We start from the raw sequence: 72,089 nt of genomic DNA, 5'->3' as shown, positions 1-72,089 counted from the left end.
ACATTTTAAGATGGAAACCATCTTATAATGGTCTTTTTAGTGTAAAAACTGCCTATAAGGCCATTATGGATGATCTTTATAGTCATGAGACTGTTTTTTTTCCATGGAATTTTTTTTGGAGAATGGATATTCCACAGAAAATCAAGCATTTTCTGAGGAAATGTGTCCAAAATTGTATGGCTGTTAGGAGCAAACTAGCTAGGGATGCTTCCAATGGAACTAATACTTGTCCTTTGTGTGATTCTTGTGCTAAAATTGTTAATCATTTGTTATTTGATTGTCCTGTTTCTAGAAATCTGTGGATAGCTGTTGATCCTAATTATGCAGGCCTACTTAATGGTAAACAGATTAATGAATTGCTCACTGGATGGTTAGATAGTAATAACAATGGAAGTTCAACAATCTCTACATGCATCAGATTTGTCAGTTTTACTTTATGGCACATTTGGAAACTTAGATGTCTTGTGGTTTTTGATAATGCAAGTGTTAATATTGTGAATACTGTGAGTCTCATCAATAGAGATATCTCTGACTGGGTAAGTAATTCTCAGAACCTTAGAACTGTCTCTCCTAATACAATGACAGGTAGAGATAGATCACATTGGCAACTGCCAGAAGAAGGGTTTGTTAAAATTAATTTTGATGGTTCTTATGTCAAGGAAACTAAGCATATGGGTAATGGTCTGACTATGTTTTCTGCAACAAGATCATATGGAGGTGCAGTTGCAGCAGCTGGGATATGCCAAGATGAGGAGCAGGCGAAATCTCTTGCTGCATTGGAAGGAATAAAAATGGCGCAAGAAGCAAATGTACAATGCCTGCACTTGGAAGGAGATAGCTCAAATGTGGTTAAAGCTATTAATGGGGCCAATGACTATGTTAAATGGACAAATAATAATATTATCCATGATTGTAAAACACTTCTAAGGAATTTTCAGTCTTGGAAATGCACATATGTGCATAGAGAGTCAAATGAGGTTGCTAATTGTCTGGCCAAAAAAGCCAGAACAACTAGAACAAACTCAAGTATGTTTAATTCTTTTCCCAGTTGGTTTAAAACTCTTGTGAGAGAAGAGTTGGATGTTATGATTTAATTCTTCAATAAAATTTATCTTTCCTATTAAAAAAAAAGCCTGTGAGATGTAGCTGCGAGTTAGAACAAGGAAACTCAGTCAAAAATAGACGACATGTGGATAAGAATTTGAGCAGGGAAGAAGAGAAGTTGTTACTGCCATGGATTTCAGTGGGTTAAGTGAGATTCTCGAAATGGCGATGAATAGAAGAGATTCAGTGGAAGTATTAGAATCTTGAATGAATTAGAAGACATGGGTTCTCATCAGATTTGATTTGCAGCATTGAAATGAAGAAACCAAGACGAATTCCTGATGGTGGAAGTTGGGGTTTGGTTGATGGTCGGGAATTCAATTAAAGTAAATGGAGATGCTGCTACTGTTGGATTGAGGGTATGATGGTGCTATGGACTAATTGCAGTTCAGACGAACAGGAAGGGGAGTAGAGATGATGCTCTTGTTGATGGTTTGCAAGACGATAGTCTGGTGAATATAAGTTGTTGAGGCAATACATGATGGAATAGGACTGTTTTGGTTTTATTGATAATGAGAATGTTTTGAGAGAGTCTGTAGCCGTAGTGGTGTTGTGTGCAGTGTGAACGTAAATAATCATTGCAGGTGTTTGAGATGAAGCTGGTGTTTTGTTGGTGGGAGTTGAGTTGCAGATATAGAGCTGGTATTGATGGTCTGAGAAGATACAGAGTTGCTGCAGCATTGGTGGTGCCTGCAACTTAGTACAAAGGAAATAATATGAGGTAGTGAATGGGAGAATGAAGTCGATGTGCAGTGAGTTAGTTGATGTGATGTAGCTTCAATGGTTAAAGCTTAAATGTATGTTAGGATTGAATGAGTAAACTGTGTGCACGAAAGAATGGCTGGAAATGGCGGGGAACATGCCAGAAACAGACAGAACTTTGGCTGGATTTCAGTTAGCCGAGTTGACTCACTGTTACAGATAGCTGACTCAGATAGACTTGGACCTGTTGGGATAAAACAGTAAACCAGACGAGCTTTACGATTTTACTTTACAAATTTAAAAGTCCGACTCCGTACCATTATGGCGGAACTAAAATGTGAGTACAAAATTTAGCTTTGCGTCAATTTTTTCGGCCGGCCGCCCCACCCTGGCAGCGGTCATCTAGCGGTATCAAATCCATGTTCAAGGTCGACCCTAATACAAGGTAAACAATGCTTGCCTCGGGACAGACAATAAAGCCTTCTGGGAAGCCTGAGTTGTTATAAAATATTAATTTAGTTCTTGGTTATTCGCGAAATGAATAATAAAACTACGAGAATTATTTTGGAATCCAAATTTATGCACCCCAAAATCTAGGGGCGTACAGGTCTTCTTCTTCTTATTTTTTTTTTTGAAAAGAAATGGTTAATTGAAAAACAAAAAATACATAATTGATACAAGATCTACTGCAATCTCTCAAAATATAAAAAAAAAGATTACAATCAAATAATCTCCTCCCACTGAAATAGACACTGAAATATCAAATAGTTCTCAAACACTCTCTCAAACATAAGCCAAAAAAATCAAAAATGGCTTAACTAAAATTTTTACCTCCTCCACAGATTTGAATCTAGCACCATGAAACCTATTATTTCTCTCCTTCCACACTTCTCACATAACAACAAACGGAATAAGGAACGCGTTCATTTGATAACTTTCCAAGCTTCTATCTGTTCTTCAACATCACCAGAACACACCCAATGCAGTGCATAAGTTTGAGCAAAATATCATCAGATGTCGTGAACGAAATCATAATGATGTGGTAAACGTGATATTGACCCTCCTCCATATTACACAACAAGCAAGTGGTAGAAGCAACAACCACTCCTTGTGTTGCAGCATACTAATAGTAGGAATTGAGTTATGCAAAACTGCCCAACCGAAAAATCTGACCCTAGGAGTCATCATAGGATTTTACTTCTTATGAATAAACTCCGTTGAGTTATTATCTCTGACCAGAACTCACATGCCTTTAAGTTATCGATAAATTCATCCTCAATCTGGAAATGACATTGCCCACCACTTAACTCGTGTTTGAGCTCCTGGATATCAGTCATCTCAGCTGGAGTAAGATCTCCTTTAAAGTGTAATTTCCATTGGGAATGATAAAATGTATCCCTCACATAAGTGTTTTTGCTACAACTAATTATGTACAGTCTTGAGTATATATTTCTGAAAACGATTGGGGTGCCAATATACACCACCAACTTTTTCTTAGCCAATCTGTATAGACAAACTCAACACAACTCCGAGAGTAAAAAAACTCAATCAAGGAAAGTGCCTAGAGTTATATCTTTCTCTCTTGTTGTTAGAACGTTTACAGAATTAAATTCGTGATTCTAACTACAAAGAGAGTTTTTGGACGGTACCAAAGACCAATGTCCAATGTCCAAGGATCAATCAAGTCTTTTCCAACTAACAAGGTTGGACCTAGATATTTTGATTGATCAATGCACAATCTGTGATATTTCAATTATAAAGATAAACAATATAATGCGGAAAAAGAAATAACACAGACACCAAAAGTTTTGTTAACGAGGATACCGCAAATGCAGAAAACCCCCGGGACCTAGTCCAGATTGAACACCATACTGTATTAAACCGCTACAGACACTATCCTACTATCAATTAACTTCGGTCTGGAATATAGTTGATCGCTAAAAGGAAATATACCGATTAAGGTACAGTCGCGGTCCTTACGCCTCTTGAATCTCGCAAGACTATGCGCAATTGATTCCCTTAGCCGATGTCACCCACAACCAAGATTTGCTTCAACCTCAATTGAAGAATTTAAACCAAATATGCCTCCCACAAATTAAGCCTATATTTGATTTCCTGATTTATGATTCAAACGGATGATTAGATCAAACAATAGATCCAGGTGATGGAAATCGATAGCAACTTAGACAAAAGTCTGTCTATCCTCAAAATCCGGACTTATGCAACCCAAAGTGAAACCTAGATTATTATTCACCTCTCAATTATAAAACTTGCGGAATCAACAAAGTATGAGACAAAGAGACTTTGTTGATTATTATTTATCTTGATCGTTGGAGCAAGCTCTACAAACAATCAAGATCAGGATACTCAAGTTATCAAGATAAAAGATAACTGGACCTGGCTTCATGAATCCCTATGAAGTCTTTATAGTCGTTAAACCCTAATAGGGTTTCTGGAGAGGACGAATCTAGATACAACTAGGACACACCAAAAAGTAATGTCGGGATTCAAAGATCCAAGTTGCCAAGAGTTCCCCTTATATAGACTTCAAACCATAGGTTTCTTTAGGTTTAAGCTAAGATATCTTTGGAACCAAGCAAACAATATCCACCATCAAATGAAAGCTTTGAATCTTAATCACATATACAAGATATACACTATGGTTAGGTAAACCGTAACCGAAACGTGTATAAAAACTATGTTCAACATGGTTAGCCGAAACTAGCCGATTTGAACTTAAAAGATTAACATTCATTTTCATCTTCACTAAGACGTTAAATTGAGTCACAATCATGTGATCAATTGAGTCTAATATTAATTAGAGAAAAGATCAAATACAAATTACTTCATATAAATAATTTAATCGCAATTGAATCATGATCGACATAGTTTGTAAATGTACAAGCTACAATTACCTGAACCGTTCGTGAATCGGCTGAGTCACAGTACACGTACCGGTTTGCAAACTCATTTGCAATTAACGAGTTCCGGAGTCAACAGAACTTTTCAGATCATAAAACGGTTTTCACACTTATGTAATTACCAAGTTCCGATCTCTTACAAAACTTTTCAGTTCACGTACCGGTTTGCAAACTTTGACCCAACTCAAAGTTCCGGAGTCTACAGAACTTTTTAGTTCATGTACCGGTTTGCAAACTCTTAGACCTTTGCTGGTTCCGGAGTTCACAGAACATCAGCTTGCGTACCGGTTTGGGTACTAAACTGTGTCTAGAACATAGAATTGTTTTGGTTCGCATACCGGTTTGATTAGTTTAACCCGGTTCCCTTACCACAATTCCACAATTGTTTGTATACGAATACATACCTATTCGGATCATGAAACAAACAGATTCTCCCATATGATGAACATACAAATATGCATATCACACAAATATGTAAGTCGATATATAGCTACTTCGTTAAGTGTACGAATACATGTAATACAACTTCAGACATATAACCGTTTTCTCAGTTTGTAAGACTGATAACACTGTCTGGTATTCCGAATATAGTAATTCTATATCATTTCTCTAAATCAATTCGAAACAATCCTGAGTAAGAATAATGACGCTTATCACTGTTCCGGGTTATTTTCGAATGATGAACTTGGATCATGATTTGGTTCCGAACAATAAATTGTTGTCCACCGAATTTGATCAAGTATGAACAAATGTTCATTAAGCTTAGTCATTATATTTCGAGAAAAACGTAAACTAATTGATTAGTTCTCGACTCGAAATTCTTGTCTATACAAGCTAGTCTAATTAGTTATGCGGCAATCGTCTCAAGATAGAAAAGTGATATAAGTTTAGAAATTTGTGGTTCAGTCTTAACTTACCATTTGTTGATGAAGTTCTCCAAAAGCTTCGGTTGATCTTCGCCTTCAAACAGTAGAACGCAAATGATGATTGGCTTATTTCTCAACTCCACTATGCTAGACCGAGACTTAACTAATTGTAGACTAGAAATCAAGATATAGTTTTGACAACTAAATTTGACAACAAGCTTGATATAGCAACACTTGTGAGAGTGACCGAGCAATGCTCTAACAATTTCATCTTCGAAACCTCACTATTGGGCCACCAATCATGCCAACTAAAATATTACTTTTGTCTCCTAACTGCACATCCACCTCTTCTCATTGGTAGCTACGGATTGTGATGATATTTTTAGGAAATATGCACCGGGTTCACAAAATAACATAAATTTTTTGAACAAATCATCTATGTTTTAAAGCCTGTGTGTGATATTCTCCCCCCAAGTAAATTTTACAATCGACAACCATAACTATATCCATGGGTATCATCTGGAAGATGAAATATATCCACGATAGTTCAAGTGTACAATCAGACCGACGAGGGTCTTCAGTCTCGTGCTCTAATGTATTTTAACAAGAAAACAATTAATTTGAGGAAGGATGTTGAACGGGAATTTGGAAATTTGAATAATAAGCTCACTATCAGTTCGTGTGAGATTTCGTTCGTTTTTTTGATCATGTTGAAATGCATAGGATAATGCTCGGGTGCATAACTTTGTAAAACATGGTCATTGAGGAAACGTGACACGAAAGTTCTTGGACTAGACAGATATCCGGATGAAAATTTGTGGTATGATGTTCATCCATTATATGGGGTATCTGCAAGTTATTAGAGCACGCAAGTAGTATAATTCAAGGCCAACATCCATAAGCGAGGTTAAAAAATGATCTAACTGCGTATCTTTGGGTTGAATAAGGAACCATGGCGCGACTATATGAAGTCTAGTATGATTTTGAACATTTGAATTTTTACTTTGTTTTAACTAGTTTTGTAAATGTAATATGAATTTCACTTAATAATAAACTTTGGCTTAATATGAAACAAACCGTTACATAGTTATAACAATTATTCACTATTTAGACTGAAATTATTACATTGAAATTACTAAATCTAATCCCGATAAACTAGAACTGTTACATTTAACTGAAATTTATTTTTCAAATAGTTGAAACTAACTATTGCATTTACTAACACTTAGACTTGCAACTTCCTCAACTTCATCAAGTTCACTATCTTCGTCGGCAACGTTAACAAATTGTGACGTTCTATAACTTGTTAAATTTCCTTTTTGCCAAAGACTATATTATTGCGTGTTCGTGTTTGTAGTGTTCGTTGTAAGAATCCTATTCTTGTTCCAATTAAAATAATCATGATCTTGTAAAATACAACTTTTTTGAAGTTGTTTTCCCATAAACCACAACAAACTAATCTTTGTTTTTCAGTTGCAATTTCTTTTAACATGAACTAGGGGATGTCAAATCACTTACAGAACCTTCTTGGACTTATTTTATCTATCTTTTTGCTTCTTTTTGACCCCAATACCTTTAAATTTTGCATATTTACCAGCACTTAGGTTTGAATTTGAATTTGGATAGGATAACCAATAGGTATGTCAATATGCACTAATTCATTTGAGTTTAAATACGATGAATGGTAAAACAGGTTGAGAATCTGATGTACCAGGATAATATGGGGATTTAGATAGTACTTGTTGCAGACTATCCAACAAAGCTGGATTAGATTTGCTCAACATAAGATGTTGTAACCACTTTCGTATGCGAAAATCTTGTCGTATTTTTCCAATCCTTACACTTTTTCCTGCCATTTGCAAAAACAATTCTATTAATGATCAAGCCCAATTAAAAAATAAATTTTTAAAAATCTGACAAAACTTCTAATTAATCTTACCACATCAAGATCAGTTCACTGTTATTTCTGGCTCGAATGGCTTCTTTATTGATTGTAAAAGACCACATGTTTATTGATTGTATAGAAATGACGTGACAACCATGTATGCTCATGTCTTCTGAGGTTTAGTGTATCTAGAGTACTTAGTACACAACCAAATTTTTCCTTCCCAAACCTTTATGGACAATTCCTTGTATAATCACGAACCGGATTCTAACAAGAGCAAGTGTACTCTGTACTTTAACACCCGAATTTACAAGAGAAAGTCTTATATTTTCTATAGAGTGTGAGTTAAAAAACTGAATAGGTTGGTTAGCGTACTACTTATGATATTTTTATTAAAAAGATATAAAATATAATGAGCAGAAGAAATAACACAACACATCAGAAATTTTATTAATGAGACTAGTAGAATTACCCTAAAACTAGTCTAGTTTGAACACTGCACTATATTAAGCTGCTACAAGCACTAGCTTACTATCATACATTAGAATAGAATGTAGTTAAGATCGAATCGACCCCTCAATCAATTCAGCGTCAGTCCTTTACAGGCTTAAGAGTTGCTTCAACAGTAATTAAGATGTTTAATTATTCTGCCTTTAACAGATATCCTTGTAATTTTGTTCAGAAAGATATACAATTAAGTTGACGAGATCTGTTTCTTATGAGGATATTTAAGGATAAAGAGGACATCAACCAAACTTCAACATGGGATAACTTATTCTCTTTAAAATATTATAGAGATTCCTAATCAATTTTACTACACAATATCAATCAAAGTAGTCGAAATCGCTCCTCGGTCCTACTCGGTTAGGGAGTCTTGAGCGAGAAGCAATAAGTTCGGACTTGGAAATCGCAAAAAACTCGGCCTAATACTCGAAACTTATATATTTCTGAAAAAGCAGGTGTGACAACCCGGATTTTCGGACTTCCAGCGGACACGGATTCGACCTTGTGGGTCGGGTCCGATCCAGCTAGCAAGTCCAAATTTCCGGACCGCCACTCATGTAGGACCAGATTTTCCGTTCCAAAACATTTTAATAAAATACAAAAATCAACTCAAATGAAATTTATAAAATGAAATAAAATATTACGTTTAAAATTACAAAACTGTAAAATAATAATTACAAAATAAAAGTAAATTAAAACAAACCAACACTATGGTTTAATTCAAAATGTGCAAAGCCCAAATCCCCATGATAATAATAATTTCTTTTACGGCTAGTTTTTCTCCATTCTCAGTGAAAAGGAGGAAAAAGGGGTGATCAAACCACATCCCAGTAGGAAGTTTCAAAAATAATAGAGTGCATCGATAATCAAACACATGCAGACGATACTATAATTAAAACCATGCATAAAAATTCGCAATAATACTTACACTATTCTCATCCACAGATAATCAACATTTTCTTACTCGCAATAATACTTACGCTATTCTCAGCAGTTCCAAATTTCCAGCTAGCTTACTCAAATCTTCAATCTAAAATTCTAGATTCTTAATCTAATTGTCAGAGTTATTCCGGTAAACAAACCTATTGTTCCCCGAACAATCTTCCCAGGGTAGCCACCAGTGGTGGGATGCCATAAAGGCCTGACAGAACCATTATTGTTTCCCGAACAGTCTTTTCAGGGTCGCCACCAGTGGTGGGATGCCATAAAGGCCTGACATTTCAACATCATAGAGACTTATATATCCGTTTCTAATCAACACAATTACGCGTGTACAAACACCAAACTCATTTACAACAACTAATAGTCTAATTCAATAAATTCACTTTCACAAATCAAAACTCAATTATATGCGTTAATATAATTTCCTTAACAAATAGAAAAAAAACATTTTTGTCTAGATCAATTGTTAAAATAAAAATCTAGAATAATCTAATAATAATGGTTAATAATCAATATGCAAATTTCATAAATAAATCAATTTATACAAACAAAACAACTTAATAAATTTAAAACAACCATCATGATTATTAGCATAAAAATGGAAAACAAAAAAAATATAAATATAATGCTCAAATAGGTTTTCATTTTTGTATTAGGTAGAAACCCCTACCTCACATAGAAATCCACAAATCTTGTTGTAAGTACAAACACCGATGCTTCATTTTTTTTGTTTTCTTGCATGAATAAAACTACGAGAAGAAGGTACTCTTATTGTTGTTTGAAAATAAAAAATCAGAGAGAGAAAAGAGATGAAAGTGATGTTTAACTTTTGTTTTGTTTACGTTTTGTTATAAATAACGTTCATTAAAACATTTCGACAATAAAACTCATAATGTCAACACTTTCATTTATCCTAGGCAACATTTTTAACCAAACAAACACATGCATGCAAATTAAATCTATTGATTTAAATTTTAATTCCTGATTTAAAGTTTATTTCCTATAATAACGTGGCAGTCCATGCATGCTATTTATTAAAACTTAATAAAAGAAAATAAAGAAACTTGTTTAATACGCTATGAGTGAAATAATTCTTTACTTCATAACACAAAGAATTTCCTTAAAATTGTTATTAATGATGTTCTTGTTTTTATCCAAATATATCTTTCATACATCTAAACATAATTTCACATTTATATATCACAGAAAATCTTTTTAATTTTGTTGACATTGATTAGACGCGTAAATAAGGAAAAACTCCTCTAATTTTGTATTATCATGTGCATGCATTAGTATTAATAAATCAATTTACTAATTTATCTTAGATGCAAATATATATTCTTACCTTACCATATGCACACATATTTTTCATAAGAGACAAATAGCTAAATTTCCAAAATAGATCAAATCTTCCATTTTCATTTTTCTTATGTATTTAAAATTCATGCTATAATTAGTTAGACAATAATAATAATAAATCTTTTTACTAACATTAAGAAAAATATCTAAATTAATTATACATCACTACCAAACATGCACCAATTGTTGCCATAATCAATAAATTAATCAAAATAAAAAGATGATTTATATTTTCAAGATATACATCATAGTCAAAACATTTATCATTAAATTTATTTATTTTTTGCAACCAGAAGCATACTCATAACTAAATATTTATTCTTTAAAAATTAAGCTTTAGATTAAAATCCGAATAAGTAATATGGATATATAGGGTTTTAAACGCGAAAATCATGTTAAGAAAATTACGGGGTTTTACACAATTAACCCCTTAAAAAGAATTTCGTCCCGAAATTCAAAACAAAAAATACAGGGTGCTACAGCATGGGTCTAACAACACCACCCAATATTTCGATTAACAATCTGTATGGACTAACTCCGAAATACTTACTAGAGAATCAACTAGACAGTCAGACTCAATCTAGATAAAAGTATCTCAAGGAGTTAATATCTCTCTCTTGTTTTGATTCACTCAAGCTAATAGAAATCAGCGAGTTTATAATCAAACACAAGGAATAACTTGGACGGTACCAAAGACCAATGTCCAATGATCAATCAATATCAATCAACAATCAAAGATCGGATTTCCAATTGATTGATTCAAACGCACAACCTGTATTATTTCAATTATATAAAAAAATATAATGCGGAAATAGAAATAACACAAACACCAGAATTTTGTTAACGAGGAAACCGCAAATGCAGAAAAACCCCGGGACCTAGTCCAGATTGAATACACACTGTATTAAGCCGCTACAGACACTAGCCTACTCCAAGCTAACTTCAGACTGGACTATAGTTGAACCCCAATCAGTCTCCCATTGATCCAAGGTACAGTTTTACTCCCTACGCCTCTGATCCCAGCAGGATACTATGCACTTAATTCCCTTAGATGATCTCGCCCACAACTAAGATTTTCTACGACCCAAAATCGCAGGCTTTAACAATAAAAAAATCTGTCTCACACAGACAAGTCTATCAAAGGATCAATCTGTCTCCCATAGAAAAACCCTAAAAGTTTTTGTTCCGTCTTTTGATAATAATCAAGGTGAACATGAACCAATTGATAATCCAGTCTTATACTCCCGAAGAACAGCCTAGATTAATCAATCACCTCACAACAATCTTAATCGTATGGTAGCGAAACAAGATGTCGTGGAATCACAAATGATGAGACGAAGGTGTTTGTGATTACTTTTTATATCTTTCCTATCGGATAACTCTCACGATCTCAAGCCAATCAATATGATTCTACTATTACGATAGAAGATGCAAGATCAGATCACACAATTACGATAAAAGTAGTATCGGTATGGCTTCACAATCTCAATGAAGTTTTTAAGTTGTTAACCTGGTTTTAGAAGAAGAAAACCAAAGGTTAAAGGAGAAACGACTCTAGCACGCAAACTAGTATCACACGTAAGGTGTGGGGATTAGTTTTGCATAATACTAGACGTCTCCTTTATATAGCCTTTCAAATCAGGGTTTTGCCTTAGTTACAAAGCAATCAATATTTCACTGTTAGATGAAAACCTTATTTAGATTCAAGCTAATATTTCTCAACCGTTAGATCGAAAACTTAGCTTGTCATACACAAATGACTGTACGCTTCTAGGTTTGATAACCGCACCCAAACATGTACATTGTTGGTTCAACAATAGTCTACCCAAAGAGGTTAACCATTTGAGCGTTTCATAGAAACCATGTTCTTCTTCACCATAACTAGTTCAATTGACTCAAATGAACTAGTTAAGAGAGTTATTCAATTGCAAGGAAATCTTATGTAACTACACAAGACACAATTGAAGCAAAGATGATTTGATTCACTCGAATCGGTTCATGAACTTTAATAGCCACGGATTGCAAATGCATTCCTTAGTCTTTTAAGATTAAGTTCAGAAATCATCTTTAGATATATAACCTTCTCAAGTTCGCAGACTAGGTTCGCAGGCTTAAGACACCAGATAGAGTTTACAAACTCCAGTAGAAATTCTCGGGTTCGAGAACTAGGCCGGTTCGCGGATTGGGCTCACGCAAGTAGTTTGTCAACTCCAGCAGAAATTCTCGGGTTTGAGAACTTCGACAGTTCGCGGACTAAGTTCGCGGACGTGGCACTTTCCATACTTCCGGTTCTCTTGATCAACAAAGTTCGAAAACTTCGGTTCAAGGAATCCATTGGTTATGTAATCTAAACTCTCATTCCAATCATTGAAACATTCTTAGAGGACGCTATATAGTTGTTACACTATTTCTCGTCAAAGCAATTTTCAAAGTGATTGAAACATTCATGAATTTCGTCACTAGGTAATGATAAACTTGGTCGAAGCAAAAGGCTTACCAACACATATTTCGAGATATATATAGGCGAGGTATACTCCGCTCGAAATATCAAATGTGTATGATATAGTCTATATATATAGCATACGACTTTTGTCTCAAAGAGTAGGAGATAGAATATATATACTTTTGATTGATAGATAAGTTCAAGTCTCCACATACCTTTTTTTTCGAGAAGTTCCACCGGTTCCTTGAGTAGATCTTCTACTTGTATGATGAATCGCCATGAAGTCCTTGAGTTTAACTACACTTACTATCCTAGTCCGAGACTTAGCTATAAGAGACTAGAAATCAAGACTTACAGTTTTGATCACTAGCATTGACAAACATGCTTGAGATAGTAACGCATGCGAGTTTGACTGAGCAGTGCTCTAACAATCCCCCCCTTTGTCAATTTTAGTGACAAAACTATCAATACATATAGAATACAAAAAAAGATAATGAAACTTTAGTAGCTCCTATTCCACATGTCTAATCTTCAACATTCCTCGAAATCTTCGTCACTTCCAAGTACTCCAATGATCTAAAAGGTTGTAAGTTTAGCATCACCGTTGTTGAAGATCCGTAGCTATAACAATGAGAAAGCATCGGTCTCGATCATTGTTATACAGTGTCATAGTATTATTACATAGTGTCAAAGTCCAATTGTATCACAACTTCAACAATAATACTATGGTGATATGTATCACTCCCCCTTAGTCAATACTCCATCTCACATGAAAACCATTCCCCCTTACACAATGATCCGAAAACCATATGTATTTGTAGTGTGAACTACATATTAATTCTCTCCCTTTTTGTCAATAAAATTGGCAAGGGTACAAGAACGGGATCATAATGAAATTTCCGTAAGAGACATTTCATGACTGAGAGAAAGAAACACACATCATCTTATTTAGATGCAATCATATAGCCGAAGCTAACAACACTCATCAAGGAGTTTAAAGATACAAGATAACCCCTCTAAAATTCCACAGCCGCACACCCCTCAAGATATGAACATTAAGCAAGAGTTCAAAATAACTCTTCCCCATTAGATGTCATTCCCAAGGGAACAACAACGAGCGACCTTAATTTCAAGAGAAACGAAGGATTTTATTGGACACCAAAACCATGAGAATGATTTTTATATCCAACACTCAATCAAATTAATCATAAGTAAACCCATGATTAATTTAATAGGAAAACATAATCAAATTAACCACAAAAGTGATCAATTTAATTCATTGTGCTCAACATAAGTAAACTTACGGAACAACGACTAAGTTAACCATACAAGAGAGTGATTGGCTTAATCGTTCACATACTCAACACAAGAGAAGTTGTGGAGTAATAACTAAATAACTAACAAGATGATTAATTTAGTTCTAAAATGCTCCACATAATGTACCTTACGGAACAACCAACAAAGCTAATCAAGAATAATCAACTTAGTTGTATCGTGCTCAACATAAGACACATCACAGAGCCTTACGGTAATACAAAAACATGGATCAATGAAGATCAATACCGTGGAATACACAAGGATTCATTCTTTTGCACAAGCATATACAATAGCAATAATCTTTGGATACAAAAGATTTTAACCTATCTTCCGTCAAAGATTGAAAATATAGACTTAACTTTTGTATTTGTCAAAAGTCTATTCATTCTTAAATCAATAAACGAATACCGATCATGAACGACTTTACTTTTGACAAAATATGGGACAACATAGTTCACAGACGTAAACACAAATATCCCATAACAAGTTTCAATATAACAAAATCAAAAATATTGCAAAACATCATCCTCCAAATAGTTTTAGAATTTTAAACCAAAAAACCTAAAAACAAGAAGATGAAAATAATAGCTATGTGTAGTCACAATCATCGCTATTCAAAGCACTAGTTATTCTTCCAACTAAAACAAAAAGAAGACTTACTAGGAAACAATGTCTTTGAGAAATTATTTATCATTCCCGAACTCCTTGTCGTCAACAGCCATTGGTACATAAGGTTCGTGAAGATATGAGTTAATATCAGCAAACCGTCTTGGCTGATGATGTCGAACCAGGGCTTTCTGAATTTCCAAAGATCTTAAAACCCAAGATTTTATATCACGAATCTCCTTTCTTACCTCCTTCAACTCATCAAGAACATCGGAAAATTTCTGAGAGTTAGAAGGGACATCCCTTGGCTTTCTTGTATTCCTCCTTTTTCTTTTCAAGGACGGAACTACTGGAGATTTTTTTTTCCTTGATTTATGGCTTAACAATCATGTTTACATCCTTTCCATCCAAAGACATGATGCTTATGAGAACAACTATAAACAACTGATTTTTGTGATTGGATAAACCTAAGAAAAGAATAAACCTAAGAAAACTTTTCCTAAAGCCTGTGCGTTCACAACCTTGTCTCTTTTGAACTGGCACATGAGACAAGATTTACCAAACAACACAATTAATTTGAGCTGTGGTGAACAATGATTTGTCCACCAATTACCTCATGAGAGGAATCCTCTGACTTCTGTCTATCAAAGCGATTTGACCATACTTTCTTCTCAAATGGTCTTGTTTTGTCTTTGGAAACTAACTTCTTAGACGAAGATAAAATCCTACATACCTCAGCGGTCTTCTGAGCAAGTTTAAGCTTCCTTGCTAAATGATTTGCTCTTCGTTGAAGTTTGTTGGCGTACCTCAATTGATGTTTGTACTTGTAACATATTGATAGTTCATGACCCTTCTGAGAACAAAAAGAGCACGTCAATCTTGGATAATAATCAGTCATCTGTGGTGCAACAACATCTAAACACACGGTAGATCCTGAAACATTACAGAAAGGGTTTCCAAAGGTTGGGTCAATTGATTCTTCCAGCATGATTGGCTTCTTATGTTCACCGAAACCATCAATATTGATATATGTATTGCTACAGTTATCAAAATCAATGTTTTCACATAGAAGACCGACTGACACTTGATTTCCTATCTTCATCAGAATCATAGATCTCAGACATCTCATCAAGTGTTACAGCAAGACCTTTGTTCCCAGTGTATTTTCTACGATTTGGGCACTCGTTTGCAAAATGACCAAAACCTTTACACTTAAAGCACTGTGGCATATCCTCGTCATCAGCCTCGTCAGCATCCCTGTTTTTAGGAGGAATGCGATTGTGAGGTTTATCCGATGACCTAGGTTTGTCTCTTGAAAACCGTTTACTTCTCTTCAATAGAAGATCCCTAAACTGTCTTGTGATCAAGGAGACTGATTTGTCAAGATCTTCATCTGAAAAATCACCCTCAGACTAATCATCCTTAGAGACATAAACACTTTTACTCTTATCAAGTAATTTAGTGTTCTTCTGTGCTTTAAAGACAACATCCTTTCCGACTTTGGATGTATGCTCATGATCAAAGATCTTTAGATTTCCAACCAATGTATTTCTGGAAAGATTATAAAGGTTATTTCCCTCAACGATGGCATGCTTCTTAGACTCATATCTAGATGGCAGCGATCTGAGAATTTTCATCACAATGTCCTTTTCAGGAATAGTCTTACCTAATGCAAAAGATGCATTAACAATTTTAGACACTTTGTGATTAAACTCATCAAATGTATCTTCATCTTCCATACGAAGGTTCTCCTAATCAGAATTAAGGTTTTGAAGCCTGGATTCTTTTTCACTGGAGTTACCTTCAAATACGGTTTCTAAGATATCCCAAACATCTTTAGACCTAGTGCAATTAGTCACATGGTGCTGAAGATTTAGGATAATGGCATGTATGATGGCATTCAAACCGTCGGAGTTTTGCTTTGCAGCAAGTATCTCGGCAGGGATGTATTCACCAATATTTTTGGGAACGTTTACATCTCCAACTGCCACAACGGGAGCATCATAGCCATTAACAACATATACCCATGATTGAAAATCACGTGCTTGAAGAAAAGCTTGCATAACAATTTTCCACCATAAGTAATTAGAGCCATCGAAGACTGGTGGTACGTTAATAGAGATAGCACCTCTGTCCATAGAGTCAGATTGCTACAAACACAGACTTGTAAGGTCTTGAACGTGTTTGCCTGCTCTGATACCAATTGAAAAAGCGGGGGTCTAATAACACCACCCAATATTTCGATTAGCAATCTGTATGGACTGACTCCGAAACACTTATTAGAGAATCAACTAGACATTCAGACTCAATATAGATAAAAGTATCTCAAGGAGTTAATATATCTCTCTTGTTTTGATTCACTCATGCTAATAGAAATCAACGAATCTATAATCAAACACAAGGAATAACTTGGACGGTACCAAAGACCAATGTCCAAGGATCAATCAATATCAATCAACAACCAAAGGTCGGATTTCCAATTGATTGATTCAAACGCACAACATGTATTATTTCAATTATATATACAAATATAATGCGGAAATAGAAATAACACAGACACCAGAATTTTGTTAACGAGGAAACCGCAAATGCAGAAAAACCCTGGGACCTAGTCCAGTTTGAATACACACTGTATTAAGCCGCTACAGACACTAGCCTACTCCAAGCTAACTTCAGACTGGACTATAGTTGAACCCCAATCAGTCTCCAACTGATCCAAGGTACAGTTGTACTCCCTACGCCTCTGATCCCAGCAGGATACTGCGCACTTGAATCCCTTAGCTGATCTCACCCACAACTAAGAGTTGCTACGATCCAAAATCGCAGGCTTTAACAATAAACAAATCTGTCTCACACAGACTAGTCTATCAAAGGATCAATTTGTCTCCCACAGAAAAACCCTAAAAGTTTTTTTTTTTCCGTATTTTGATAATAATCAAGGTCAACAGGAACCAATTGATAATCCGGTCTTATATTCCCGAAGAACAGCCTAGATTAATCAATCACCTCACAACAATCTTAATCGTATGGTAGCGAAACAAGATGTCGTGGAATCACAAATGATGAGACGAAGGTGTTTGTGATTACTTTTTATATCTTGCCTATCAGAGAACTCTCACGATCTCAAGCCAATCAATATGATTGTACTGTTATGATAGAAGATGCAAGATCAGATCACACAACTACGATAAAAGTAGTATCGGTCTGGCTTCACATTCCCAATGAAGTCTTTAAGTCGTTAACCTGGTTTTAGAAGAAGAAAACCAAAGGTTAAAGGAGAAACGACTCTAGCACGCAAAGTAGTATCACACATAAGGTGTGGGGATTAGTTTTGCACAATACTAGATGTCTCCTTTATATAGCCTTTCAAATCAGGGTTTTGCCTTAGTTACAAAGCAATCAATATTCACCGTTATATGAAAACCTGAATTAGATTCAAGCTAATATTTCTCAACCGTTAGATCGAAAACTTAGCTTGTCATACACAAATGACTGTACGCTTTTAGGTTTGTTAACCGCACCCAAACGTGTACATTGTTGGTTCAACAATAGTCGCGGACTTGGCACTTGCCATACTTCCGGTTCTCTTGATCAACAAAGTTCGAAAACTTCGGTTCAAGGAATCCATTGGTTATGTAATCTAAACTTCCATTCCAATCATTGAAACATTCTTAGAGGACATTATATAGTTGTTACACTATTTCTCGTCAAAGCAATTTTCAAAGTGATTGAAACATTCTTGACTTTCGTCACTAGGTAAAGATAAACTTGGTCGAAGCGAAAAGCTTACCAACACATATTTCGAGATATAGATAGGCGAGGTATGCTCGGCTCGAAATACCAAATGTGTATGATCTAGTCTATATATATAGCATATGACTTTTGTCTCAAAGAGTAAGAGATAGAATAAATAGACTTTTGAGTGATAGATAAGTTCAAATCTCCACATACCTTTTTGTCGAGAAGTTCCACCGGTTCCTTGAGTAGATCTTCTACTTGTATGATGAATCTCCATGAAGTCCTTGAGCTCAACTACACTTACTATCCTAGTCTGAGACTTAGCTATAAGAGACTAGAAATCAAGACTTATATTTTTGATCACTAACATTGACAAACATGCTTGAGATAGCAACGCATGCGAGTTTGACCGAGCAGTGCTCTAACAATTTCTACTCATGAGTCATGACTTATACCTAACTAAAATTAAAATTTTAACACTATCATATAATTAAGTGTTTAACATTGTCATATTGAACATATTAATCATGATTTTAAAGGTTTCTACATTTGATAACATCCACCTCAGGGGTTACAAAAGAATTTCTTTGTCTGACTTTGGTGCATGCAAGGCCAACTTGGAAAAATCGCCAACTCGTTTTGCTCCGAAATCTGTCTAAATCGGCAAAATCAGTCGCCTTAATCGCTAAAAATCGTAAATGGCTTGGAATCAGAAATCACATTGGTCATATAGCGAGTGAAAAGACGAGGGTACCCAAATACACCACAATATTTTCATTTCAACCTATGAGTCCGATACCAAGCGTGATCGTTTATGGACAAAGTCGAGACAATTCGACAACTTGATATTCACTTGATAATAGTCATGGTTCAAAGCCATGAACAAGGCTAAGTAGCTTATAATCAAAGCTGAATTTGTGAACTAACTAGTTTCCATATTTATGAATTACTTTGGCACCAAGTAAGCTGAACTTTTGAATATAGATTGATCATGTAATCATTTGAGAAGTTTTCCTTGAATTACAAAGAAGAATGTGCACCCGCGTTTTATAGATATAAGCTTTATGTACTAAGCGGTTAGCCCAAAAACAATGGTTAGTTTTCCGTGAACTGTCAAGAAACCATGAAGTTGAATAAATCTGAAATATTAAATCTTTCCGTGAACTACTCAAAATAGTTTGTGAACAAACTGTCTCTCGGAGTTCAGGAACTTTTTATATCTATAAGTTCGCAAACTGTCCAAATCATGTTGTGTACTCAAGTTACAAAAAATATCCAGGAACCTCTTAAAATCAACCATTTCACATGTTGACCAAATACGTTCCTGTACTTGGGGATATAAAAGTATTCAGGAACATCTCAAAATCAACCAGTTCGCGAACTTACCAAGCCTATTCGTGTATGTGAGTTAATAAGATACTTAATTCATCAAGTATACTATCAATAAGCTCAATGTCCATGTACTTACCAAACCAGCTTGTAAACGTGAATATAACTTGATGTCTCTTACGAACTTATTGTATGCACACTTACGATATGTTGAACAAAAAAATATTCTCAACCTATTATGCGATAAGTTCTTTTAGAACTTCATTTGCTTGAAATATAAATCGAGATTTATCAGTACTAGCTTGAACTAAATTGTTCTCAACCTATATGCAATAAGTTCTTTTAGAACTTCTACAACTTGAAATATATTTCGAGACTTATCAGGTACTAGCTTGAACTATAAAATTTTTATTTGCAATTTTATCATGGTATTAAAGTCATATGATACTGTTTCAGTAGAAATATGAGTAAATAGGATAGCCAGTCATCACATGCCTTTGTTGATAAAGTTCTCGTAGATGTTTCTGTTTCAGTCTTCATTCTTTAATGTCGATTGGTGAATTCTGATACTCAATAACCATGCTCTATTCCTAGTCCGAGACTGACTTTTGTAGATTATAAATCAAGATACAATTTTGATCAACTAAATTTGAAAACAATATTGTCATCCAAAAACTTGTGAGTTTGACCACACACTCCTCTAACATACCTTCACTGCATTTAAAAAAAAAAACTTTTCCCCAAAGCTAAGTCCTTATCGTTATGCACCATTGATAAAATCGTGTACAAAATGTACCTAATTTCTGCAATTTCATTCATCTTGTTGTATAAGAAACTTTGAACTCCGAATTTTATTGTTAGTTTGAGAAGGTTGGGAAGTAGAAGCTATATTAGTATGAAATTAGTGATATTTGAAGAATTTTGTGTGAGAATTGAGGGGTAAAGGTGTGATTTTAAATGAATTTAGATGATACATGTATAGGAGTTTAAATAAGTACGGTTGGATCAACTAGCCGTTAGCGCCTTGATGATTGTCGAGCGGTAAAAATTGCTGTTACCCGGTGGCATCTTCTTTACTGATCAGTAGATACTTTGTCGTGATTCTCAAACTAGCAAATTTTCTAGTTCTACAACTAAGTTTATTAATTTTCTAAGTCATAGCGGACGCAATTTGCCAATTTTTCGAAAGAAGGTTACAATTGTACATGATGCAGTTTGGTTCAGTATTCTACTAAACCAAACCAGAACCTAAATGGAAACCATGAGACTCAGTTCCTCTGATTTTAAACTGTCCCACACAATTTAATATACAACTCGATGATGAATCAAATGATCTTGGTTGGTTCCAAACTCTAGGTTTTCGAAAACCGACAGTTTCACCATCAGAAAAAAGTTTAACACAACATTTGGAAGGAATAAACATATACAATATAGAAATATGTAGTAATCGAAATCCATCGATCCATTTACAAAAGTATCAAAAAAGTAATGATTACTGACTACATTCAAACTAATCTAACATAGTTTTAGTCAAAAGGAGTTCAATTCTTCCGACTTCATTTCCAAGCAGTTGCAGACATGCGTTAAAAAACACAAAATATGATAAGTAGCATATCATAGGAGTGTACTTTACATGAACTTGAAAGAAATGATTTTATTAAATGGATTTGTTGTCTTAAGTTATTACAGAATACACCTTGCATTTATATTAGATACTCAGGATTGGGTTTCACAGAAACCTAAGAAAATAAAACAAAGACAATTAACTAACAGACTGGCTAAAGAGGAATGATAAAACAACCCAATAAGAATATAAGAGATATCTTCTAACAACCCCCTCAAGCTGATGCAGGTGTAAAAAAGTGCATCACATTGTCACGTAGAGCAGAGAAGATAGGATAATTGAGACCCTTAGTCAGAATGTCAGCTAGATGTTTAGAGGAAGGAATGTAAGCAAATGCAACTAAATTAGCTTCAAGTATATCACGTACAAAGTGATAGTCCACCTCAATGTGTTTTATGCGACCATGGAAAAAAAGATTGGTAGCGAGTGCACGAGCACCATCATTGTCACAATAAAGGGTAAAAGGTATTGTGAGAGAAAGATATAGTTCGGTAAGTAAAGTGGAAAGCCACATCACCTCGAAAACAAGTAAAGAGAGATCTTTGTACTCGGCCTCAGTGATGGATTTAGAAACTGTAGGATGCTTTTTAGATTGTCATGATATGAGTGAAGAGCCCAAAAACACACAATATCATGTTGTTGATTTGCGCGAATCAGGGATGTCGGCCTAATCTGGGTCGGAGAAGCCAGATAAGAAAGTGATATCACTTGGTGAAAAAGTGGTACCAGAACCCAGAGAGGATTTCAAGTAACGCAAAATCCTTTTGACCAGCAGCATGTGAGATGTCCTTGGAGCATACATGAACTGAGAGGTGTAGTTGACTCCAAAGGTAATATCAGGACGAGTCATAGGGAGATACTGCAAGGCTCCAACTAAGCTTCTATATTCTTGAGGGCATGGCAGGAGTTCACCATCATAGACTGAAACACGAGGACCATGTGTTACAGGTATGGTGCATGGCTTGAAATCTAGCATATCTGCTCTCTGAAGTAGCTCAAGTGTATACTTGGATTGTGTAAGAAGTATAGAATTTTTTGCAGAGACATGAGTAACTTTCATACCAAAAAAATAGTGCAATTCTCCAAGATGTTTCATAGAAAAATTTGTACTCTACTTGCTGAATGTTTGAAACCATATACAAGGTGCTTGATTGAGCCCATAAAAAGCCTTATTAAGTTTACACACATGTGTGGGGTTGTCTGGATCAAAAAAAACCCTTTGGTTGCTCCATGTAAACAGTCTCATGAAGGGCTCCATGCCAGAATGCATTAGAGACGTCAAGTTGGCGCATTATCCATCCATTAAAGAGAGCAATAGTAAGAATTACCCTTATAGTAGTGAACTTGACTAAAAGACTGAAATTCTCTGTGTAGTCAATGCCATCTAGTTGATGGTATCCCTTAGCTGCTAACCGAGATTTGTAACTCCCAACAGACCCATATGACCTCAACTTGACTTTATACACCCATTTACAACCTAACACGTTCATTAATGGATGATAAGGAACTTTAGTCCATGTATTGTTGTTGCTGAGAGCTATATTCTCGTTCTTCATAACAGTAACCCATTTTGGGTCCTTAATGACATTCTTATCAGATTTTGGTTCTTGGTGACTGAGGATAAAAGAAGTGAAGATTTGAATAATAAGAGAGATACTCAGGCAAGTATTTTTGTTTATGGACACCATGTTGAGACCTTATTGTCATAGGGTGTTGAGGTGCTAGGATAGTTAGTTCTGGTGGACAAGGAGACTCTGAACTTGATTTATCTGTGAGTATTGGAGATTGTGGAGAGATGGATCAAGTTCCTCAATTATGACTGTAGGGTGGTGGGAGGGTTAATGAAAGATAGGAATGGGAAGAGTCATTGTAGAAGTAGGTGAAGGAGTGACAGATGATGTGCAAGTACAAAAAGAAAAACATAGTTCATCAAATATGACATGTATGGAGATAAATAATTTATTACTTGACATTTCATAACATCTATACCCCTTATGAAGATGACGGCATCCAATGAATGTGCATGGTGATGATTTGGGACTAAGTATGTCCTTTCTAGAGTGTCCAAGAAAAGGAAAACATGCACATCCATATACTGTCAAAATAGATAAATCAGGAGCATTCTGAAAGAGTACTTCATATGGTGTTTTAAAAGCAAGTAGTTTGGAGGGAGTCTTGTTGATAAGAAATGTTGCAGTGAAGAAGGTGTCCAGACAAAAACTCTTAGGCATATAGGCAACAAATGAGATTGTATTCCCAACTTCCGTTATATATCTTATCTTGCATACAACAACTTCATTTTGTTGAGGTGTGCTAGATCAAGAAGAGCACAAGATGATGCCAGTTGATCAAGTAAACGTCTAAATACTCCCTTTACTAACTCATGAGTCCCATTACATTGAAAGTATTTAATAGTGGTCGTGAAAACATTCGCAGCCATTGAACTAGAATGTTGAAAGAAGTGACACTCTCATCTCTAGTTTTCATAGGATATATACATGCTTTTTAAAATCATCAATAAATAGTTGTAATACCTGAAACCCATATTAGAGATAACATGGGATGGACCCCAAACGTCACAGTGGAAAATTTGTAGTGGAGCAGTATAGACTCTACCTGAAGGTTGAAAAGGTAAGCGTTTACTTTTGCCTATCTGTCAGGAATGACAAAGAGAGGCTGAAGGAGCATTAGCCAATTGAATTAGAGATATAGATGCTAGATTTTAAAGAATCATATTAGTTGGATGCCCAAGTCTCTGGTTCCAGAGTGTAAAACCGAACTGAGTAGTAACATTAGCATGTGATGAACAAGAAATAGAAGAAAAATTGGATAGAGATTACCATCATTGGGACCTTATGAAATAAGTTGCTGAGCATTAGATCTTTAACACTTGACTCGCATGGTGTAAACTCAACAAAACAGAAGTTGTATCTTGTGAGCTTGCCAATGGAAACAAGATTTTGTTTCAAATAAGGAACACAAAAAAAATCCTTCAGAGCAATGATTGAGTTTGTAGTGTACACAAAGTCACCTACCATATGAATGTCAAACAATTTACCATTTCCCACTAACACTTTGTCAAAGCCAGTATAAGGATGTGGGTTTTGTAAAATGGATGTTAAATTGGTCAAATGACTGGTTACTGCTGAGTCAGATAACCATTGCACATGAGTGGAAGTTGAGGGTACTTGAATTATGGTGTTGACTTGGTGTTTCTTCCCATTTGGTTTTCCATATCTAAAATACACCTATAAGTTGTGTGTCAATCTTTCTTGCAAATCTGACATACATAGTCATTGTAGTCTGGTCTAGCATTGTGTGTGGTGTTTGAAGTACTAGAATTGTTGGTTGTAAATTAAATGTTTTCTTAGTGAAGAATGTGGAAGACGTGATATTGTCAACAACCAAAGTAGTCTCATGAGATTGGTTTTATAGCCGTCGGTCATGCTAGATAAGTATAGATTTCAGTTCATTGAAGGTAAGACTCATATCTCGAATCTGAACTAAAACTACAAAATTGTCAAACTCGCGGGTCAAGCCAGTTAACGCGTGAATCACTAAATCTGAGTCACTGATTTTTCTCCAATAGCAGATAAAGAGTCAGCAATTTCCTAAATCCTTTAAAGATAAACAAGAATTGAATCAGACCTTTTTTTTCATATTAAATAGATGATTTCTAAGCATAGATTTTCTAGCTACAAACTGATTTGAGAAGCTAGTGGCTAGATAATCCCAAATCTGCTGATAAGTGTTTGAACCCAAAATATATTTTGATACAAATCAAATAAAAGTAGCACTCAAACAACTAATAACAAATCTGTCCCATTTTCGCAACAAATCAAAGTTAGGATTTGGTTGTATACCTGTTGGAGTTGTGATAGTAGCGCTTGGTAGAGGAATGGAACCATCAATGAAGCGGTAAAGATTTGTACTGATAATAATAGACTTCATCTGAAACTTCTAGACCAAATAGTTTGAATCATCTAGTTTCTCAGAGACATGGTTAGAGATATTTGTAAATGGTATTTGATGTGGGAAAGTTGTACTTAGATCGTGGGGGATTGATTGTTTCTTCCTCAGATGAAGAATGGTGATGATATTGCCATGAAAACTAATATCGCCTTGTAGTTGGTAAGAGATTGGTAATGGTGGCGGTCGTTGAATGGATCTAAACCTAAAGTCTTGATACCATGAAAGAAACTATTTCATTAAATGGATTGGTTGTCTTAAGTTATTACAGACACATCTGAACATTTATATCATATACTCAAGATTGGGTTTCACAGAAACCTAGCAGAATAAAACAAAGATAATGCAAGGCTAACAAGATGACTAACAGACTGACAAAATAAGAATGATAAAACAACCCAATAAGCATATAAGAGATATCTTCTAAAGGTAGAAACTTAGTATTGAACGACATAATTGAGTAAAAAATTTTGTTTACCAACTTTACATCGATTTTGCTCCTCTATATCTATGAACATAGACTTAAAGTAGGAAAAATTCAACATTGCTAATGTGGGTGTCAGATTACGTACTAAAATCCATATAAGACAACTAACTTTCTAGTTTGTCTTATATGGGTCTTGGTAATCTCCCCGGTAAACTTGGTACCCAGTGGCATCCATGTAGCAGCTTTACCGGAAAGAATCACTAATCAATTAGGATAAGTAAGAATTTAGCGCTTGAAAGCATGAATAGAAAGTAAACAAAATACCTTCGGATAACGTATAATCATATGGTACCTGACAGGGACGGACCAACAACTGGGCTAAAGGGGGCTATAGCCCGGGTAGTTTTTCCAGTCCACAAGCCAAAAAAAAAAAAATTACTACTCGTCCAAAATTTCTAGCCCGGGTTTTAGAAGGAAAATTATCCTTCCTGGATCCGTCACTGGTACCTGAGATCATACCCGTTGCACACTCACTCAATTTAGCAGCTGACTCGAAGAGGTTGGAACCAATGGAGTCAGCACTAGGGAATTACGATGGTCCCGACTCCCGACACCTAAAAGAACCAACATGGGTTGTAAAAGGAAACATAAGTAATTCACCCTTGCGCTTCGAAATACAATCTCTTTTTGATGATGGCTGTTTCGGTTATCCGCGGGGTGGCATTATCAGCAATGACGCATGCTCATGATTTTCGATTGAATGCATGAAGTTGTGGTGGGTGGTGGTACCCAGAGTGATTATCTGAAAAATACATAAAATTTGATCAAAAGTAATTAAAATTATGATGATCTGCAATAATTAAGCTTAACTATTAGAGATACTCTTACAATCTTGCTAAGTTTCAAAGGCCACACCATCCGGTTGACCAAATGAAATTAAGCCTTATATTCTTTTGACCAACTTTTCCGAAACCTTTATATATTAACTTTCAGCTGTCACTTCCAACTTGCTAAATCCAGGGAGCAGTAGAAGTTAGAACAGATTACTAACACAGAAAGTAAAGATCATTACTAGCAGCAACATCAAAATATGGAACCAAGTATTTTCATTTTAATCTTATAATTCTAATTTTTGTTTTCATTCTTATGATTTCTGATGTTGTAGTAGCAAGTATGAAAATAGTTTGGTTAGTATTGAACTTCTGGATAAATTTCTGATTCTTTACAATTCTGTGCAAGTCTTCAAACTTTAGATCTCTCAAATAATATGGTTTCAGGCATAATTTTTTTTCAAATTTATATCTGATTAACTTATCTTGTATACTTGGATATTTCTGAAAATGGCATTTCCGATGAAATACCTTTACATTTAGCTAATTGTAAGTATTTGAATAAACTTGACTTGTCGAACCGTCTATCTGGTACAATACCCTATCAATTATCTAGCCTTGATCAATTATTTTGTATGCCTTCAACTTAAAATTCTTCAGAAATGCGAAAGGTGTTTGAATTAATTGGATGCCAAATGAAAAGAAAAAGAAAACACAAGAAAGCCAAAAAAAAAAAAAAAAAAAAAAAAAAAAAAAAGAAAGTAAATGTTGTAATCGGGTTAAAATAAATTATGTGTGTAATTGTAAATTTCCAACCAAATTACATACACAATGAAAATTTCCATTAAACTTGCACTGTATCACTCACTCCACCCGATTTAGCACCTAGCTCGGAGAGGTTTGAACCAATGGAGTCACTGCCACGAGGTCGAGGGGAATTACGGTGGTGCCGGCACCTAAATGAACCAACATGAGTTGTAGGGGAACAAAGGCAATTCACTCTCGCGCTTTGAAGTACGTTCTCCTTTTGATGATGGTTGTTTCGGTGATTTGCGGGTGACATTATCAACAGCGACGCGTGCTCATGATTTTTGATGGCATGCATATCAAGTTCAAGTTGTGGTGGTACCCGGAGTTTTGCTATGTTACCATGCTTTTCGTCCATTGATTTTACACCAGTTGGTTGTATATATTGTCTGAAAAATATATAAAATCTCATCAAAATTATTTCAAAAATTCAATGTTTAAAAGAGAAATGAGAAATAAAAAAATCAAATGAAGAGAAATGTTGAAAATATAAAAATAAAAACAATGTGAGATTGTGCACCTGAAATGGGCAAGTTACTCCACGAAATTCTTCTGCCTTGGAAACTTTTTTTACTTTTCCGGGAAGGAATAAAAAGTTCTAGGACTGAAGAAGAATTTAAAATTTTGTTACAACAACTAATTAGTGATTTTATTCTTTGCACATATGATGTTTGCGATTATCTCTCTAAGCCACTAGAAACTTTGTGGTTTAAGAGAAGCATATTTTCCTATTTTAAATCATTTCTTGTCTGAGTTTACAACCTGGCAAAGAGCATTAAACTGTCATAAAGTTGAAGGAGAGTTTGAGGGCCACCGAATTCCAATTTCAAAGCTACTCCGTTAACGGGAGCTAGTTGGGATAATCAGCTGGAAGATAGTTAGTTCTCCAGGAGACGAGGTTGAAAACAACCTTCAATGTTTTTTTATATGCGGAAAATGTACATGTACTTCAATAGTAGACACGAAATGCTGGCAGGAATCCTTCCCATCTTACGCCATGCAGAAATTCGGATTACTGCATTCAAGAACTGGAAAACTACCCCTAATACATTCTTAACTGATTTGGTTTTTCTCCAAAAAAGTGACACAACAAGCTGTTGCAAAATATCAGTATCCAGATTCCCTATGGAGTACAAATGTCAAATTCTACCTCAAAAAGTATGCAAACAGGAAAACAATAATCATTTTTCCCGCTGCACTAACACAACTGAATAAGAAGTTGCCAAGGAAATTAAAATGTTATTCACAAAATGCTAATATCTTGCAAAAACAATGAAATTATTGGAGAAAGGAGTGGATGAGAATAATCTATTCATCACACAAACAAACAACAGAGACTCTAGCCTTATATAAGAGGCTGAGATAATTGGTTACAGGACAGACTGTCAAAGACAGATGGATTTGATTGACAGACAAGCAAGAACTGTACGGATACAAACGGTAATACCTATTTCAGGTAAACAAAAGTAAAGGCATACAAAAAAATGATAACAACAGACACAGAGTGAATAACACACTCGTGCTATCCCCCCTCAAGTTGTGGCAGTGGATGAACACGCAGCTTGTGACGCAGAAATTCAAATCTTGCAGCTGAAAGACCTTTTGTGAAAACATCAACAGCCAGATGATCAGTCGGAACATAGTGAAGACGAAGCACTTTAGACTGAACTATCTCTCTGATGAAGTGAAAGTCAATAGCAACATGCTTCATACGACTATGCATTGTTGGATTGGAAGCCACTGAAATAGAGCTTTTATTGTCACACCCAAGAGTTGGTGAAGAGGAGAGAAAAACATTAAAGTCTTTGAGCAGCTGACAAACCCAGAGAACTTCAGCTGCTGTATGAGCCAAGGAACGATACTTTGCTTCTGTTGAACTCCGAGCAACAGTAGGTTGCTATTTAGATGACCAAGAAATAGGAGAACCATCAAAAAACACACAAAAGCCACTAGTAGAGCGTCTATCATTAGGGTTACCAGCCTAGTCTGAATCAGAGTATGAAGACAAGGCTGTTAAACCTTCTTGAAGGACAATACCATAATCTAGAGTTGCTTTGAGATACCTTAGGATTCTCTTAGCTGCTACAAGATGTACAGTAGTGGGATAATTCATGTGCTGACAAACCTGATTCACAGCATAAAAAATCTTTGTCCTAGTCCATGTCACATATTGTAAGGCACCAACAAGAAATTTATAATCAGAGGCATCAACTAGGGGTTCACCATCATGTTTGCTCATTTTAGTGTCAGCAATAGCTGGTGAAGAACAAGGCTTAACATCTAACATATTTGTTCTTTTTGAAACATCAAGGATATACTTTGTCTGAGAGAGATGCATTGCTATGTCATTTCTTTTAATCTCTAAGCCCAAAAAATAGTGAATAGGGCCTAAGTCTTTAACTGGAAAAGATGTAGATAGTTGAGATATAACCTGATCACAAGTAGTTGTTGAAGATCTAGTGATGATAATATCATCAACATAGATAAGAATGATGATAATAACAGATCCATGTTTGAAGGTAAATAGGGAAATATCTGCCTGAGAAGCTTCAAATCCAAGAGAAATAAGAGACTCCATGAGTTTTTCATACCAAGCTCTTGGAGCTTGTTTTAAACAATAAATGGATTTATGAAGTCTACATACATAATCTGGTTTTTCAGGATCTTCAAAACCTGGAGGCTGAGTCATGTAGACAACTTCTTTGAGATCTCCATGAAGAAAGGCATTGCTAATGTAAAGCTGTTTAACATGCAAAGTTATTATGAACAACAAAAGCAAGAGCAAGTATAATAGTAGTTGGTTTTGCAACTGGACTAAAGGTTTCTTCATAGTCTATACCCTCTTGTTGATGATATCTTTTTGCAACAAGCCTGGATTTAATTCTATCAACAGTACCATCAGGATTATGTTTTATTTTGAACACCTACTTGCATCCAACTAGGTTTTGTGAAGGATGAGGTGGTTCAAGACACCAAGTACCATCATTTTTGAGAGTTGTGCATTATGTGACTAAAGAGTTGAGCCATTTGGGATGACTTTTTGCTTGAGCAACTGATTTGGGAACAAAATCTTCTGTAGAAGCAAGTAAACAAGCAGGTACATGATATTTGGATAAAAATAAATCTTTTGGTGGTTTTGGTTTAAAAATACCTCTTTACCCCTTGTAGTCATTGAATGAGCATTGATGACTGGAACTTTTGACAATAATGATGGTGGTGATGATGGAGGAATGTCAACAGAAGCTGAAGTAGTAGATGAAGTATCCACAATGGAAGAAGCATCTGTAGTATAAACTGTGGATGTTGAGTGAATACTTGTGTAGATGGGGAAAAACGATTTGCTGGTTTTTAAGGAATTGAGGAGACAACCGTACAGAGGAGACTCCTCGAACCGAGCGAAATGTTAAACCTCACACAGATGCATCGCTGCAAAGGGGGTGCTTTAGATTCGAGAGATCAATCTGTAGTACTCTGGCCTAAATCAAGACAATGACCGTTCCAGAGTAAATTCGGTCACAAGAGAGGATGGGTTGATCTGTAGGAGGGAAGCTGAGAAATGTGCGGAATCAATGGTAATCAAAGATTGTGGGTGTGTGACTTCCGAATACGATAAGCTCTGAGTGATTGAAATTTCTCAATTGAGAGTAGTTGCTCAATTGATGAGTTGATGATCTCGTGTTGTCGATGAGACGTGAGATTGATGATACTGATGATGCTTATTCAATCATGATTCAGAGACTTATTTATATTGCTGGAATTGTAGACACCATGATTCCATGAAGTGTGACAGTTGATGGAATCAAGGAGTGGGGAAGTGGAGATCGTGTTTGAAACCAGTTTCTCAACGTGTGGAGACTTGGTCAATTTTCCACCCACTACCTCGTGAATTCCTTCAACGGATTGCACGACTTGCTCACATTCCATCGTGTGTTTGAACACACGTGCCGTAGACCTCCAGACCAAAACCTTAAGTAATATCCCCCCAAGTGACACCATTGACGTCTCGTGGTTTGTTAGTCAATTGATGACTTCGTGGTTTGATGGGACGATGAGTCCATGTAGTCGTTGAGTTGAACATGATGTTCTGAAACTCATGAATTGAACATGTCATGAGACAGAGGTATAGTGCTTACGATGAAGTGAGCAAGTATTGCTCATTCGATGGATCGTTGAATATTGATTGTTGAACCAATATTGAGAAAATATTCCTCATCTGAGCAAGTGCTGCTCATGTGATGAATTGTTGAATATTTGATCGTATGAGCATGTGTTGCTCATCTGATGGATTATTGGCAGCGCACCAAAAATATTAATTAGAATACCGGTCGTTGAACCGAGCATAATTAATAAAATTAATGATCATGAGTCCGTCGTAAAATTATTGAGGTTGGAATCTGGAATGATGATCCTTGGATTCAGAAACCCTAATTTGATCAATTGATGATCAATTCATGGTTCTTCAGAATTTCAACCATGGGACGAAGGAGGGAGCGACTACATGGGACCGTGGATCAACCATGTAGTTTCCATATGCTCTAGTGAGCAAATATGAAGAACTCCTGAAGAGTTGACGATTTGTTGGTGGAAAATGCTGGTTTAATCATTTATTCAAAAATGCTCGTCTGAGCCTTAGGTGAGAAAACCTAATTAATTATGACGAGGCGGGGGACCGACCATGGAGTCATGAAACCGGCCCTGAGTTGTCACGTGACCGCCTGACGATCACTTCATGAAAATCCAAAGTGTTTGGAAGAGTTTTGGACCTAATACGAGCAATTGTGCAAATTAGGTCAAAACTGTGAAAATTGATGGGACCGGCTTCCGTGAGCCAAAGAGCCAATCTTGGTCAGTCAAGATAGCGTCCTCGTGTCCCCAAGGCGTCCGTGTCTCAGTCCTGAGAATTTTGATATTTTCTGGCGTGCAATTGAGCATCCATTCGAGAAAATATGCCAAAATTAGGGTTTCGACGAAACTGAGGAAAACACCATGAGATGATGAAAAATAATTATAAAATAAGGAATGAGGAGGCGTGGGACCGCCATGGTCAAGGCATGGTCGGCCGGTCGTGACCACGGTCCCGTGGTGCCTTTTCCTTAATTTTATAATATTTTGATGATTTTATGAAAAATTCATGAATTTTGAGAAATTTGATGAATTTAGGGAGTTTCCATGAATTGAAGGAGTTTTCATGAGTTCAGGGAAGCAAAAAATATTAAAATAAAAAACAAGGGTGTGTGGGACAGTGGAGGCATGACCGGCTGGCTTGGGCCCGGTCCCACGAGTTTTCATAATTTATTAATATTTTTTAGGTACTTTTGATGATTTGAGGGAATTTTTCCTAATTTGAGAGAAATACCATGAAATCAAGGAATTTGATGAATTCAAGGAAAACTAATAATAAAATAATAAAACAAAGGGGCGTGTGGGACCGGCTAGGGCATGGCCGACCGGCCAAGGCCCGGTCCCACAAGTTTTTATAATTTATTTTATTTTATTATTATTTGATGATTTGTGCAAAAATACCATGAAATCAAAGAGTTTTTTCATGAAATTAGAGAAATAATAATAATAATAAAATAATAAGGAACCGTGGGGTGTGGGGCTGGTTGGGACCAAGGCATGGCCGGTTGGCCAATGGTCACGCCTCACACTCCTTTCCTTAATTTTATATTATTTTTTATGAATTTATGGAAGTACCATGAAACCGAGGAGTTTCCTCGAGACGAAGGAGATTTGATAAAATGAGAGAATTTTCATCAAATCATGGAAAATAATAAAAATGCATTAAAAATATAAAACTGGCGTGGGATTGACCACAACACGGTCGGTCGGTCGTGTGTCCGTGCTCCCAACACTCTGGTCAATATTTTTAATTATTTATTATTTTCTTCTCTATTTTGCATAGGTTCATCGTTTCGTTGTATTTTTGAAATACTCGTTTGTGCGGTGACTGTTAGTGTATCATTGTTGAATACACCTTCACCATTTGAATCGGGGCTTACTTAGAGGTAGCTCAGACGCCCGATTGTTGATTATTTATTACTAATTGTGGAATCCAGTGGAGAATAATTCACAAAACTGAGTAATAAGATGTTTATTATTAATTCATAGGATCAGCTGAGGATTCGACTACGAATTCAGAATAATAAAGTGAGCATTACCATTCCATGGGATCGTAGATTCGACCATAGAATCGAAGTAATTAAGATTTATCTATTACCATTTATGAGACCAGTTGTGGATTCGATCATGAAATCGGAGTAATGAGATAATATAGTTATTTCTATTCCATGAGATCAAGCCGTGGATTCGATCATAGAATCAGAACAATTGTTTATTGCCATTCCGTGGGACCAGTCGAAGATTCGACCATAGAATAGGAGCAATTGTTATTGCCATTCCATGGGACCAGTCGTGGATTCGACCATGGAATAAGAGAAATTGTAATTAGGAATAATTAACTTTGTGGCTCTATACTAGCAGTGCAAGCTGTCTAGAAGCATTAATTATCCCGATATGAGCTTGTTGGTAAGTCATATCCTTTATATAGTCAGGGTAAACTCGTTGTTTGTTCCTGAAGACGTTATCGCTCTATACTAGCAGAGCAAGCTGTCTAGGAGCCGTCCATCTCGTGATACTATATAGAATTAATCACTGAAAGTATTCAGTATTCATGAGATATGCCGTTGTACAGTAGTGCGACTACATATCTACATGTACTCTGAGAGAAAGTACTCTCCGTTGAGAATTCGATGAGAGACCCGTGTCTCGATACTCACGTCTGATTGCTGGATCAGAGCTTCGTATAATTATGAGTTTACGATTTTATCCCTTGTCGAAAATCCACCATCTACAACTTGGAGCAGTAACAGTTGTAGTAGATGAAGTATCTTGTGAGCCATTAGTAAAATCCTGTGAATGCAACTGAGAGCTTTGAGAAGTAAGATTTGACTCATTAGATATCTTTTGAGTTAATGCAGGAAAATATGTTTCATTGAAAGTGACATGTCTTGGTATAAACACTCTGCCAGAACAAGGATCAAGACATCTATAGCCTCTTTGAGATGAAGAATATCCAATAAAGATACACAACTTACTTCTAGGTTCAAATTTTGAGCATGTATAAGGCTTAAGCCATGGATAACAGGCACACCCAAAGGCTGTCAAAGAAGTATAATTTGGAGCACTCCCATAAAGTTTCTCATAAGGTGACTTAAAAGATATAGAAGCAGTCGGTAGCCTGTTAATTAAGTAGTTTGTTGTTTGTATAGCATCTACCCAGAAGCAATCTTGTAAGTTTGACTGTATAAGTAAAATTCTACAAATCTCAATCAAGTGTTTGTGTTTGCTCTCTGCCACTCCATTCTGCTCAGGTGTTTAAGGACAACAATATTGATGTTCAACACCATGTGTGTCTAGAAAAGAACTGAGTTCATCATTAATGAATTCTCCTCCTCCATCAGTCCTAATAACTTTGATCTTCAAATCAAAATAGTTCTCAACTTGTAAATTAAATTTATTGAATATAGTTATAAAATCTAATTTTCTTATTAATGGAAATACCCAACAATACTTGTTGTAATCATCAATGATGTTACAATAGTAAGTAAATCCATTACAAGAGGTAACTGGACAAGGTCCCCAAAGATCCATATGCAGTAATTGCAATGGTTGTGTGGATTCTGAACTAGAAAGAGCAAAAAGGAAGCTTATGAGCTCTTCTTAACTGACAGTATTTACTAACAAAAGACTTAGAAGTAGACATAGAGCTAACAAGAAACAAGTGATTAATCCTCTGCATTGACTGAAATGATGGATGTCCAAGCCTCATATGAAGGAGATGTGGGGAAACTCGAACTGCAAATAACATGGTAAATGGATGAGATGAGTCCACTGAAGTTGAAGATGAAGATGTTGTGGATGCTAGGTGAATGGGATACAATCCATTATTACTCTGTCCTTGGAAAATGTTCCTCCCAGATTTGAGATCCTTCACAAAGAAGTTATCACCCTCAAATGTTATACTGTAGTTATTATCTTTTGTAAACTTGTTAATTGATAGTAATTTATGAGATGTAGATGGAACATGTAAAATAGTAGGTAATCTAACAGAATTAGAGTGTAAAAATTTGTTGCAATTACCTATTTCTGAAATTGGCATACCTTCACCATTAGCAGTAGTAATTTGTTCACTACCAGTATAAGAATGAAAATCTTGTAAATCTGATGCATCTGAGGTAATACGAGCAGTGGCACCTGAATCACAGTACCATGGATTTTCTCCAAGAACATCAGCTGAGACCATCATGGCATGAAGATTAGGTGGAATAGTCCGGCCTTGATAAGAAAAATTTCATGCACTGGTTACATTCAACAGCTAAGTGTCCAAACTTGAAACATATTTGACAAGTAGGCCTATGAGGTCTCATACCAGCAGTTGAAACTCCAGAAGAGGTAGGTAATGGTGATGGATTGGATGATTGAGTAAATGGATTGGTGGTATAAGTTCTTGGATGAAAAGTTGATGCTGAATATGTAGTAGAATATGAATAATGAGGTCTGAATTGTGGTCTTGATGAGTAGTTAGGTCTTGAGTTATAGTGAGAATTAAACCTATTTTCTCTAAAAACTGCAAAATCTTTGGCTTCTTCTGAGTTAGTAATACTCTTGGATCATTCAGATAACATTATATCTTCACCGAGTAAAAGATTGTGCAACTCTCCCAGTGTGATAGGTGTCTAAAACACCTAATTTTGTATCTAGTTTTTATGCTTTCTTTGCTATTGTCTTTGTAAATTACGTATCTTATGATTGCGTTTGAGTTTTATAGGTGCTTTGGAGTCATTTAGAGGAAAAGAAGAAGAAAGCCTTCAATTGGAGCAAGAAGTGAAAGAGCATCATTTTGCAGACGAGTGATACCCGGAGCCCAGTCGAGGATAAGGGACAACCAGCTGGAGTTTAAGAAGAATTGCTAAAAACACCCATGGGTGTTGATAGTCGTCCCATTGTTATTACCCTAAAACAACTCGAGGGACTTTCACACTGTTCTTCCCCAAAATGCTCATATGAGCTGCTGCTGTTGAGAAGTTGAGGAGGAATTAGGGTTCGATTATGAAGCAGCGGACAAGAATCAAAGCCGATTAAATGAAGAATTTGAGATGCAGATGGGTTGATTGGCGGAATCTGATGCTGCTATGAAGAGATTGATGGGATTTAGGTTAGGGTTCTTGATAAGAAGAAATTGAGCAAAAACCAAGTGGAAGAAAAGAAGATTTGTTATTATTTATATCCTGGTATGGAATCAAGCAATTAAGGGAATGGAATAGAAGGAAGGATGGGTTCAATTTGGGGCCAATTGATGCCATTGCAGAGTGTGTTGGTGGTGGTTATAGTAGGGACCTGAAGCTGCAGTTGAACTGAAGGTAGAACTGATTACAGGAGATGATTGTTGCTGTGAGCTAATGGATTTGAGGTACTGCGGGTGGTTACTGCAAGGTTGGATGGAAGGGTTGAGCTGGTGTTGTGACATGAGTGAGTGGCATTGAGCTTGCAGTGATGCAACTGAGCTGAGGTGCAGGGTTTGAGGTTAATTTGAAACTAGAGAAGGTTCTGTTGTTGAAATTAGAAGAGATTGATGATTAGGTTTAACATGAAGTTCAGATGGGTTTTGCTCGATATTACAGTGGGTATCTGTTTATGAAGAACAAGTTGTGTCTGCTGCTTACCATGAGCTCAGGTCTGGCGTGTTGATTAAATGGGTCGGAGAACTGATGGATGGTTGAGCTGAGATTGTGTGCTGCTTGCAATGAGGATATGGCTGAAACACAAGCTGTGAATAGAGAGAGGAAAGATGATGTTAATTGTGTATGAACTGAGTTTGAGCTGGTGCTGGGCAGTGGCTTCGATTTGAGGTTTTGATGCCAAGAACAGGATCTGAGGCTGCTATTGAAATGGTGGAGATTGATGTTGATGGTTGTTGGCAATTGCAGGGAGAAGAAGAAGAAGAATTTGAAGCTGAATACAATTGCAGGTTCTCAGAAGATTGTGTGGGTGCAACTGAAGATGGTGGAAGCGGTCAAGGCTAGTTATGTTGTTGGTTGTTTGCAGTTGCAGCTGGGTAAAAATGAAAATACAGGGAAGAGCAGGTGTTGTTGATGGTTCTGCAGCTGGTAATAGTGATGAATAATTGGTGCTGGTGGTTGCAGCTGTTACAGAAGCTAATTGGAATGTATGAACTGCAGGAAGTGTGGCCTGAGTTAGGTATCAAGTGAAGAAATTGTGTGTATGTTGCAGCTGGAGTTATGTGGTGTTGCTGCGACGATTGTGAATGATAATGCAGTTGGTATGGCTTAGCAGCTGCAGTTTTTGGTGGTTGCAATGGTTCTGGTGGTGTTGTGGTTGCAGTCAAGTCAGATTCAGTTGCAGAGCAGAAATGGCTCAAGGTGGTGTTCGAGTACAATGGGTTTAGAGCAGAGCTGAAGGCACTGGTGGTGCACAAGAAGATAAGCTACTGCCGATGGCGATAACATGGAGGATCAAGCCGCTGCTGTTGATTGAATTGTTAGTGAACTGAGAGTGCAGATGGTGGTGCTGTTCAGTGGTGACTGGTGCTGTTCCAGCCGATAACCAGGAAGTTGAGATGGCTGCTAGCTAAGAACTGAAGCATTGCAGTTGAGGCAGCTGTAACAAGTGATGTAATGGGTCTGTATATGAAGCTGCTGGTGTTGAGACGGAATTGATGGTACTGAAACTGCAGATGAGTGTTGTTTCCATAACTGAAATTGGTGGCTACTCAGGTTTACAGGGAGGTATTGCTCGTGTGTGTAAGCAAATGCAAAGAAAGTGCAGCTGGAATTGAAGCAAATGCAGGTGATAGGGCAGAGTTGATGCTGCAAAATGAGTAAGAAGAGGTGCAAGAAGTAATGCTGCTGCTGCTATATACTTTGTTTATAAGTGAAATTGAAGTGCAGAGATGGCCTGAGGCAGTGAGAACAGCTGCAGTTGCAGAATGCTGCTCCATGATGGTGAACATTAAGCTTAGGCCTTGGCCTGACTTAGCTGACTAGCTCTCTGACTCAACCTGACCTGGCTGGCTTAACTCACTGGCTTGACCAGTCGACTTTGACCGATGACCAATTTTGACCGTCGACCGGTAGTTGACTTTCCTGGTAACCGACGGCAGCTTTCCGGCCAGATTCCGGCGATGATGTCAGCAATTCCGGCGACACTTTTGGACAGAGATTTTCACACGGATATTATCCACACATGGGCTTGGTGGACTAATTGGAGATGGGTTTTGAAAAGACCTAATATTGGAAGTATCCTTTTGGAATGAGAGAAACATATAAATAGAAAAGTCTTTCTCAAAACTTATAGATCTCCATTAGGGGGACTAATATCTTCTTCTACTACTTTTGTTCTAGGGTTTAGAAACATGATAAGTTTTATCTTCCTCCTTGTTATGAACTCCATGAATATGAGTACCTAGTTTTTATCATTGGTTAAGGAATAAGTTGGATTTCCAAACATGGGTTGTGTTCAATAAATTAGTTTTGTCTCCATACTTCATCGTTTATGATTCATCGTTAGTATTGTGATATGAATTGAATACTTGTTTGATTGAGGCGCGAATCGGTTGAGTTTGTGTTCATCTCCATTGCTAGATTAGGATTTATTATACGCAAAAGTGATAGATTCCTGATTACAAGTAGCATAATTGTGATTATTGCTTGTAGTGATACATCCTAGTAGTCACATGTGAGTCATAACCTTTGTTAAATTGGATTGGTGCTTTTACACGTTCGATTGCTTTGATTGGCCTGATTTCATAGAACTTAATGCATCTAGGAAATTAAACTTGATTAGTGCTTTTACACATTAGGTTGTTCTCTAAGGTAGAACTCATACTCGCATCTTTTAATGTGTTTGTTGATGACAAGAGGAAATTAGCGGGATATTCTTGCGATCAAGGTATCCTAGGGCCCTTGATAAAAGTTGAGATTAAAATATCAATTCTAGTTATTGTGTCGAAAACATGTTTGTGAATGAAGATGAAATCCGTGACCTATACTTTCTCATCCTTGATTTAATTTGTTTACCTTTATTGTTTGCTTTTATTTTATTTTAGTATATAAAAATCAGAAAACCCCCCATTGTTAAAAATAAGAAACCGAAACAACTTGACAACCATAGTCCTCTCTGTGGGAACGATCCTTTCTTGTCCTTGCTATATTATATGTTTTGAGTAGTGAGAAAGTGTAATTTATTTTTGACGCATACGACAGCGATCATCGTGTAACTAATGGATTTCTTACTCAAATATATGTAGATCAAAAGCAGATCCTAGGCCATTAAGAATACTAACTATCATTTCAGACTCACAGATAGGAGATCCAACAATAGATAAAGAATCAGAAATCTTTTTAATCTCATTAAAATAGTTAGTCATAGTTGTCTTACCTTGTTTCATAAAAGAAAGCTTGTTTTGAGTTGATGACATGTGTTTAAGAGATTGCAGCAAATATTTCTTCAATAGATCTCCACAAATCATAGGTAGTAGTCGGACCAGCTACATAAGAGATTACACTTTCATAAATCGCAGATTGAATCCATAAAATTAGAATTTGATCTCCACTTGATCCACTCAGAATTGATAGTTTCTCCAGGATCAGCACCTCTTGGAGCATACACATACTTGTGTGGACATCTTTTTGAGTGAATAATACAATCATATTAATTATGGCACTCCATTTTTTCATTTGTATACACATAACCTAGACCATCCTCTATATCCTTGTGCAGTATCTATATCTTTCTCATCCTAAGTTTTGCTTCATAATTTAGTTACGTTGGCTGTTCTCTCTCTTTTAACAGCTCAGCGATATTGATGACTGAGAATGATTTTCTTTGGCATGAGAAAAGCCATAACTCTTGTCACCCTTTCCAGGTTCAGATTTTGATGCAGGGCATACTACGATTCCAGAAGATTCCGCTTAGAGGTTTGGCTTCCATGGTTTCCTAATTTCAGTCTTTCTTATTTTTAGGATTCTTTTAGATTTCCTTTTATTTTTTTGTTTCCTAGTTTAGTTATTCTTCAAGCCTATATAAAGGCTAGATTAAGTCTTGTAAGAGCTATCTATTACTCAATCAAATTATTAAACACAAAACTTATCTTTCTCTTCTTGCTTGAATTATCTTCTCTTCTTGCTTATAGCAATCTAGTATTGCTTTCTTTTACCTTGTTCCACATTAGTTGGTATCACCCGCTTAGTTTTAGGTTTTTCATCATATCACTTGATCCTTTACTTCACTTCCGTAACACCTTTTCATTCCTTTTAAGTACACAAAAAAAAAAAAAAATGACTGCTCAACCAGTTACTCTAGCAGCAATCGAAGCTCTCATCAAATCTCATACCGAGATTTTGGCAAAAAACATTACTGAAACTCTTGAGAAGTCCATGGAGGAAAAATTAGGGTTAAGAGATAACAAGCTTGAAGCATTGCAGAATCATCTTTTCAAGGTTGCAAAACACATAAATATAGATTTGGATATGCCTGAGCTTGTAGACTTAGAAAAAAAAACTAAAAACGATACACTTCAGTTTTTACAGAATGATGAAGTACCTAAAGATGTATTGCATACTTTAAACATTAAGAAACCATATGAAGGGTTCATAGGTCATTCAAAGAAGAAGCTAGTTTCTCCTACACTCGACAGTGATGATGAAGATGAACGTAAGAACGATCTAGAGAAGAATTGGATTGAAGAACGACGTTTAAAAACTGGTCACAACCCTTACAGTTCTTTACCCGAATATAAGCTAAAAGCTGATATTCCCAACTTCTCTGGAAATTTTCGTATTGAAGAACTAACTGATTGGTTCTTTGAGGTAGAAGCTTTTTTTGAATTTATGGAAGTCCCTGAAGATTCTAAGGTCAAACTTGTGACTTACAAGCTCAAAGGAGGAGCTGCAGCCTGGTGGGATAAGATCTGTGATGATCGTAGAAACGCTAACAAACCGAAAATACGTACTTGGACACGTATGAAAACTTTGATCAGGGATAAGTTCTTACCTAGAGACTTTATGCAGCAACTTTTCATCAAATTGCAGAACATTCAGCAGGGGGCACGCACGGTTGAAGAATATGTGTCAGATTTTATAATTGGTGGCACGAAATCAACTCAAAGAATCTGAAGAACAGTTAGTTGCAAGATTCATTGAGGGGAATAGATTAATACAAAATGGTATGACTCATTCAGTTTTACTATGGTCGAAGCGGTGCAGCAAGCTATTAAGATAGAAAATCGTCTTCTTCGTTCTTTAGGATTATCCATCCAGACAAGGGCGTTATCAAAATAATTCCAGGGGTACCAATTCATCTCAAAACTTTTCTCCAGATACTGTTTTGACTATTCCCAGGCCTCCTTATGATGATGTTAGCCATTCACATCGACAACCTAGCCATATTGTGCCTTATACTCCACCTCTGGCTACACCTATCTTAGCCAATCCAGTTGATCTTCAGCCGGGTCAGCAGTCTCACTCTCTGCAACCAACTCCTCCTACTACAGGGAATCGGTTTCATAACAGGCAACAACAATTTCCACCGCAACAGAGAACTAAACTTATAGCAAAATTTCGTGGAGATAAGTGCAATAAATGCAGCAATCGGGGCACACTCTAGTGATTGTCGGAAATTCAATGCTTTGATTGGTGAACCTCAGTTCATTAATGAAGTCACTGGTGCGCTTAATGAGTTCGAAGATGAAGACTCACCTGGTGATGACGATGAGTTTGTTGGGATGATTCGTCCATTATTTCTTACTCAACAATGCAAGTCTCAGAGACACAGTATCTTTAAATCCAGATGTTATATTGGGGGTAAAATCTGCAAGATGATAATTGATAGTGGCAGTGTGGATAATTATATTGCTGATCACGTAGTTAAGAAGCTTGAACTACCAGTAACTTCTCATCCAGAACCTTACACTGTAGGATGGGTTAATGCCTCTAGCACACAGAAGATTACTCTTCAGTGTTATGTGTCATTCTCTTTTGAGGGTTATGAAGACACAGTTCTATGTGATGTCATTAATATGACGGCAACCCATCTTCTTCTTGGCAGACCTTGGCAATACGATCTTCACGCGGTTCACAATGGATTCGAGAATACTTACACTTTTGTTCATAATGGGAAAACCAAGGTTCTTAGTCCATCCAATTCCACTTCAAACTCTTGTGCGCAGACTGATGCTGTCGTAGCCACTGTTATTCGTTCTTTGCACCCACAACATTCTTTACATTCCCATGAAGATTCTATATGATTGAGTTGCCTGCAAAGGTGAAGCCCTTATTATTTCAATATAATGTTTTATTTCCAGATGAACTACCAACTGCATTACCTCCTTTACGGAATATTCAACACTGCATCGATTTTATTCCTGGAGCCTCTTTACCAAACCAAGCACACTATCGCTTGAGTCCTGCTGAGCATGAGATATTACAGGGACAGGTAAATGATTTGCTTACAAAGGGTTTGATACGACCTAGCAACAGTCCTTGTGCCAGTCCTGCCTTCTTGGTTAGTAAAAAAACAATGGATGGAGGATGTGTATCGATTGCAGAGCATTAAATCGCATCACCATTCCTTATAGATTTCCGATCCCGCGTATTGATGATATGATTGATTTACTGTCGGGCTCTATTATTTTTACTAAGTTGGATTTACGCAGTGGTTACCACCAAATACGCATTCGAGGTGGAGATGAGTGGAAAACATTCAAGACACGTGAAGGTTTATATGAATGGCTGGTCATGCCATTTGGGTTATCTAATGCACCTAGTACTTTTATGCGACTTATGAATCAGGTTCTCCAACCCTTTCTCAGTAAATTTGTTATTGTCTATTTTGATGACATACTAATTTTTAGTCGCAGTGAGCCAGAACACCTCCAACATCTTTCACAAGTGTTTCAAGTTCTTGCTGACAACTCTTTATATGTTAATTTGAAGAAGTGTACCTTCATGGCTTCTTCAGTAACATTTTTGGGATATGTGATTTCTACTGATGGTATTCATGTCGATCCTTCTAAAGTTCAAGCAATTGAAGATTGGCCAGTTCCTACTTCTATTCGTGATGTTCGTAGTTTTCATGGTTTGGCTTCTTTCTATCGAAGATTTGTGAAGAACTTTAGCTCTATTTCTGCACCTTTGACTGACTGTCTCAAGAAGGAGAAGTTTGAGTGGACGGAAGCAATGGATAAAAGCTTTATTCTTCTTAAAGAAAAGCTTTGTACGGCACCAATTCTTGCACTTCCGAATTTCAACAAGCCTTTTGAAATAGATTGTGATGCATCTGTTGTTGGTATTGGTGCAGTATTATCACAGGAGGGTCATCCAATTGCATATTACAGTGAGAAGAATTCAGATGCACAAAAGAAATGGTCTACATATGAATTAGAGTTATTGGCTCTTGTTCAATCTCTTAAGCAGTGGCATACTTATCTTATACATAGGGAATTTGTTGTCAACACTGACAACCATGCTTTGAAGTTTTTGAATACTTCTGCTAAAGTTAACAGAATGCATGATCGATGGCTTTCCACACTCAACAAATACACTTTCTCCGTGAGACATAAAAGTGGAAATTGAATCAAGTTGCTGATGCCTTAAGTAGAAGAAGTCATCTATTAACAATTCGTAATGAGAGTTATGCATTTGACTATATCAAAGACATTTATCCAGAAGATGAAGATTTTAGCAAACTATGGGATCAATGCAGTTCTCAAACTCATGGGGTTGATGATTTTCTTATACAAGAAGGTTTTCTTTTTAAAGGGAATCGATTATGTATTCCTCAAGGGTCTTTACGTTTACATCTTATGCGAGAATTACATGGCAGTGGTCTTGGTGGTCATTTTGGGAGAGATAAAACCATTTCCCTGATTGAAGAAAGATATTTCTGGCCATCTTTGAAACGTGATGTACAAAAGTTCATACAAAAATGCATGGTCTGTCAGAGAGCAAAGGGTACAATTCAAAATACCGGGTTGTATACTCCTTTACCAGTTCCTGATGCACCTTGGGTTGATATAAGTATGGATTTTATACTTGGTTTACCTCGTACTGCTAGAGGTAATGATTCTGTTATGGTCGTAGTTGATCGTTACTCTAAAACGGCTCACTTCGTAGCTTGTAAGAAATCAACTGACGCTTCTAATGTTGCTTCTTTGTTCTTTAAAGAAGTAGTCAGATTGCATGGGGTTCCAAAGTCTATCACTTCTGACAGAGATACAAAATTTTTGAGTTATTTCTGGAAAAGTTTATGGATGCGCTTAGGCACAGTTTTACAATTCAGCACAACTTCACATCCGCAAACTGATGGACAGACTGAGGTTGTTAATAGATCACTTGGGAATTTGATTAGAGTTAAGTGCCTGGATAATAGTAAGCAGTGGGATGTGTTATTGCCACATATGGAATTCTCTTTCAACACTTCTGTGAATCGTTCTACTAGGAAAACTACATTTGAGATTGTGTACTCTAAAGTACCTAATCATACTCTTGATTTGGTAGCCTTTCCCACCACACAGAGTACAAACACTGCAGCTGACTCTTTTGTAGACAAAGCAACTGAATTACATAATGAAGTAAAATCTAAACTGGAGAAGTCCAATTCTAAATATAAAGAGGATGCTGATAAACATAGGAGGTTTAAAACCTTCAAGGAAGGGGAGCTCGTGATGATACATCTAAGAAAAGAGAGATTTCCAGTGGATACTTATAACAAAACCAAGATGAAGAAATATGGTCCTTTCAAGGTTTTAAAGAAGATCAATGATAATGCTTATGTTATTGATCTACCAAATGATTGGAATATCTCCAACACATTTAATGTTCAAGAGATTTTTACGTTTCATGGTGACAATGAACTTCTGGTTTGTTTGGACAACTCGAGGACGAGCTTTACTCTAGAAGGGGGGACTGATGCAGGGCATACTACAATTCCAGAAGATTCCGCTTAGAGGTTTGGCTTCCATGGTTTCCTAGTTTCAGTCTTTCTTATTTTTAGGATTATTTTAGATTTTCTTTTAGTTTTCTGTTTCCTAGTTTAGTTATTCTTCAAGCCTATATAAAGGCTAGATTAAGTCTTGTAAGAGCTATCTATTACTCAATCAAATTATTAAACACAAAACTTATCTTTCTCTTCTTGCTTGAATTCTCTTCTCTTCTTGCTTATAGCAATCTAGTATTGCTTTCTTTTACCTTGTTCCACGTTAGATTTGCTCATGAACTGGCATCTGCTCTGCATGATTAGAGGTTGATTTATGCTTTTGTTCTATGAGACGGCATCTCGCCGTCCTGTTGGTTTTTTTCTTTAGACTTATCCTGACTACCCGGTAGAAACAAAAAAACAGTTTTCACTTCATAGTCTGTCTTTTTGCTTCCAAACAAAACTGTACTATAACTTAAACCAGAATGAAATCATGTTTCTTCTTCATTGATTAGGATATGACCCGTGCCGTAACGTCATGGGGTTGTGATTTTTCCTCTGTATTGCAGATATTAGTTTCTTAGCTTGTTCATATCGGTTTTATTCGAACTGTACAATGTAATTAGCAATGAGCGGTTAATGGTCTAAATTTAATTTGTAAGGGTTATAAACCAATTAAGCTCGTAGTCATTGCGGAGTTGCCATAATAAATCTCTGCGCTTCATTTCTAACATCGCGGGGCTATAAGAATACCAATGAGTTTCATGGCAAATGAAATAACCTGATTAATACATACACATTATTAGGTTTGTAAAAAAAAAAGATTGTAACTTTTTTTTGAGGCCCATACTCTTGGTTTCTACCATTGAATAACTTGATCAACCGATTCAAATGCAAGTGATTGTTGTCCTTGATAGGACTCAACAGACACGAATTACTAAACAAATTTATTTATTGATTCGCATCCAAACGAACATCAAAAACATCTACTAGTTCGTGTCCAAACGAACATCAAAAACATTATCTCCACATATTTTGGGATAGTTTATTTTTTCGCAAAAATAAATTACTGGATTTTTTAGTAGCCCATGAATATCACTGGATTTCTTAGTAGCCCATGAATAAAATGTAAGCAAATAGAAAAATTGAACTCTAAAATGCTTCTCGGAGAAGCTTCAAAAATCAGCACCACCATCTCTAGGTCGACCATCAAATGGATTTTCTAAATCGTAGAATTGCGTTAGAACTCAAGAAAAGCAGTAGAATAATAATCGTAAAAAGACTGATAAACAGAAAAGCAAAATATATATTAGAGTTACATATCCAATTAGCCACAACAAAGAAAATGAATCTATCAAAACGAAGAAAGTTTACAGTTTAGAATATTTAGAGTGGAGTTGTGCAAGTGCAAGTATCACACGAGGAAAATCCAGCAAGTGAAAACAATTCTGTATGTGCAACAATCAAGTGCAATGTTCGTTTTAATAAGAAAACCTTCATCAGTGGATTTGTTTTGATGAAAGCTGATGTACCAAAGGGACTCAGACTGGGAAGATTACATTTTTAAATTTTCATACTTGCAAGTTGCAAGTTTGAAAAGCCATTCTTCTATATTCGCATACGCATGAACAAATCTCTTGTACAATTTATCAGATATATGAGCAAAAGCTACATGTCAAAAACAGTGGTACACAATAGAGCCTACACATGGTGAAACCTTACAGCTAGATACAAAACATAGTCGTATACTTGTATGTATACTGTATAAGAAACGACTCTTACTCTTTTGAATCATTTTTATTTTAGTTTATGCCTCTATTCTTGAATCCATGGCTTTGCTTTACTAAAAAAACAAACTTAAAGCTTCAGTAGCCTTGGTACCCAGTTGTCTTTAAATGTATCGTCTGACATTTGTAATAGAAAGGGTTGATCATAATAGGTAGCTCGTATGTCGGAATTTTTAGTCAGAATTCACAAACTTTAGGTCTTAGGCTCTTAGAAAAGGTGGACAAAGGATCGGAAAAGTAAGGCACCTTTTTATTTAAAGCAAAGAAGTAAGGCACATCATATTTGGTGGATGTCTAATAATCCAAATACATCGTCTCTACATAACTTTATCCTCATTCTTGTTCCGTTGCAGAGGGAATCCATCATGGATGTCTAATATTCATGTTCCGTTGCAGAGGGAATTCATCGTGGCTGTCTGGGGTTCCATCTTCTGTCAATAAATAACCTATTGGAACACCTAGGGAGTATTAATTAGCTACGCATGTTATCAGTCAAGATTCTGAATTGGGCATACATTCAAAGAACTACGGGAGAGTGAACCTACAATGAACCAAACATGCAACTTTCCCACTTGAATTTGATACACTACAGTTGTGCCATCGATGTGGTGCTTAAAGGAGATCTGTCTAGGCAATGACTAAGTGTTGGCATGTGATTGGAACGCCTACGGACGTGGTTAAACTCGATAACTAAAGCTAATTAGAGTTGTGGTCCTATGAACCGTTTTTTTTTCTCAATACAGTGGATTTGAAATACAATCTGAAGTGCCGAGGGGATATGGGGACGTACCAAGTATACGTCTTTTTAGTTACTTACCCTTTTATGCTTAATTCGAGGTAGATGCCATCCATCTGAAGTGCCGAAGGGATATGGGGACGTACCAAGTCAAACACACAAGCAGCTAAAACCTCAAACTGAATTTTTAAAAAGATGGGAAGAATTATCCGCCTAGCCGAGTCTATCACACTTAGAGCCATCACTACCAGTACTCCAAACGTTGTCAAATCCGCACCCATCAAGTACACAAATAAAATAATCTAATGCAGAATACATATTCTAAGCCACAATATATATTCTTTGTCTTTACATATTGATTAGAGAAAGGAGTACCTTACATGAAACTACGTAGAACATTGGACAACTATACTCTTCCTTCCAAACAGGCTCCACAGGTACATTTGCTAATAAAGTTAACCAAAATTCACACTTCAAAACAGATTTAAAAATAAATAAATATTGAACTCTAGAGACGAACACGAAACACTCATGCAACAACATAAATGTCGCCGACAAACACCATCTGTTAGTCCACGGTATTGGAATTGCACAAATCCTGCACATAATGCCTTTGGTGTACAGATACGGGAAAAACAAATTTTAGTTAGATGGCAGATTATTGGTCACCAAAGAATTTTAGGATTGAAAAAAAGGATGTCATGATGATAAGAAGATTAAGAATTAAGATGATTTCCTTATTCAGGTTCACAAATGTCCGGAGCACTTAAGCTGTTAGAACGAAATAAGCGTATCAAAGTCTTATTATATTAAACATTGCATACCATAAGTCTTCCAGGAAAATCTCTTGCTGCAATATCCATCTCACATGCTCCAGCTCCAGCACAGTGGAAGAGGTATCGATACATTCACCTTAGAGTTCTCGTAAGCGGTTATCAGTAGCATATCCACTACAACATAAGATAAAAAAGAAAATTAGAGCTCAGTTATGTAATACCAATAATGGAAAAAATAAAATTATAACCATATGTATGCGTACAACAGATATAGTGGGATGCACACCTAAAGATAACGATTTAGGCACTACCAATCACGAAATTAAGAGAGTATAACTGAACCAAAGAAATAGCAAACATAGTGGACGGAGATATACATTTCTGGCAAAGGATCGGTCTAGATATCCTTTGGACAACACCAAAGAGGTTATCACAATAAATGCATCACATGATCCACATAAACAATATCATCGAAAATAGTCAGACGTAAAGCAAATGACCGGTTGACAAAACAGTAAAGATATAAACCAAATAGATTTCTTGCTTTCATTCAATTCATCGCCAATTTAGTTAATAAACAAAACCAAAGTTACCACCCACCAAAGGTAGATGACACCAAAAAATTTCTCGATCAGACAGAGAACTCCAATTCTTGATTTTTTTTCGTTAGAACATAATTCTTATAGCAGTTAAAATTCAACATGTCTAGTACAACTAACAAATTACGACACAATTTTAAACTAAGGGTTACGACCTAGTATAAATGATTCAACTGTAGTCTGTAGGTGGTTATAGGTGATGTAAGGAAACTAATAAAATCCTTATTCTTTGCGCTACATCACCATCATCTTTAATGAAAAAAAAATATTAAAGCTTACATGTTGTACTCCCAGACGTAAACCACCACCATCTAACAAATCTGCACTACCGCTTCCAAAATTCCCTTCCAAACTGCACCAACTATCAGAAAAAGTAGATGTCAGTACACCAAACAATACCGCTTAGGGCATAACCAAAACAAAGTATTTATAGGCAGCAATACTGGCATAACCCCAAAGATATTTTATTATTTTTGATTGTACCCTTCATGAGGGGATGGCGCAAAGTGTCCATTGAAATATCAAATAGTGTCGTAAAAAATCCAAAAATAATAATCAGAACCCAAGTCCGGCTTCCCAGTTAGAAATACAGTCAAACACAATCAAGGTAAAAACAAAAAAGAATCCACTGTGAAATCCCTAACTATGTCTACGAAATGGGAATAAGAAAACTTAATCATACCTTTGGAATCTCAAGTTACGGAAACGTAGAAACAGGAAGCACCTTTTGGGAGAGAAGTGAGTCAAACCTATGGTTTGGGTTGTAGAAGTGAATGAATCCGAAACCCAAAAATGAATAAATCATTCTGAGATCTCACTATTTTAGTTACCGAAAAAGCGAAACGTTCATAATTTACTGCATTGAGTTAATGGCGAGAGGAAAAGGGAGGAATAACTTCACACATGCGTTACGTTCTTTCTTGAATAATTCGAGCGAAATACCTAAGAGGGTATGTTATCTGGTGGCTTAATCGTGGTCGTCATTTGTATACTCTAAATGTAAACCTCCCCAAAATCTCAAACTTAGGAATTAGATGAATCACGACCCTCCTTTGTGTGTCCGAAATATAAATGGCCGTCCATACAGTAAAACACCATTGTCCCTTATAATACAGATGTAGAATTTATTTTGTAAATTTTATCTGGATTAACAGAATACTTTAATCGAACTTGTGTCTGAAATCAGTATAGAATGCCTGGCTGCTATTTTGACATACTGACATAAAAAAGCGGTTCGGCAAACAAATTATACAAACAAGCGTTTGTAGTCCAACGGTTAGGATAATTGCCTTCCAAGCAATAGACCCGGGTTCGACTCCCGGCAGACGCAACGGCATAATTTTTTTACCCAGGGTCTTCTTGCCGAGCCAAAATTTGCTTTTTTTTAGCAGCTTTGCATACGAACCCTTGAGATCCTTCTAAGCTGCCAAATGTGTCCACTTTTGCCTCTAAAGTCTTCTACAGCACCAGTCTAATTTAAATGAACTATAGTGGAGTCCCATTAAAGCAAGTCTTATGGCCATTCTCTAGGTTAGAGGCATCAAACATGCTAAAAACAGATTAGGCAGGCATTAACTGAGTTACAAATTAAGGTACATTCGACTACCAAGATGCCTAACTTTATAACACTGTTATTTGAAATTTCACTGTCATGTGGCCTGCTGGGTAGATAAAGGTATCTAGTTTTCGCTATCTTGGCTTCTTTTGCAGCGAAAATAGACAACACTCTTATTTATTCTCGGCAAGACTGTGAGTTGTCCTCGTAACAGAAAACAAATTACAAGGCAATTTACACAAGCTCTCAGAAAAAGCCGAAAATAGACAACACTTATTTATTCCGACAAACATATACCGCAATATAAGCCAATAAATACAGACAAAAAAAAAAAAAAAACTCACGGGCTGCTGAATCATTTTTTATCTAACAACACCACAATTTAATACTCCAGTAATCACATTAACAGAAAATTTAATTCTTAACACAAATTTATAAATGAAATGGGAGTTTAAAAGTATTCATCATTCAATAACCCGTGTTTTCCTCTGAAGTTGCTTCATTAACCCAACTGTACTTTTCCATAAAAGGGTTAGTTAAGTTACTTGGAGGGTAACTAGCAATACAATCTTCCCAAACATTTGCACCATCCAAATCTCTTAAAACCTCCCGATGATAACTATTGCACTTAAAACCAGAACCAAAACTTATCATCAAAATCATGTCACCCTTTTTTAGTCTCTTTTTTGCTTCCATGTACGCTAAGACATACCAAAGACAACTAGCTGATGTATTACCAAATCTATGCAGTGTCATTCTACCCAGTTCTAAGTCGTATTCTGACAACCCCAAGCTCTTTCCAACTGCCTCGATAACTGCCTTTCCATCGGGGTTGTTAGCACATAGTCTGGTATGTGTGTAATAACACACACGTAACCATGTTGACCAAGATATTTATCTTATTGCATATTAGGAAATCTGATGTTTTTAGGAAACAAGACTCCTTGCTGTTCAAGGAACCCTGTATATATATAGATGCTGTACTTTGATAAATTATAATCATTGAATAAGAATCACAATTGTTTATCTTCTATTTATGTGTCGTCTCTTCTTCTAAACTATTCTCTAGTTCTTAACCTAAACCCAGTAGTCTTGTCTTGGTATCATCCTAGTTGATCCTCATGTCTTCCGCAGCCTCCTCATTTTCCACGGTTTCAACAGTACTTAATTCATCTCAATCGATGATGGCCTCTTTTGTTTTCTCTCAACCTCACCACATTATTACCGTCAAACTTGATGAGACTAATTACTCTCTATGGCGTGCTCAATTCCTCCCATATCTCCAAGGCTATGAACTCGACAGTTTTGTTACTAGCGACAACCCATGTCCCTCTCCTACTCTTGCAAACAGTGAAGAACCGAATCCAGCCTATGCTCCTTGGCTAAAACAAGATCGTATTCTTCTCGGCTGGATTTTCTCCTCGTTAACTCCTGCTGTTCTACGGAAAGTCCATCGTCTCACAAGTTCTCATGTTGTTTGGTCTTCTCTGGAATCTCTTTTTGCTTCAAAACCTGATGCGCATATCCATCACTTGCAATGTGAACTAAGGGATTTAAGAAAAGGATCTCTTTCTATGAGAGATTAAATTGATCGAGCTCGCAACATCGTTGATAACCTCGCTGCTGCTGACACTACCAATACTGAATCCGAGTTGCGTCACTTTATTTTAGCTGGTTTGGATACTTCATATGATGCCATAGTTACCTCTCTTACAACGTCAATGAGAACCATGAAACTGGAGGATTTCATCACTTACCTTCTCACGTTCGAGCTTCGTGTTGAAAATCAAGCAAACCTGCTGAATATCCAACCGGTCGCCAACGTTGCTGCACCAGGCCCATCTCGTCAATCTCCATCAAGCCAATCTCGTTTCTCTGCTCGGCCCAATTTCTCCTCACCACATAACTCATCTTCCCTGCTTGGCCCAGTTCGTCTCCAACACAATACTCAATCTCAGCACAATACTCAATCTCAAACACGAAGCTCTCGTTCAGAGATTCCTTGTCAATTGTGTGGTCGCAAAAACCACGAAGCTCCAGATTGTTGGAATCGTTTCGATCGCAGTTTTCGTCCTCCTCGACGTCAGCCGCCGACCTCCGCTCCTCGTGCTTATACTGCTCAAACTGGTTTGTTGCCAACTCCTCCATGGACTCCTGACAGGGGTGCTACAGATCATATAACGAATGATCTTTCTCGTCTTCAGTTTTCAAACGAATATACTGTTCCTGAACAAATTCAAATGGGTAATGGCTCTTCTATTCCGATTTCTAATGTTGGATCTTCTATTTTGGGAACACCCGACCGTAAGTTGCAGCTTCGTAAAGTTCTTCATGCACCACAAATTTCTCATAATCTCTTGTCAGTTTCTCGTTTTACTACTGATAATAATGTCTTATTTGAATTTCATCCAACCTTTTGTCTTGTGAAGGATCGATGTACCGGGAAGGTTCTTCTTCGCGGCAGTAGGAGGGGTGGTCTCTATCAACTTGATGGTTCGTTTAAGTCTCCTAAAGCTTACATAGGAGAACGTGCTACCTTACAAGACTGGCACTCTATATTAGGACATCCAATGATGCGTACAGTGCGTAAAGTTGTTTCTCAGTTTTCACTTCCGGTTTCTAGTCAGTCTATTAAGTTTTGTTCATCTTGTCATGAACATAGGAGTCATAAGTTACCTTTTCATTCTAGTAAAACTACTTATTTGAATCCATTAGATTTAATTGTCTCTGATGTTTGGGGACCTTCTCATATTTTGTCTAATGAAGGATACAAATATTATATCATATTTATTGATGCGTTTATTCGTTTTACTTGGATGTTTCCTATGTCTCAAAAGTCTGATGTCTTTTCTATATTCTTTTTGTTCCAAAAGCATGTTGAGAATCTTTTTAATCGGAAAATCAAGATTTTTCAATCGGATAATGCACTTGAGTATCACAAACTTACTCCGCATCTTCAGCAACTTGGTATTTTTCATAAATTTTCATGTCCACATACTTCTGAACAAAATGGTTTAGTGGAACGCCGTCATCGTCATATTCGTGAAACTGGTCTTACAATTCTAAACATGGCTTATGTACCATCCTCGTACTGGTATGACTCTTTTTACACTGCTTTTTTTTTAATGAACCGTGTTCCGTCCACTTCTATCAATAATTCTTCTCCATATGAAGTTCTTTTTGGTCTCCCACCAGACTACACTTTGCTTCGTGTGTTTGGTTGTTTGTGTTATCCTTACCTACGACCATACAGGTCTCATAAAATGGAACCACTTTCTTCTCCTTGTGTTTTTATTGGATATAGTCCATCCCAAAAAGGTTACAAATGTCTTCACATCCCTACAGGACGGATATATGCCAGTCGTCATGTTGTTTTTGATGAGACCACTTTTCCTTTTGCGACCGCATCACTGCCTTCTCCGGTATCGACTTTTTCACAGGTATCTATTTCTACTCCCTTAAGTTTTTCTTTACCGCCGGCATTCTCTACTCGCTCTCAGTCTGCACGACCAGTTTCTGTCGTGTCTCCTTCACTTGGTTTACAGCAGACATAACCAATTGCTCCACTCACCATCTTGTCAGACTCAGCCGACAACATTACTTCTCTTGGTTTTCAGCCGACACAGTCAACTACTCCAATCATCAGCGTGTCAGACTCAGCCGACAACAATATTTCTTCTCTCAGACCTGTCACCAACTTGCAGTCTCCAGCTCCTGCTTCTGAAGGTACACAATTGTCTATTTTGCAGCCGACAGCGTCTATGCCAGAGTCTACTACATTACCTTCACCTATGCACCTTCCAGAATCTAGTCACGTATCTATTACGGTGTCTAATTCAGCTCTGAATGAGCCTGTTCAGAATTCTGTGCCTGCCTCTGCTGTTGTCACACATCCAATGGTGACTCGGGCTAAGGATGGCATTTTTAAACCAAATTCGAAGTATGCACTGGTATGTGATTCTCTTCTTGAGCCTACCTGTATTTCACAAGCTCATAAAGATCCAAAATGGCGTACGTCTTCCGATGACGAGATCAATGCTTTAATTCGAAATGGTACGTGGTCACTAGTAAAATATGATCCTTCTATGAATGTTATTGGATGTAAATGGGTATTTCGTATCAAATGCAATCCTGATGGTACAATTGCACGTCGTAAATCTCGCTTGGTTGCAAAAGGCTATAATCAACAAGAGGGAATTGATTACTCTGAAACGTTTAGTCCGGTTGTTAAACCATGTACTATACGCATTATTCTCACATTGGCTTTGTCTTCCAATTGGCCTATTCGTCAACTTGATGTACATAATGCTTTCTTACATGGAGAACTTCAAGAAGAGGTGTATATGAAACGGCCACCGGGCTATGTGGATTCTCATTTTCCTACGCATGTTTGCAAGTTATACCGTTCTCTCTACGGCCTCAAACAAGCTCCTCGTGCATGGTACCACAGACTTAGTACCTTTTTGCTGCAAATTGGATTTGTCACTTCGAAATGTGACTCCTCTCTATTCATCTACAACGATACTCATGGTACTATTTATTTGCTGGTCTATGTGAATGATATTATTGTTACAGGTTCCAATTCTACTGGTATTAAATCCACTCTTGATCGTCTACAACAAGAATTTGCAATTAAAGATCTTGGTTCTTTGTCTTATTTTCTTGGAATTGAAGCAATTCGTACACCCTCAGGATTATGTGGATGATATCGACGTTATTACACACGTACCAGACTATGTGCTAACAGGGGTGAAGGCAAAAATGATCTACGCCAGTCTTAAAATTCACACTACTACTACTGCCACTTTGTTTCGGTGCGCCATTTTTTGTATATCGACGAAGATTTGATACTAGAACGTAACGGATTAATTCCCGCAATGGTAGTATCTTAGGTCCTAATTCTGTCAGGTTTTTGATGAAAGCGCCAGTCGCAGCCTTGGGTAAATTCTTGCCGAGATGGATTCCTGGTCTTCCAAGTTCATCTTCTTGTTGCTGGCAACATTCATAAGCTTCATCACTTGCACCCAAGTGAGTCCTAACTAGACATTTCAACTCAAACATAGCTTTATGTTTTAAACTTGGATTATTTGATAAAAGAATAGCACACCCACCTGATCTAAACAGACAGTTTGTAAGAATCATGGACTTGACATTTCCTGAATACCAGTTCGGGCCGATACATTCGGTTGTAACTACGATCGCCAATCTATTCTTACGAACTTTGAAGATGTTCCGAACAAGGTCGATAGATATCAAACTAGCACTGCACCCCATTCCTGACAAGTTAAGCACTTGAACGTCTTCTCTCATTTTGTAACGGTTAATTATCCTTGCAGTTAAAGAAGGAGAAGTAACAAATATAGAGATGGTAACGACAAGGATATCTATATCTTTTGGAGAAACATTCGATTTCGCGAAAAGCTTGTCGAGAGTATCGTAAAAGAATTCTTCTACTTCGATGAGACTGTCTTTGATAGATGGAGTATTCTCACGGCCTTCAATAATGTTTCTTGGTCCATAAGTTTCTTCACCAATGCCTGAACTAACAATAGCTTTTAAAAGGAATTTGTATTCTTCAAGACCCAAAGTCTTGTTTCTTCTTATGAGATCTCCGCATAACTCCGTATCAAGTTTTCTGTCATCAGTTGGTTTGTAACATTCATACTCCAATATATAACAAGCTTCACCTCTCCATTTCTCAACCAACTTATTCCACAGTAAAAACACTAAAGAAAACACAAATAATAGTAGTACAAATATTATCCTTACATGATCTTCCATTAGAGAGGAAGGAAGTTGTTTAATGTTTGCTTGATTCAAGTGATCTTAAGGTGTAATGTATATATAAGTAAATATCAACTTGCAATAAATTCAGAGTTGCTGAGTTGTGTGGAGATGATAAGAACTACTGAACTACATTTCGGAATCGAGTGTAAAGCAGAATTTGATATAAATATTTCAGGTAGTTAAGTTGTAACTAATTGCACGACTCTTAAATACTAAATTTAGAAATGTCCTTCTCTTCATTAAACACGAACGATTGACGTACATATATGAACTGTGGAATACCGACATTTGCAGTACAAACTACTACAAAGTTAGTAATCTGAAAGCACGGTGTCCAAGAGGAATGAGTAGTGAATGCAATTAAAAGAATAGGCTAAAATTAATGGGGCTGCTACACTAACCGACGCCAAATCCTGCAAAACGTCCCGATTGGGAATGAACGCACGAGATCACAACTCTGAACACTTGGACTGGTAAAGGACATTTGTGGGATCCACGCGCTAACTTTTAATTAAAAAGTGGGTAAACACGCTGGTCTCTTTATCAGAGGGTGGTGTGATCCATGTGAGTGTTTTCATGCAGGTCTCAATACTGATACTTCGGGAGATTCATGCTACTTCGCTGCGAGTGAACATTAATCGTCATGTCATGCCAATATTAAGAGTTCGGCCGGGAACATAGCATAGAAAAAACCAAACAGGTCATGCATTAATGAATAATGCAATAGATTAAAATTTACAGAATATCTGGGATTGTTGCTTACACGCAGGATCAAAAATCGGGAGCGAAGTCTCGGTCAACTAATCATTTCCGAAAATTAATGCACCAGCAGGGCCCGATTTTGCATAAGATCAGCCTAAAAGAGGATTTTCTCAATGTCTTCTTCCCAATAAGTTTGTGGGGACAACATTAGATGATGATTCATGGCTGGCAGGTGGATTCACAAAGCAAGCAAATTTCTTGTCGGCATAAGTTTCTGCGAAAGAACAATCAATTCCAATCAAGTGTGATGAAACTCGCCTAGGATAAGAAACTGTTAATGAAAGTACATTTTCATCATGGATCACAGCAAAGCCACTAATTTACATGTACAAAATTTCAGAAAGAGAAAACACACTGGGCAATCCTGCAAGTATGTCATTTCAAACAACTTGAGACCGATATTCAGAATGGGAAATGTAAAATACAGGTCACAAAAAATTTACTTGTGCATCTCTTTCGCATTTTTGCAATTTTTCCATTAGTGAGAAATTTAATTGCACAGACCACCTCAACATTGTCCATGTTACACTTGAACCCATTAATGGCGCACCATGTGACCATATCTTTTAAAGGGACAAAAACAAGACCAAAAGGAATTACAGGGAAAAATTCCATGTACAAAACAATAACCTCGCGTATCTTCATCCGCAATGTCTTCAATTCCAGTAATGTCATTATGCATGAAAGACAGCAACCGAGGCTTAGCAGGTACTGAACTCAATCCAATAAATCACCGAATAAATCATCATTGTCGTACCCCAAGTTAGCATTAGTTTTACTGCTCGAGACAGCAACTAAATTTCCTTCATTACCTTTTGTTGAACCAGCTTCACTATTACCAGCACCATCAGAAGTATATGCCCACGACGATCCCACTTTACCTGAGAAGGATTCTCCATAAAGATCATCATACATTCCTCCAGTTTTTGTTGTAGCTTTGACCTTGTTCAATACTTGTTGTAGCTTGTCTGTGACACCTTTACTAGAAACCTTTTCTTCTCCAGATGAAATTTGCTGCTTCCCTTTAGGAATTATGGTTGTTTGTATAAGAGATTCGTACTTCCCAACAAGACTTCCTTCTTTGACACCCAAAGGACCAGGCTCCGTTCCAACATCTGCACCATCTGACATTCCAACAACTTCCACCAACTGTCCCCCGACATGATCCCTGAATGTAACTCTTGCCTTCTTAATTTTCTTAGCCAGTCTCTCTAACTTGGAGCTTTCATCACTCCCAACGGACGAATTTCCTGAACTGGTGGGTTTTGACAGACCATAACGATTTAAAATCGTGTTATAAGCTACAACTGCTTCTTCATCAGAAGGATCGGGAGGAGGAGGTAGATTGATCTCTGTGGGTAGTGGAGAGGGAGGAAAAAGTGCTGCCTTGTTCTCTCTCAAGATATAACTTCTTGTCGATGCAGCAAACCGCAAAGACTGTCCAACTTCGAGCTCAACGGGGTTTTCTTTGGTTAAGCGTTCATTAGCAACAAACGTGCCATGAGCAGAACCCAGATCAATAACATATATGCTGTATAGAAACCAAAAAAGAAGATCATAAATGCTTGAAAATCTGAGAAAACCCCCTCCGGAGATTTGAGTAACGAACATCATTCAATATCCGCTACAATTCTTCAATAAAGCAAAAGGAGAAGAAATGTAAAAAGCTGGACAGCCTTCTAGCTGTGGATACTAGCTCATTTTAATTCTCAAATATACATGCTACTCACAAGTACTGATCAGATCACCTCTCCTACGGACAACGGTTAAGGAACAATCAGTTAATGGAAATTGTAATTCCATATCTCGCCAGTCAAGTTACAATCTGCTTTATACTATTGTCTATGTTTCGGCCATCCCTAGGTTGATAAACTTACAAAACCATTCATGCAAGGCCTACGATGCACCATTATGCAGATGTTACCACATAGTTCCCTGTAAGCATCTTTTAAACAGTTCTTCTACTGAAAAATGACATGCATACTGAAATAAACCTACTCAAGGATCTTTATGTACAAAATAACATATCCCCATGGAAAATGCATAATATAAGATAACCCTCCTTTACACTTTCAAACCCTAAAAAAACAGGTACTTGATCTTGTTATCCGTCAAAAAATTTGGTAACTCCAACAAGCGTACTACTACTAATTTATATCTTATGAAATCTAGTACAAGAAATAAACCTCTTGTCACATACCAAGCTGATAGTACCTAGACACTTCTTTTATCACGAGTAAATGTGATTAACAATGTATGCCCAAAGATAAGTCGAAGTTGCAAACAACAATAGTAAAGCACAATAAAAATGTGGAAGAAACCAAAAGACAAATTTAAAATTGAGAACCAACCTTCCATTCTTATGTGGAATGACAGCAGCGTGTTGTCTAGATACGGACTGATGATCAAGTACGAAATCACATACAGGAAATTGCCTCCCAAAAAGATGCCTTCGCTTATCCAAATTGATACGATCAAGTACTACACCGTCTTTTGCAACCTCAAGAAAGAAAACACCTGGCCGTGGCTCTATAGCCCAATCAGGAGGTTGCCAATTTGATAGCCCCCCTCCCACTTGAGTCACATGTTGAGCTGTTGATTCCGGCTCTACTGGCCTATTCGAAACACCCTGGTTCTGCTGTTTAACTTGGGTTTGCAGCTGAGACCCAACCAAAGGCTCCGCAACAGTTTTTACAGATTTCTGAGAAGTTGCCTTAGAAGCTGAATTAAGGGTAACTGAAAAAGGCTCCACTGACTGAGCTTTCTTAAATCTATCTAAACCTGTTCTGCCATACATTTTCCCTTATATCAAATTTTAATCCTTCACACAACCCAGCAGATGTTATAGATCACACTTAAACAATACATTCATCTCCAAGTTGCTCAATAGTACCAAAACCCAATGACATTCCATTAAACCAATCCCAGGTCTCAGTTAACAAAGCCACACTTCAAACTCCCAAAAACCCTTCCTAAGAGAAAACAATAGAAGTACAACTTAATCAAAATTATTAGATAAATGTCACAAAATTTTAAAAACAAAACCCTAATTTTTTTAAATAATATTGATAAGCAATCCTTAAGCTTCAGTTTGATATTATGAACTAATAGCTTAAGATGATTGATTTGTGATCAAAAATAGGCATGTAAGTTTAAGTAATCAAATGCATATAAAATTTGTGTTCAAGCAGATTAAAAAAAAACACACACACAGAATTTGTTAATTAGGTTATTGGGGAACATTCAGCAATTAGAATAGTGTAGATTAATTACCTCCGAATAGAACGGAAGGTCTAATGATTATTAAGGGTTTATTCTGGCTGTATTATCTTCAGTTCAACGAAGAGGGAAGAAAATTCGTCGAAAGAGAGTTTTTCACTTGCAATGACTCACCGAATTTTCCCAAAATTCTCCCGAGACAAAATCGTGAGGGAGTCGTCCGATTCTAGTATTGGGAATCTGGGATATGTGAAGGCAGAAGTGGGCCCAACTGTTTGTGTATCTCGTCTCGGTGTAAATTTCCGGCGTTTGGATTGTAGGAAGAAAATTTTATTCCAAAAGAACAGAGTTTTTCCAGGAGAGTCGAGGAACGATTCGGGCGCTTTTTTGGATTGTAGGAAGAAAATTTTATTCCAAATGAACAGAGTTTTTCCTGGGGAGTTGAGGAAAGACTTTTCCTGAAATTCCATGGATTAAATTTAAAACATATTTTAGACCATGCTCTTTTTTATAACCCCATAAAAATAGATTTTTGATTAAACAATTGAAAATATGTTATTTTGATGAAAAATGACTAATTTCATGGAATTAACTCCTATCAAACACAGTCTTAAACTCATCATTTTCATGGGTTTTGAATTTCTTTACCTTCAGGTATCCTATCTTGATCCCTAGATTCCTATTTATCAAACATGCGAATGAAATTATATTTCAATGAATATTCCATTCCCGCCATAAAGTAATTTTTTTCTACCGGGGACAAAGTAATAGTGTAACTACACTATTATTTTAAATATGTCGCGGTGCTATAAAAGTATGTGCACCCCGACTTATGTAACTACACTACTAATCCATAAATTTTATTAGGTATTCCAAATATATGTTGACATTGAGAATTGTAGAAGTAAAATAAATAAATTTGGGATATAAAACTCGACTTATGGACAATATTTTCCTTTCCTTTCTTTTTTTTTCTTTTTCTTTTTACATTTTTTTTATATTTTCTTAGTGATTTAGATAGTGAACCTTGATGAATTCTGAAAAGTGGGCTTCTGATAAACATTCTTGCACTGCTGGTTTTCATTGCACATCGTTTCTGGAACAAGTCAAATGTAATATTCTATAAAACTTCATCATCCTGAATTTGAAAATGCAGGGGGCAACTAGTACACCACCAAATTTTTCGTCTGGACATATAAGACAAAACCTAACACAATAGCAAATACACCAACTTAATGATCCTTGAACAATATGTATATACAGTTTATCTTTCTTGTACAATTAGTAATTTAGACCAAAGATGCGTGAACCTGATTGTATACAAGAACTCATGGACGATCTCAAAAATCAATATTCAAGAAAACCTAGTATGTACCGGAACAGTACACGAACCGGATATAGTTTAAAAAAACTGTCTAGGTTGAATATCGGATTGAAAAAGGCGGGGGTCTAACAACCACACCCAGTATTTCGTTTGGCAATCTGAATAGACAAACTCCAATATACTTTCAAGAAAATTAACAAGACAGTCAGACTCAATCTAGAAAAAAGTATATCAAAGAGTTTTATATCTCTATCTCTCAATTTAATCTGCAATCAGCAAATAGAAATTCGCGAGCCCGATTGAATATAAGAGAAGTAAATTGAACGGTACCAAAGATCAATGTTCAAGGATCAATCAATTTCAATCAACAACCAAAGGTTGGATTTACCAATTGATAGATTCAACGCACAACCTGCAATATTTCAATTATATAACAAAATATAATGCGGAAAAGAAATAACACAGACACCAGAATTTTGTTAACAAGGAAAACCGCAAATGCAGAAAACCCCCGGGACCTAGTCCAAATTTGAACACCACACTGTATTAAGCCGCTACAGACACTATCCTACTACCAAAGAACTTCAGACTGGACTGTAGTTGAACCCTAATCAATCTCACACTGATTCAAGGTACAGTTGCGCTCCTTACGTCTATGATCCCATCAGGATACTACGCACTTGATTCCCTTAGCTGATCTCACCCACAACCAAGAGTTGTTGCGACCCAAAGTCGAAGACTTGATAAACAATTTTGTCTCACACAAAAAAGTCTATTGGAATAGATAAATCCGTCTCCCACAGAAATACCTATGAGTTTTGTTCCGTCTTTTCATAAATCAAGGTGAACAGGAACCAATTGATAAACCGGACTTATATTCCCGAAGAACAGTCTAGTGTTATTAATTACCTCACAATAATCTTAATCGTATGGTAGTGAAACAAGATATTGTGGAATCACAAACAATGAGACGAAGATGTTTGTCACTACTTTTTATCTTGCCTATCGTAGAATCAATCTCGATCAAATATTAGAGAAGATAGTACTCAATACGATATAACAGGGCAAGATCAGAACACGCAACTATAGAGAAAATAGTTGGATCTGGCTTCACAATCCCAATGAAGTCTTCAAGTCGTTAAGCTACAGGGTTTCGTGAAAAACTTAAGGTTAAAGGAGAATTTACTCTAGCTTATGCAACTAGTATCACACATGAGGTGTGGGGATTAGGTTTCCCAGTTGCTAAAGTTCTCCTTTATATAGTTTTGAAATCAGGGTTTGCAATCAATGTTACCTTGGTAACAAAGCATTCAATATTCACCGTTAGATGAAAACCTGATGAGATTCAAGATAATATCTTTGAACCGTTAGATCGAACTTAGCTTGTTATACACAAATGAAATGTAACTTCATTTAGGTTTAAGTAACCGTACCTAAACGTGTACGCCATGTTGGATCAATCGTAGTTAACCGAGGTTAGCTATATGAACACTCTCATATCAAACTTATTCATCTTCACCATAACTAGTTCAAATGACTCAAATGAAACTAGTTAAAGAGTTGTTCAATTGCTATATTCTCATAGAAGTATACAAGAACACAATTGAAGCAAAATCGGTTTGATTCACTCGAATCAATTCATGAACATTAAATCAACGGTTTGCAAAGAATGCATTCCTTAATATATATAAATGTATTATTTCATGAGCCAACCAATTTTAGAACTTTAACCACTCAAGTATGCATATGGGTACGCATACCTAAGTAGCCGGTATGAGTTTGGGTTCGCCAATATGCGAACAGGTACGCATACTTAAGTACACTTCCAAAACCCAACAGAATTCTCGGACCTATACCTTGTGCAAGTACGCGTACCGGTATGTGTACTTGGTACACGGAATTTCACAACTTCAAGTACGCATACGGGTATGCATACTTTAGTTCCATACATGGATCACATACATGCAACGATGCACACTATGTTTATAATTCGATGATGGTTAAGTATTCTAAACTCTATTTCAATCATTGAAACTTTCTTAGAGGATGACAATAGCTCTTTTCACACACTATTAGCATCAAAGAAATTTTCAATTTATTGAAATAATCATAACGAAACATTCCAAGTCTACATCAAATGATTGTATCTCACAAACCATGTAACATGTTACTCGGCGATTTTCACATGATCATCTTTTGACTTTCGTCAAGAATATAAGATGAACTTGGTTGAAGTGAAATCTTACCAACATATATTTCGAGAAATATGTAAGCGAGTTAAACTCAGCTCGAAATCTCAATTGTGTATAATCGACAATTATATAGTAATACGACTTTTGTTACAATATAGGAGATAGAGTAGAAATATACTTTCCATGTGATATATGAGTTTTAGTCTCCACATACCTTTTGTTGATGAAGTTCCACAAGCTCTCATTAGTAGTTCTTCGTCTTCAATTGATGAACGTCGTGAAGTCTAATGCTCAACTACACAATCTATCCTAGTCTGAGACATCACTATAAGTAGACTAGAAATCAAGACTTATAGTTTTGATCACTAACAAAGCTTGCGAGTACGACCGAGCAGTGCTCTAAAAATCTCCTCCTTTGTCAATTTTAGTGACAAAACTATCAATACATATGGATTACAAAATAAATAAACTTTGTAGCTTCTCATCCAAATGCTTGATCTCCTTGGTTCTTCAACATTACTCGAAATCTTCGTCACTTCTAAGTATTCCAATGATTCCAAATGTATTCAATTTTGCATCATCGTTGTTGAAGATCCGTAGCAATAACAATGAGAAAAAAGTTGCTCTACGTCATCAAAGTTCAATTGTATCACAACTTTGACAACAATACTATGGTGATATGTATCACTCCCCTTAGTTAATACTTCATCTCACAATGAAAACCACTTCCCCTTACATAATGATCCGTAAACCATATGTATTTGTAGTGTGAACTACACATTAATTCTCCCCCTTTTTGTCAATATAAATTGGCAAAGGTACGAAAACTAGTGGGATCCTCGTGAAATTATCATAGAGATATGTTGGGATCCTAGTCCCACATTGGTTAGATGGGGCTTAATTGGTAGTTTATAAGTCAATGGGTTCCCTCATATAGTCAACCGGTTTTCGAGTTGAGTTATACCCATGGGATTTTATGACGAGTTTAGGGTCGGTACCCTAACATTTGGTATCAGAGCCAACCACCACGACCCATGCCCGCTCCACGGAAGAGGTGACCTATATCTTATATTAAAGTGTTGGGGCACCTATGTATGGGCGTAGTTGTCACTCGCATTGAATATTGATAGGGGAGTGAAGCCGCCATAAGAGAAAGGGCTACCTTCGGGTCAGTGTCGATAGAGTGGGCCAACGAGGACGTTGGGTCTGGAAGAGTGGTGGGATGTTGTGATCCTAGTCCCACATTGGTTAGATGTGGATTAATTTGTAAGTCAATGGGTTCCCTCATCTAGTCAACCGGTTTTCGAGTTGAGTTCTACCCATGGGCTTATGACGAGTTTAGGGTCGGTACCCTAACAAGATACTTCATGACCAAAAGAGAATAACATACCAACTTGTTTCGATGATTTCACATAGTCGAAACTTAGTGTATTCATCAAGGAGTTTATAAAGATACAATATAACTCCTACAATGTTCCACAAACGCATTCCCCACAAAGATTTGACAATTAAGCACAAGTTCAATTAAGAACTCTCCCTCATAAAATGTCATTCCCGAAAGAACAACAAGAGCGACCTTACTTTTACAAGAAAAGAAGGATTTCTTTGGACATTAACAAATCACATGAAACATGAATTTGTATCCGAAAATATAAATTGAATTAACCACAAGGAAAATGATCAATTCAATTAGCCATGCTCAACATAAGACGACTTACGGAGCAACACAGTACATACACAAGATGTGGATCAGGGAAAGATCAATATTGCGGAATAAACAAAGATGCATTCTATTTTCCATCATTATTTGCACAATGACATATAATAGACTTAATCTTTGTATCCAAAAGTTCATCCTATCTTCCATCAATATTTGCATAATGACATAATAGGCTTAACTTTTGTAGTCAAAAGTTCATTCTATCTTTTATCAATACTTTCATATCGACATATAATAGAGTTAACTTTTGAACAAATATGGGACAGTCAAGTTTCATGGACGTAAACAACATATCCCATAAAAAATTTCAATATATAAAACCATAAAAATTAATATTGCAAAAATCATCTTCCAAATAAACTTTAGAATTTAAATAAATAAATCTAAGAACATTGCAAGATGAAAATCGTTAGAAATAGCTATGTGTACTCACAATAATGGTTATTTCAAACCCTAGTTATCCTTATTAAAAACACAATAATAAATTCTTATAAGAAGTTTCTTAGACATTGAGACCTCTGAAAAATTCTTTATCGTCCCTGAACTCCTTGTTGTCAACAGCCATGGGAACATAAGGTTCATGAAGAAAGGAGGCAACTCCAACAAACCTTTTGAATTGATGCCGAACCAGGGCTTTCTAAATTTCAAGAGTTCTCAAAGCAATAGCCTTTATTTCCTGAATCTCCTTCCTTGTTTCCTTCAACTCTTCAAGAACACCAGAATACTTCTGAGACTTTGAAGGAACAACTCTTAGCTTCCTCACATTCCTTCTTTTTCTTTTCAAAGTTGGAGGTAACGGAGATTTATCTTTTTCCTTCATGATTGATGGCTTAACAATCATATTAACATCTTTTCCATCAGAAGACATAATGCTTGGAGTATCCATACGACCGAAATTGTGAGAGGAAATCACAAGATAATCTCAACAAGCAGTCTTATGATAAAAAGAGTTTCAAGTGAAGGAAAACGGAATGTAGGGTCATGGAACTTTTAAACACACAAGTTCATGCACGCACAACTCTCAACCCTAAAAAGAGTAGAATTGTCGAGAATAACCCTCTATTATTGATTAAACAGGGAAGTCCCTTCCAATATCAATTAGATATGAAAGGAGGCACGAATTACAGACTTGCAAAGCTCAGCAAAGCAAAAGAAAATAAAAAACAATCTAAAATAATTTTATTTTCCTAAAGCCTAAGGTGTGCAAAATCTTGTCTCTTTTGATTAGGTACATGAGACAAGATGCACTAACCAACACAATTAAGTTGTGCTGGGGTGAAAAATAATCTGTCCACCATAACCTTTTCGAAAGGAATTCATAGAGCCATGTTTCTCAGAGTGTTTAGACCATAATTTTTTCTCTAATGATCTAGTATTTTCTTTGGAAACTAACTTCTTTGAAGAAGAGATGCGTTTACATACCTCTGATGATTTTTGAACAAGTTTGAGCTTGTTTGCTAATCGATTCACTCTTCGTTGAAGTTTGTTGACATATCTCATTTTGTGTTTGTACTTGAAACACTTTGAAAGTTCATGACCTTTGAGAGAACAATAAGATCATGTCAACACGGAAGATGATTCAGACGCCCGAGATGTGTAGGCAGCTAGACACATAGTGGAACCTGAAAAATCAGAAAAAGAGTTTCCAGTAGAAACAGGTAGATTCATTTTTTCTTCCAGACCGGTTGAGATTTCTTCTGAAAGAATATCAAGATTGATGTATGTATTGCTACAATTATCAAAATCAATATTTTCACAAAGAAGTGCAACACTTGACTTTTCGTCTTCATTAGAATCATAGTTATTAGACATTTCATCAAGAGTTGCAGCTAGACCTTTGTTCCCAGTGTATTTTTTACGATTTGGACACTCATTTTCAAAATGACCAAAACCTTTACACTTAAAGCACTGAGGCATATCCTCGTCATCAGTTTCATCTATATCCCTTTTTTAAGAGGAACACGATTATGAGGTTTAACTGATGACCTAGGTATATCTCTGGAGAAACTTTTACTTCTCTTCAAAAGAAGATCCCTAAACTGCCTAGTGATCAGGAAGACTGACTTGTCAAGATCTTCATCTGATAAATCAGCCTCCGAAAGATCATCTTCAGAGATGCAAACACTTTTAATTTTGTCAAGTAATTTAGCGTTCTTTTGTGCTTTGAAAGCAACATCCTTTCCAGATTTGGATGTATGCTCATGATCAAAGATATTTAACTTCCCAACCAGAGTATTTCTGGAAAGAGTTAAAAGGTTATTACCTTCAACGATGGCATGCTTCTTATAATCGTATCTGGATGGCAGCGATCTAAGAATTTTAATCACAATGTCCTTTTCAGGAATAGTCTTACCCAATGCAAAAGATGCATTAACAATTTCAGACACTTTGTGATTAAACTCATCAAAAGAATCTTCATCTGCCATACGAAGGTTTTCCCAATCAGAATTTAGGTTTTGCAGCCTAGCTTCATTTTCACAAGTATTCCCTTCAAATACGGTTTCTAAGATATCCCAAGCATCTTTATACCGATTGCACGTAGTCACATGGAGTCTAGAGCTCAACTACACTTTCTATCCTAGTCCGAGACATCACTATAAGTAGACTAGAAATCAAGACTTATAGTTTTCATCACTAATATTGACAAACAAGCTTGAGATAGCAACGCTTGCGAGTTCGACCGAGCAGTGCTCTAACACGAATTACTTGCTGTTACTTTAATTATATCAGCACAAATATAATGCAAAAGTAAAAAGTAAATCAAGATACAAAGAAATTCTGTTAACGAGGAAAACGCGAATAGCATAAAAACCTCGGTACCTTGTCCAGATTTGAACACAAACTGTTACACCAAACTCCTAGCAGAACACCAATTTTGTTTAGGAATTCATCTTGTAAATCTTCTAGCAGAACACCAATTCTCTTTATAATCTACTCTCGAAAATCTTCTGGCAGAATACTATATACTCTCGAAAATCTTCTAGCAGAATACCAATTCTCTTTAGAAGATATAATTGAAAAATCCTCTAGCAAAACGTTAGTTCTCTTTAGAAGATGCAAAAACACCGTTAATACTTTTTTGATATTTTGCTTTCACAAAATATCGGTATGATTTCCCTTTAGATGTGAATCAAGGTTTTGGAAATCTTGTGTTTGTTATGAGAAACAAAATTACTAGGTAAAAGTAATATGAAAAAAACTTGTAGATTAGGGTTTATTATACTCTTCAACATTGGAAGAGAAACTTAATTATTCTACAATAAGAACAAATCTATATATATCTTGCTAAAAAATCTTAAGGAATTTATGAGACACCTTAATCTAAGTTTTCTTTCTAGTTTAGATTTCGATCAACTAGTGTTGGTATACGATCATGAACTAAAATATCAAACCTAGGGTTTATAATCAACAATCATTGAATGGCCTTATATCAGAAGAGAAGGACCTTAATTGGAATAGTCAAGAATTACTTATTAACCTAGATTACAAGTTGCATAACTATCAAACAGATTATTACCAACTCGACTTTGCGATCCCCTAGGCAAAGTCCTTTTTGTCCCACTCTTGTCACGAAGAACAGAAGTAGTGGAAAACAACCTTATGAAGCTTACACCAATTTTCAATGGATGAATCGTATAGCTTACATAAACCATTTATTTATAGTGAACGGCTGCTTGAAACCTAAGCAAGTTCTTGAGCTATTTCCTTTTACAAAGACTCTCCTTACTTTCAGAGTCTTTCCTAAGTTACAATTCTTGCATAAATAATTACTTTAGCATAAATTGTATTTTTATAAAATAAATTACAATTTAAATTATGAAGGAGTTTAAAATATCACACACACTTTAATATGGTAATCAATTGTATGTGGAAGAATAGCCATCTTGCCTAGATAAGGAAACATAAAAAACCTGACCAAAAAAAGCATCTAGTCATGTTTTCACGCTTAAGTCTGTGAAACGTTGCAAACAGTTCGTGGAGTGTATCCTATTCACGAATTGCAACACTTAATAAGTGTTGCTTTAATAAATCACTCATAACTTCTTCGATATAACTCGGAATTGAGTGATTCTTGGCTCATGGAATTCGTAAGATCATTCACTATAACCTAAGGAACTTTCCAGGAAGAAAGTTTATTACCACTAAAGTCATGGATCAAATATCCTCGAGTCCATACATAAATGCATATTTACCGTCACATGAATTGTTTCATAGAGTGAGCACTTTTTCAATATATTACAAATGTAAAATTGAAAAAGAATCCATATGAAATCAGTAACCACATACCCCGTGTTGATGAAGTTCTTCAAATGTCATCGTTTGATCTTCAGTCTTTAATCTTCGAGGGTGATGTCTAATACTCAACTACCAAATTCTAATCCTAGTCCGAGACTTGACTTATTAGACTGGAAATCAAGATATAGTTTCGATCAACTAACATTAACAACAAGCTTGAGATAAAAAACCTTTGGGTTCAACCAAGCAATGGTATAACATAATTTACATCTCAACTATTCATCACCCTGAATTTAAACTTCTCAAATAAAGTCACTGATTTTATGTATACAAACATGGGAGCTAGTAATGGGTGATGAACATAAGGAAGATAACACACTTATTCTGTTTTAGAAATTTACCAACAAAAACACTAGTAATTCTTTTTCTCTATTTATTTGCGAAGTTCGATATTCTCGAATAATTTAAATGGTTATGATGAATAAGCCTTGTTAACTCACATATGTTTAAATGGGAGAACACTGTTAGTAGAATCTAACCTAATTTTTCTAAAATCTAAATGAGCTTGGGTTAAACTTTCAGGAGAAATACAAATTTTACTAAATATTTAACCTTATTCTTTTGAAAACTCTTAGGTAAAAACAAAAGATAAAGCAACGTTGTTGATGAAATTGTTATGTATTTACCACCTTTTTTTTTGAATCAAAGAGATTTTTAGTATATTATACGAAGATTCAGTTTTTGAGATCCTGTAAATAGTGAAATTTGGATAAGGGGTAAAAGTATTATTTCAATACCATAGATTAAACTCAACTCTAGGGGGAGAGATTAAGCCCTTGGTCCGCAAGTCACCCATAGCCACGATTTCTAGTATACGTCCCCGCGAGATATTGCTGGTCACGTAAGTTCTGTAAAGCATAAAACGTCTCCGGCATACTTATGAACCAGAATAGCCACAGTTCCAGCATGTCTTCGTGAGATGAAGCTGATTGTGATTCCATGATTCCTAGTATACATCCCCACGAGATATTGCTGGTCATCTAGGCTCTATAGATGCGTAAAAACGTCCCCAATGGACTTATGAACCAGAGCGGAGACATATGTCTCCCGTACCCTATTTGAGATCAAGGACTGATTCCTAGTACATCATCGCGACATATACTGGTCATGTCTACTCTAGGATCTGACTAGACTTATTGAGGCTTCCAAATAATTCCTATAAAATCCCCGCAAGATAAGCTGGTTCTTCTGCTTCTGGGCCCTTTCGACAGACTCCTAAAACATCCTTCTGAGATGTACTAGTCATGTCGGCCCCATAAATATGGACACAATTGACTCCTAGCACATCTCTACAAGATACGTTGGTCAAAAACAAGTGAGACGAGTTCTCGCAGATATATTATCAGGTGTGCAAGCCTTCTTTTCTCTCCTAAACATGTATTAGCTAACTTCAGAGAGATTCCATTGTGTTGGAAAAGTCTCGAACAGATTATATCACGTCAGCCACATCTTAGACATCCCCAAATGCGTCATCCAAATCTCAGACAGCCCTAGACGCGTCGGCCAAATCTCAGACAACCCCAGATGTGTCGGCCAAATCTCAAACAGCCCAAGATGCATCGGCCAAATCTCAGATGGCCTCATCTAGCTGATCCATCTCGTCTGAAGAGTCTTATGCAAGTATAATACTTAGGCACAAGCCTCATCTATGCCTCGGGCCTCTTTCTCAGCATCTCAAACACACTCACGACTAGTAAATTGGGCATGAATTGTATATGTCTATCCAAAAATGTGGATAACTTCTATTGATCTCCTCATGCTCAACAAAGGGACCCGTAAGCAATAATACGGTCTCCAAGTGACATATGTAACCGACCACAGAGAGAGGGATCTAAACCTCAGCTTATCTCACACTCTACACACTATTTCTGAGGCAGTGCATGCCTTTTCATCCTAGTCATTTTTACAAATCAGAGAATATTTCCCTATCTTAGCCAACTTGGCTATAGAAAATATTTCTTTCTCTCAA

The 72,089-nt window shown here is 36.5% G+C and overlaps 2 protein-coding genes and 1 non-coding gene across 4 annotated transcripts; 1 reads left to right on the top strand and 2 right to left on the bottom strand.

Moving 5' to 3' along the window:
• The first annotated feature begins 50,523 nt into the window (after positions 1 to 50,523).
• Positions 50,524 to 50,595, top strand: TRNAG-UCC. Its single transcript has one exon. It is a non-coding gene; the product is annotated as a tRNA-Gly (tRNA).
• Positions 50,596 to 51,288: 693 nt separating this feature from the next.
• Positions 51,289 to 56,692, bottom strand: LOC113351825 (3-ketoacyl-CoA synthase 3-like). Its single transcript, XM_026595751.1, has 2 exons — positions 55,572 to 56,692; positions 51,289 to 51,653 (listed from the first exon to the last, which is right to left on the bottom strand). Exons 1-2 carry the CDS (start codon positions 56,599 to 56,601, stop codon positions 51,289 to 51,291), a joined length of 1,395 nt encoding a protein of 464 aa, XP_026451536.1. The 5' UTR covers positions 56,602 to 56,692.
• Positions 56,693 to 57,805: 1,113 nt separating this feature from the next.
• On the bottom strand, positions 57,806 to 61,025 carry LOC113348924 (protein phosphatase 1 regulatory inhibitor subunit PPP1R8 homolog). Of its 2 annotated transcripts, none has more exons than XM_026592833.1 (3): positions 60,763 to 61,025; positions 59,721 to 60,341; positions 57,806 to 58,900 (listed from the first exon to the last, which is right to left on the bottom strand). In XM_026592833.1, exons 2-3 carry the CDS (start codon positions 60,164 to 60,166, stop codon positions 58,087 to 58,089), a joined length of 1,260 nt encoding a protein of 419 aa, XP_026448618.1. In that variant the 5' UTR covers positions 60,167 to 60,341; positions 60,763 to 61,025; the 3' UTR covers positions 57,806 to 58,086. The 2 variants fall into 2 exon arrangements, with proteins under 2 accessions (XP_026448618.1, XP_026448617.1); XM_026592832.1 differs by having other exon boundaries at positions 60,643 to 61,024.
• Positions 61,026 to 72,089: the final 11,064 nt, after the last annotated feature.

This window comes from Papaver somniferum, chromosome 2 (genome assembly GCF_003573695.1).
Source record: "Papaver somniferum cultivar HN1 chromosome 2, ASM357369v1, whole genome shotgun sequence".
NCBI classification, from domain to species: Eukaryota; Viridiplantae; Streptophyta; class Magnoliopsida; order Ranunculales; family Papaveraceae; genus Papaver; species Papaver somniferum.
This window is presented reverse-complemented; position numbering and strand designations above follow the sequence as displayed.

Coding starts and splice junctions, on each gene's coding strand:
- LOC113348924 (XM_026592833.1), bottom strand. CDS start 60,166: ATGTATGGCAGAACAGGTTTAGATAGATTTAAGAAAGCTCAGTCAGTG. Junction 58,901..59,720: donor ATTCCACATAAGAATGGAAG/GTTGGTTCTCAA, acceptor GTTTCTATACAG/CATATATGTTATTGATCTGG.
- LOC113351825 (XM_026595751.1), bottom strand. CDS start 56,601: ATGGAAGATCATGTAAGGATAATATTTGTACTACTATTATTTGTGTTT. Junction 51,654..55,571: donor CGTAGATCATTTTTGCCTTC/ACCCCTGTTAGC, acceptor TATGTGCTAACA/ACCCCGATGGAAAGGCAGTT.